Source organism: Pinus tabuliformis, chromosome 8 (assembly GCF_031772625.1).
Source record: "Pinus tabuliformis cultivar Carrire ecotype Pingquan chromosome 8, CPIR1, whole genome shotgun sequence".
Classification (NCBI taxonomy): Eukaryota; Viridiplantae; Streptophyta; class Pinopsida; order Pinales; family Pinaceae; genus Pinus; species Pinus tabuliformis.
Genome location: NC_142294.1, coordinates 2,026,009,316 through 2,026,081,404, shown reverse-complemented (window position 1 = coordinate 2,026,081,404; position 72,089 = coordinate 2,026,009,316). Strand labels below are relative to the sequence as shown.

Sequence of the window (72,089 nt, the reverse complement as noted above, 5' to 3'; positions counted from 1 at the left end):
TTATCCATGAATAAGATGCACTTTTTTGGATTATTATTCTCTTTTCTCTAGGAAACAAATAGGAGGGTAACTTTCTCGAAACTAAATAATTGGCAATATCTGCAAACCAAGGTGATTTAGTAGATACTGCTAAATGATATTCATCAGGAAACTTATCTTCTACAGGTGTATCATTGTTATAAATTTGAATTCTAGATAAAAAGTCAGTAATTGTGTTTTGTTTTCCAGGTCAGTCCAGAATGGTGATATTGAATTCTTGTAACAGTAATAGCCATTGTTACACAGTAATTTGTCACTGTCTCCCTGTCAGTCTCCCTACTGTGTCATGAGTTCAAATTAATCATGCTCATGCCCTCTAATGTTGCCAAATGACCCACTTTGCCAAAGTTTTTCCCATCATTGCGACTGTTATTAAAATAACCGCGCTGACTCGCGCCCCATAATACAACGAATGCACTGCCAGCGCGGAAGCACACGTGTTTCCCGCATTGGTCGAATTTCATGAACCAGCGCATCTTCTATTCATATTGGGTCGCGCTGACATAACCTTCCCTATTATTCAGATGCGATTTCAACGCTCCAGTACAGTTATACACCCGCACTGATCTTGTTTGGGCGAGTTTGTTCTAACAGCCGACCTTCCAGATGACTCCAGACCTGGTTGTTGGCCTTGTAAATGTCGCCCTCCTTTCTCTGGCATGTCTGTTTCATCATTTGAGCCACCTTCCTTGGAGATAAGCTCATCCTCCCACCATTCATGGAGACTCCTTCTCCTATTTAAGCCTCTACCATTCACATGAGCAGCTAGTTTTGGACAGTGTGAAATTGATAGTGCTTAGAGTGCTGCTGCTAGTAGGTAGTTGGTGTGACAAGTGTGGGATTGCTAGAGAGCTTAAGGAAGGTTGTGAAGTGTTGCTTTCTTGTGTAAACTTGTGTGAGAGAGAGTTTTTGTCTTGGGAGATCTACCTCCAAGGGTGAATGCTTAAGGGACTTGCTGACTGGACCCTCTTAAGAAGGATTCGATGTCAGAACTTTGGTTGTACTCCTCTCTGTTTTTGATTAATAATAGATGACTACTATTATGGTTCCACTCTCATTTGTCTTTGTAATGGTTAATGTGAGTTATGTCCTTTCTGACTGACGTATAATTGCATTTATTAGATTTCACGCTTGTGTTCGTGTTTCTCTTTGTGTGTGTAGGTGTCTATTCACGAGGATCGTGGAGGATTGTGACCGGCCAAAGAGAAGGAGTGAGAGCGACGTCTCTTCATCAAACATTAGCGTTGGAATCCAAGTAGGTTCTCATTGCCTACCTTTTATTTGCAATTAGGAACTTGCATGGTAGCATTGACTGATTGTTGCTAGACCCGTTCTAGGCTAGTAGGGATCGCCTCTATCCGTAGAGGGGATTTACCTCTCCAACAATTTGGCGACTCCACTGGGGATCGAACCCAGAAATTTACACGTTCAACTTGTTAAAAATTTAGTTTCACGGCGTCAACGCGACTGTTTTTAAAACAGTTATGCTGATAATGGCGCCCTTTGATATTTTCCTTGGGTCAGCGCGGAAGCACACCTGTTTTCTGCACTGATCCGAGTGTGGTATGTGTAAATATTATTCGATCAGCGCGGACCCGATGAGAAAATCCGCGCTGACCGAGAGCGAATTGGAGTCCAAAAAATTCGCCCAAACTAGCACTTCCCACCGTGAAAATGTGGCTAAAATGCTTCAAAATGGAGCGCAGGAGAAGGAGAACCTACCTGGAATAGATTGCAGGGTGGTTGATGTCCGCACGAGATGGAATTTGTTTCGTCAACCTCGCAGCTCCACAACGTCCTCCACGGCTCAAAATGGTAACAATGGTAAAAACCTCCTTTTACCCCCTATTTATGGTAATTTTTTTATAATTAATTATCATTTTTCATAAATGTGGGATTTTGTGATGTTTTTACTATGTGCTTGGTGCCAATGTCGTTTTACTATGTTTTTTATGCATGTGGTACATATTATCTCGAACAGATTTACGCGTGTGGTGTTTCTTGTGCAGATTCTCATACCGGTGGGGTCACGACGGTCCTACACACACTTGGTCCCACACCGTCGTCTTTAAGCTCTTTTTCGACGTAAAGCAAGAAAAGATGGCCGAGCCCCCCTCTCGGCTCGTTAAAAAGAACGAGAGGCGGTCGCCTTTAAAGCTCTTTTTTCGACCGTTTAAACTAAAAAGATTGCTGGGTGTTTGTCGTTTCGAACTCGTTATTGGCTCCAAAACGACGTACTTCTGACCGCTTTTCTACTTTTTCAAGTCGAAGTCACTACTTACGAAAAGTACTCCTCGATCATATTGGTCGGGCGGTTCTTTCGAGCATTGTTTTATACTTTTTCGGGCTCGAGAGACATAACTTTACAAAAAAGGACCCCCCTGGAGTTTTCTTTTCCGCTGTCTTTTCAGACTCTCTAAACAGGAAAAGACGCCGAGTTCTTCCTTTGTCAGACTCGTTAAAACTTAATGACATCGGACACCGTCGAAATGACACTTTCCAAGCATATGCTATCCCCGTCAAGCTTGTCATCCAAAAATAATCGGGGTACCTGCCAGAAATGGTGGGGAAAATGGAACTATAATAATTGTCGTGTCGATAGTATGTCGCTCTTGAACATGGCACTAGTCTTCATTCGTGTCTGGGTGGGGATTTCTCATCTTGTTTTACACTAGTCTCCGTGGGTTTGGGTTATCCTATTTGGCCTCTCATCTGCTCATTGCCTTGTCACCCTGACCTCTGCTCATTTGATGTTAGATACTGCCAAATCCACTGTCGTGCCGCCGATATGTTCAAGAGAAGTTGACCTCTGTAAAATTACAACCTCCCTCTGATACCTCACACAAAATATCTTATCCTTCTCTGTCTCGTGTCGATGATGTGGGAAGCATTATGGCCCACCTTCGATCAAGGTTACTTCCTGTCGACTTTAGCTCATTATCCAGGAAGGTGACTTAGAGACTCCCTTCAGGTGCCTTAGAGCCTGCATGCCTCAATGGCAGGTTCTTCGTGTTCGACACGAGGTTTTCATCATTGGCCTCCGATCGAATGATTCTGCGGGTGTTCGACACCAGCTCATTGATTCACACGCCGCGGATTGTACCTATAAGTACCTTGAGGACCATTGTCATTATTGGTGGTACCTATCGCGTCTGTTAACAATTTTCATTATTGACTGGTCATCGGACGATGTTCATGCATGTTCAACTTCAGCCCATGTATTCACATGCTTGGACTTGTACTTTGTTCGGGTCGGGATGGAGCGCAAGACCCTGGATTTTGGTCTGTTGCAATCCAGGTTGCGATTTTTGTGGATTCTTATTACATGACTCGTTGATGGATGGCTGCATCCATACCTGAGTCTTTTGGGATGGCTGCGACCATACCTTATTATCATCATGGTCTCTTCAGCTGGGTGGCTGCGTCCATACCACAGACCTTCTTCGTATGTCTTCTGGATGGCTACGCCCATGCCTAGACTACATGTAATAGATTCTCAGAGATATCAGTTGTACATACGTGCAGATTCTTCCTGGTGGTGTTCCAGTTCAGCGAGTTTTGTAAAGCATTTCACCCCTCCCACTCTCTCGGGCTTCATGCTTTAGGGGGCATCTGTTACACAGTAATTTGTCACTATCTCCCTGTCAGTCTCCCTACTGTGTCATGAGTTCAAATTAATCATGCTCATGCCCTCTAATGTTGCCAAATGACCCACTTTGCCAAAGTTTTTCCCATCATCGCGACTGTTATTAAAATAATCGCGCTGACTCGCGCCCCATAATACAACGAATGCGCTGCCAGCGCGGAAGCACATGTGTTTCCCGCGCTGGTCGAATTTCATGAACTAGCGCATCTTCTATTCATATTGGGTCGCGCTGACATAACCTTCCTTGTTATTCAGATGCGATGTCAGCGCTCCAGTACAGTTATACACCCGCACTGATCTTGTTTGGGCGAGTTTGTTCTAATAGCCGGCCTTCCAGATGACTCCAGACCTGGTTGTTGGCCTTGTAAATGTCGCCCTCCTTTCTCTGGCATGTCTGTTTCGTCATTTGAGCCACCTTCCTTGGAGATAAGCTCATCCTCCCACCATTCATGGAGACTCCTTCTCCTATTTAAGCCTCTACCATTCACATGAGCAGCTAGTTTTGGATAGTGTGAAATTGATAGTGCTTAGAGTGCTGCTGCTAGTAGGTAGTTGGTGTGACAAGTGTGGGATTGCTAGAGAGCTTAAGGAAGATTGTGAAGTGTTGCTTTCTTGTGTAAACTTGTGTGAGAGAGAGTTTTTGATTTGGGATATCTACCTCCAAGGGTGAATGCTTAAGGGACTTGCTGACTGGACCCTCTTGAGAAGGATTCGACGTCAGAACTTTGGTTGTACTCCTCTCTGTTTTTGATTAATAAAAGATGACTACTATTATGGTTCCACTCTCATTTGTCTTTGTAATGGTTAATGTGAGTTATGTCCTTTCTGACTGACGTATAATTGCATTTATTAGATTTCACGCTTGTGTTCATGTTTCTCTTTGTGTGTGCAGGTGTCTATTCACGAGGATCGTGTAGGATTGTGACCGGCCAAAGCGAAGGAGCGAGAGCGACGTCTCTTCATCAAACATTAGCGTTGGAATCCAAGTAGGTTCTCATTGCCTACCTTTTATTTGCAATTAGGAACTTGCATGGTAGCATTGACTGATTGTTGCTAGACCCGTTCTGGGCTAGTAGGGATCGCCTCTATCCGTAGAGGGGATTTACCTCTCCAACAGCCATCTTGTTACTCTACCATTAGTAACTGGTTTATTCATTAAGTATCTAATGGCAGAATGGTTTGATGAACGAAAGTTTCATAGCTAGTAATGTAATATCTAAATTTATTAATGGCATGAATGAAATCTAAAAACTCCTTTTCAGTTACAGTATAATTTAGCTTTGCAGGAATTAAATTTTTACTGTATAATAAATGGTATAAGGAGTGAGGTATTTTTGTCCTAACACATCTCCTAGAGTCGTGTCTGAAGCATCAATTGATATATGAAAAGGAAATTTCCAATTAGGTCCTTTTAAGATGGTTGCTTCAGATATCTTATTTTTCAAAGTTTCAAAAGCCTTTTGACAATCATAGTTCCAACTAAATTCACAATCTTTGGTGTGTAATTTGAAGAGTGGAGATGCAATCTTTGTGAATTTTTCTACGAATCTTCTATAATGTATAGTAAAACCAAGAAAACTCCTAACATCTCATTGACAACTTGGGATTGATAATTTGGAAATAATTTCTACCTTAGATGAGTCTACCTTAATTCCATCCCCTGAAATATGGTGAACCAAAACAATTCCTTCATTAAACATCATAAAACATTTTTCATGACTTAATGAAATATTTTCTTCTTTGCATCTTATGATTTTTTGTTCTAAATTCTCAAGTCCTTCTTCAAAAGAATTTCCATAAACTTTGAAATCATCCATATATACTTCCACACAATGATGAATAAGATTAGAGAAAATTCCTAGTACCGCTCTTTGGAATGTTGCCGGAGCATTGCATAATCCAAAAGGAAATACTTGGTAAGCATAAGTCCCCCATGGACAGGTGAATGTGGTTTTGTCTTGATCTTCAGGTGCTACCTGAATATGATTATACCCACTAAAATCATCCAAAAATGAGAAATATTTTTTCCCTGCTAATGTATCAAAAACTTGATCTATGAAAGGAAGTGGAAAGTAATCTTTCAAAGTTGTTTTATTCAATTCCTTGTAATCAATTCATACTCTCCATTTTCCATTTTTCTTAGGAAAGATTACTAGGGGTGAAAACCATTGACTGTCTAATATTGGATAGATGAAATTTACATTTAACAGTTTCTGCAATTCCTATTTAACAATTTACTTTAAGTTTGGATTCATTCTTCTTTGTGGTTGTCGAATTGGTCTAGCATTTTCTTCAATATAAATATGATGCATGCAGGTTTTAGGACCAATTCCTTTCATATCAGTGTATTTCCATGCATATGCAGAAGATTCTTTTTGCAATATTTCTACCAGTTTCTGTTTTTGTAATTCTTCTAGGTTTTCATTGATGTTCAAGATTTTTCTCGGAAAAAATTCTATCGAATAATTTCCATATTTTTCCATAGAATGTAAAGAAATTTGTCTAGATGATAGATATTCAATATTACATTGTTGAAAATTTTGACTATCATCACAATATAAAGAGGGTTCATTATTTTCTATTGAATTTAAAATTTGATCCTCCTCATTTATTTGTGCAATAGCGAAAACTGGTTGTATATCATTATCACCATTTATCCATTCTTCATTTTCTACTTCTATCATTGTTTTTGCAGGTGGGTACAATGTAAATTTCTTTGTCGAGCTTCCATCTGAGATAAACATGTCTCTTGATCTACAACTGATAAAAGCATCGATTGTAGCTAACTATAGTCTTCCTAAAATTAATGGATTCCCTCCTAAATTATTCTTGAATGTTAGAATCATGAAATCAACAGGATATTCCCAAGAATCTAAAGATACATATATGTCTTCTAACACACCATTGGGTTTAATTACATACTTGTCTGCTAATTATAACAATGTTGGTGTGTATTGAAGATTAGGAAGCTTCAATTTATCCATAGTTTCTTTTCTCATTATGTTTATGGCTACCCCTAGATCAATCAGTGTGTTTGGTATTTCAGTGCCATTGATGCATGTTTTCACAATGGGGCTTCCTGGATCTAAATATTTCTGAATTATTGTTTTCCCCATCATGATATCTGCAATTTTCCCGACTAGTTGAATTCTTTTTATTTTATTTGTGTTTCTTCCTGATCCTTTAGTACTCAATTCCTTAATTGTTTTTTCAAAAAATCGGTATTTATTTTATTGCTTGTAATAAAGGATTTTTTATACAAACATTTTTTAATTCATATAACATATCATAATTAGGCAATATGAGTTGTTTTTCTACTCCTTTATCGATTTTCAGCCTTTTAGGAAAAGGTGGTCTTGAGATAGACACTGAAGGTTTTTCTATAATAGGAGTATTATTAGGATGTATGGGATTTTTATTTTATTTTATTTTATTTATTTATTTATTTCAATATTCTCTTTTCGAGGAAGGGAAATTTCTTCTTTAGAGTTATTATTATCATTTTGAGAATTCTTTTTTGTTTCTTGAATAACTATAGATGGTTTCTTCCTTTCTAATACTCTACCAGACCTTAATTGAACATTGTTAAGATCTAATGGAGTTATCATATAAGTTTGAGGATTATGTCCTTCTAAGTTGTAAACAGGTTGTGAAGTTTTATTGTTTGTATTTGGAAGTGGTTGAACAGGTAATTGATTTAGTCTTTGCGAAAATGACAAAGGGAGTTGTGGATTTGCATTTTGAGCTTGAGCTTGAGGTAACTGGTTAGTTTGAGGGAAGTATTGTGGTGGAAAATTTGGATAAGGTTGCAATATTGTTGATATTGAGAATATCTTCCACAAGGATTTTGACATCCTTGATTCCAAGATTGTGGTTGAGCCCAAGGTTTCCATGCATAGGTGGATTCCAATTATTTTGTGAAGATTGTGCAATTGTTGAGGATTAAAACCTTGAGTTTGATTTGCTTGAGGATTTTTGCCATGGTCTTTTGGCAATAAAGTAAAGGGGGTCTACCTAATTTGGCATTCCTTCTTCACTAAACAAGCCTTAAGACCTGTTATAGAGGGACATTATTTTGTATCGTGATTCTCTGAACATATAACACATGTTTTTATGTTTTTAAAATCTAAAGGACATTCTCTCAGAGCATGTTTCTTTGTACACATAGGACAAAAGATGGATAATGCAACATTTTCAGCTTTCTGCTTGTTTTGTATTTTAAGGGTATCAATTTTCTCACTGAGACTCCCTAAAATATCTATTTTAAAGTTATCAAGAAAACTACCTATTTCTGCCCTACTTACTGGGTAGGCTGCAGATTTATTTACTCTTGATAAAAGAGGATCCCTTGAACTTTTTCCTGTTCTTGCTTTACCTCTTGAAATATGTACACATAGATCACAATATCTGCAAATGGTAACCGAGAAATACCTCCTTTTCCCATTAGATTGAGAAGATCAGTCCACTCATCTTTAATGGATTTGAGTAAGAGAGCTTTCAAAGTTTCCTCATCCAGATTATTCATTTTTTCCCTTTTAATATTATAAAAAATCTTTCGACAAAGTCTTCAAGATTCTCATCTTCTTTTTGTACCATTTTGAAGACTACTTCTTTAATACTATGAGGAATACAATAATACTTATATTTATCTAAGAACGCATCTTTCATTTGTGCCCATGTCCTTATAGAATTCATTTCTAAACTCATAAACCATTTTAATGCTGCATCCATTAAGGTGGCAGGGAGCAATTTTAGTTTTTGAACATCATGCCAACAATCATATGATCTACATAATACTTCATATTCAAAGAGAAATGTCTCTGGGTCTTCACTTTTTATTCCATTAAAATTGGGGAGAATAGAAGGTGAGGTGCTTTTCATTGTTAATGTTGTATCTTCATCAAGGATAGGGAACCCAAAAGGTTCTAGATTTCCTCTTCCTCTACCTCTACCACCTCCTCTTCCACCTCCTCTATTTCCTCCTTCTCCTCCTCCAATCCTATGTTGTTCACCATTGACATTGTGTACTTCTCCTTCTCCTTCTTCAAGCATGATGGATTCTTCAAAATAGATATATGGTTATATAACATGATTATCTAGTTTTTCTTATAGTTCTTCTGGTTCCTCTATCAATGGTTTGAAGTAAGTTTCTTCCTCTTCTTCTTCAGAAGGAACTTCCAACTCTTGAGCTAAAAATTGTTCTCCAGTTGAAGATAGAAAAAATATTCTAGTTGTTGGAGATGTAGGATCTACTTCTATCACAACCTCTATTGATGAAGTTGGTGAACCTTTAGATTGGATTTCGGATCTTAAGACTTCATGAAGTCTATATTGGCCTAGTATGGATGAAATTCATGTTTGTGTGGGTGGTGTGGCACTACGAGGTCGTGGTGGAGTGAGTGATAATTTAGGAATTGAAATTCTCCCTCGACCTACAAACCTATCTCTAGAGGCTCTTTCCCTACGCATGTCATGTTTTTATTTGATTTTTTTTGTTTTTTAAGGCTTCTATTTACACTTCCCCGACAACGACGCCAAAATTTTTGGTCAATTTAATGTTCTTAAATTTCAAGCATAAATTATCGACTGGAGTTGGTAAACTTATGAAGTGTAGGTGCACTATATATGCTAGAAGCCTGTCCTTTAGTTTGTAAGATGATGGCTATGTTTGTTTTGAGATTTTTGTTGTTTATTTAGTTAGATTTCTACAAATTAATAAGTGGAAATTAAGCTATTGTTAGAATAATGGAAGGTTAAGCTATTGTTAGATTAATCTACCAGGTCATATCTATTTGTGTATCATCCTAATATATCTTATGTTATTCATCCTAAAATTATGAATCTATCTAAATGAAAACAAAGTATTTAGATTATTCTAATGATCCTTCAAAAAGCTTGTCCACAAAATTGATATACAAATTTCGATTTTAAAGAGCATGAAAGAAATCTCTAATTGAAAACTACAAAGCATAAAAATACTAACTGTAATGAAGCGAAAAATGTTTGAAGAACTAAACTATTGAACAACTGTAAGCATAAATGAAATAACGAAATGGTAAACAAAATAACTGAGTTATAACAAAATAATGAAAACAACGAAGTAAAGAAACTAAACTAGAATGCAGTGATAAAAAAAAGTGATTAAATGAAAATAATCATAAAGCAATGAAATAAAGTAAAATAAAACCTTCACTGTCTGTAGGGGCCCTTTTCATACAGCAAGTGTAAATCACACACACATACGCATCGAATCATAGATAGGTAACTTCAAATTAATACGAGAACAAAGGTCTATTTCACAATTCTTAAGCAATTAACTATTACTTCTTTTCTATCGTTTACAGAGGATACATATTTATATAAAATGCGTGCTAAACAGTTTGAGACTTCTACGCCTATAGGTCTGTTGTTCAATCCTTATTCAAATTTGAAACTAAACAGAAAAGCCTTATTTCCTTGATTTTCTATTTGGAAAGCAAATCGAAGAAACATGATACACTCGAACTTTTGCTGCTATGTGTTTGACCTATGCCTTTAATCGCACCACAGTATGATTCCTTTGGTGAATTGGCTCGAGTGAATAGGAGGAGATCCATGAGGGGATCGATCCTCAACTACCCATGTGCTTAGTTGCTTCATTGGCACACCAGAACCCCGCAAACCATGGAGGTAGCTGCAGATTTATAAAATAGCTGCAGAATCATGTTAATTCTGTAGCTAATGCAATCTTTAACATAACAATAAGGAAAATTAACGAATATGAAAAATAAGACATGTAAGAGTTTTTAACTTATCAAAATCTATGATTTATTGCCTTTATTGAGTTGATAGTGATGATGAAAAAGAGGAAAATGGAGGAAAAAGGGTGTCAAAACAAACCATTATGGAACTCTACAATTTCTACAAATCCTTGGATTATTCCTTCTCTGGATCAGATTGATTCGTTTGGTGATTCTATGCAGTTAAGTCCGTTGGAACAAGCTTATCAAGAAATTGTCTCGGTTTCAACGACTGCTTCAGAAAGTCATGTTGTTTTTAATATGAACCTGGATACTTATGCGCAATATCCTTGGATTGGTTCTTGGGATTCCCAGGATCCTTTGAACGGGACATTCCCCACATATGACAGTATTATTGAGGTTATGTCTCTTAACGAAACTCCTTGGAACGATATTCATCATCGTTCTTCGTTTTTTCCATGCCTAAGTGAGATTCCTTGGTGTCTTGAAGCTTTCATTTATCATAACTCGACACATCCACTTCAAACGCCTGTTTTGGTGTAGAAAGTCTTGTCTGAAGGTAATATGGGGAATATTACTACTACTATGCCTCTTGACATTTCCATTAAACCTGGAATTGTTGAAAACGTCCATATTGGGGTTTGCTGTTCTCCCGATGAGATCAAGGTTTACATAAAAATTTTCAAAGAATTTCGTGATGTCTTTGCTTGGTCATATGAGGAAATTCTTGGTGTTGATCCAGCTATTGTGGTGCATGAAATTCCCACGTATCCTGGTGCAAAGCCTGTTTTTCAACGACTTCATCCCTTGCACCCTAGGTGTTACACAGTAATTTGTCACTGCCTTCACTCCAGTCCTTCTACTGTGTCATGTGTCCAAGTCAAACATGCTCATATTGAATAAATGCTCTCTTATGCTGCCAGTTGACCCACTTTTCCTAAGTTATCTGCCTCATCGCGACTATGGACTTAATATACGCGCTGGAGGGCGCTCATAAATAGTCCAGCCGCACTACCAGCGCGGAAGTACATCTGATTCCCGCGATGGTCCGATTTCATGCTCTAGCGCGAGGTTACTTATTATCTTTAGCGATGATCTGACTGGCTACATTTCTCACTAGCGATGTCAGCGCTAAAGCTCAGTTATACACTCGCGATGACCCAGATTAGGCGAAGTTTTTCCAACAGTCGGCCTTCTGGATGACTCCAGACCTAGTTGTTGGTATAGTTTGTGTCACCCTTCCTTCTCTGGTGTGGCAGTTCTGTCATTTTTGCTACCTTCCTTGGAGATAAGCTCACTCTTCCACCTTTCATGGAGACTCCTTCTCCTATTTAAACTCTCACCATTGCTATGCATTGCTAGTTTTTGGATAGTTGGTAAATTATTGGATTGAGCAGTGCTGTTAGTGCTTTTGGTTTGATAGATAGCTGGTGTGGGTGTGACAAGTGTGAGAGTGTTGATAGCTTGTGGAAGGTTGTGAAGTTCCCTTAACTAAGTGTAAAACTTATGAGTGAGAGAGAGAGACTTTGTATGTTAGGAGATCCATCTTCAAAGAGTGAATGCTTGAAGAACATGCTGGCTGGATCCCTCTGAGAAGGCTTACGACGTCAAGGCTTTGGTTGTAAGCTTGCTCTTATTTCATTATTAATACAATCAATGATGTTTTCCTATGTCTTGTATGTAATTTACTTGATAGCTCATGACTTCTTAACTTTGTGAGTAAACAGATCATTGTTGTTTTCCGGTTACGTGCTTTGTTGTATTTCCTTTGCATTGTTTCAGGTTGATCACTCATTAGGAGAAGGAAGTGGAAGTTGGAGCAGCGCAACGAAACTCCATAGACCACTGGTTGAGGTAGGCCTCCAACTATCACTGTTTAAGAAAAGCTATTGTTGATATTTCCTTGTTTGTGACTAGACCCACTCTAGGGCTAGAGGGGTTGCCTCTGTCCACAAAGGGAACACTTTCCTGCATCACAAAGTGGCGACTCCACTGGGGAGTCTATCCTATGTTCTTCTCTTTGCTCTTGTTTTGATTTTGATTTTGGTCTCTCTTGAATTTTGGGGATTAATTATCAGTCTTTTGGGTCACCTAGATCGATCTGGGAAGCCCCTCTATTGTCTGTTAGATTGGCTGGTTTTTGTTTGGGAGTTTTTGGCTCATTTGCCTTTGTTTTTTACATCATCGCGGGAAAAATCCTAATAGTCACGATGTCATCGCCATTTTATGGCTTTGCACCCACGATGATCTCGGGTTGCTAGTTTAATTCTTGTGACGGCTCTTGAAATCGCACCATTGTGGAAAATAGGTGTACTTCCGCAACCATCTCTAGTTGTTAGTGTAACACTTGCGATGACATCTCTAGTTGTCTGTGCATCACTAGCGATGGTATCTATTTAGTGATGACATCTCTAGTTGTTAGTGTAACACTTGTGATGATTCCTGTAAAGTTGTTTTTACAACTTTACCTCCTGAATTCATCAATCTTGTCTATCCCCTGTTGTTTCTTGTCTCTCATTAGCTTGTTTTAATTGCTTTTTGTTAGGGTACTGTCCCTTTGATTTCATTGAGTGAGTCTTGTGTTTTTAGACCATGTGACCTGGCCATTTAGAAGTTTCGTCGAGAAACCATTTTCTTGGGTTACTTGCCTGTTCAAGGTTCATCCACAACCGTCTTATTGATTTGCTTGAGGCTCTTTCACTGCTTGTTTTCTTACTGGTTGATGTTTAGTGTCGATTATTGAACCAATTTTTTATGTTGATTCGATTTCTTCACTACCAAGCATAGATCACAATTTTTTGGATCAATCAGTTCACACTTTCTTGTTTGTCTCTTTAAATTCAAAACAAAAAAAAAACAATCAAAAGTTTGCATTCATTTAGCATATGAAAGTGAAAGTAAATTTGCATTACGAATTTTCATGTTTGAGAAATTGGAAAGCGAACTCTAAATTTTTCATTAGTAGTATCAATATATCATGAGATCAGTGTATTGATGCATTGTGTTTCTTATTGTTTACATTCGCTTGTCTTGGTTTGGGAATGAACTCTCTACCTTTCTGTAAGTAGGTGTTCATCGAAATGAAAGATGCTTTACTCATTCTAGCTGCATCCTAGGTTTTTGATATACATATGGTAGGGCCTGGAAATTGAAACATAATTCAAGATCAACTCTAAAATGAACTAAATAAACCTAACAACACATTGGAACATAACGCACACTATTTAGAGGTCTAGGCTAGAGACGTGCTCCGACGTCGTTAAACCTAGTCACTATTGTTTTCACTCAAGGTTGGGTGATTCCTCCTTCTGTGACTCAATAGCGGTCTAGTACAGAATTGTGCTCCCATGTACCGTTGAGTATATGTTGGGAGACCCCACTAGGTTATCATCCTTTATCCTTAGGAAGCCGTGTCTGCCACCTTGCAAACCGTAATGCACCGAACATAGCATTTGGGAAGATTGACTGTCACACGGAAAGTCCTTGGTTTTCATATGATCACCAAGGTGTATATGCAGTTTTACGGGTTGTTTGGTAAACCTCTTGCCTAGTTTCTTCGGAGTAGTCACTTTCCTTCCTTTTCAGACTCCTTAAAAGAAAAGGTCCATCTGAGCACTTGTCCTTTCAGGCTCATTAAACCTCGAAAGAGATAGAGCCACCTTTTCATCCTTTTCGCGACTCTTAAAACATGAAAATGTCAAGTTTTGTTCCTGCGTCATAAAATTTACTGCCCACAGAATATTCATGGTAAAAGTTCAAGTTCTTGGTTGTGATAAGAGTGTTTTTTAGGCTCGTTCTCGATGGCAACATTCCCTGAGTCTACCGGCCAACGTTTTCCCCCAGATGGAAATCCTGGTCCGTTTCCTTCATTTGGAAATGCCGGTGCTCCGTATATGGCGGCGCTGTCCTTGCCTGGGTTAACCATTGGTTTACCCATTTGGTTGTTTTCAACCTCGGTGGTCCCGAGTGTCATGACTCCCGTTCCACCGTCTCCTTCGTCTGAACCATGACACGATCATTCCAAGGTTGAGCCTATGCCTTCTTCCCCTATTTCTTCCTCCTCCTCTCCTCATTCGCCTAGTGAAAGTCTCACATCTAGTAACCAGGAGACGAAGAAGAAGAAGAAGAAGTTCGATAAATGCGAGGCCACCTGTGCAGCTACTGCTTCGAGTACATCTCAGGTTGAACCACCTTCTGCTCCTCCGCGACAGGTTAAGTTTCCTTGTAAATTGTGCAAGGGTGACCATCTTCTTCGTGATTGTCCTAGTATTCCTAGGATCTTAGATCTATGGTCTCACAATCTGGCTCATCCCTCATCATCCTCTAAAGCTCATGACGATGCTACCCTATCAACTAGCAGTGGTAAGAAGAAAGGGAAGATTTGATTCCCCTGTAGGCTATGTGAAGGCCACCATCCCCTTCACCTTTGTCCGCTCATGGATAAAGGTTCAGCCGTTTTGGAAGGTCTTACAACTTCTTCCCCCCAACTTCCCGTTGGTTATCAGAGGCTCTCTTCAGACCCTCTCCCGATTGACAAAGAGATTAACTCAGATTCTTCTCTTGTCCGTCCTCCTCTTTCTGAGCCTGGTTGTGCTAAGCCTATTCCAGACCAACCATTAGTCGGGGAGAGTGTCAACTTGGGTTCACCACCTATTGATCACTCTGTTTCGGAAGAGCATCATGCTCATGTTCTTATCATCTCGTCAGATTCTCCTGAGTCCACGAATGACCCTCCTACCCCTGTTGATCACGAGAGTCCTTCTTCGATTCCTATAGAGCATGGGGGAAATCATACGATTCCCCCACCAAGTAGTTCGTTCGTTTCCTTCCACTGGAGTCACTTGACTACTTTCCACCTTCCATCCTATGTGCCTTTCCAAATTACAGTCCATGCCTATGATAAGGCCGTACCTGGCACTGTCTTGGATGAGGGTGCGTCTGTCAGTCTTATGCCTTCCACTACTTGGCAAGCTTTGGGCTCCCCACAGCTTGTGCCAGTCACACAGAATTTGTTGGCATTTGATAGAGGAACTAGTCAACCTTTAGGGATCCTCTCGAAGCTTCCTGTTACTTTTGGAGCCAAAAGCGTCTATATAGACGTAATGGTTGTCCAAGGTGCTTTAGATTTTAGTCTTCTCCTTGGCCGTGACTATGTTTATGCCATGGGGGCCCTCGTCTCTTCACTTTTCCATGTGGTTTTTTCCACATGATGGAAGAATGGTGACCATAGATCAATTATCATTCTTTAGTCCCCCGGTGCCTCTTGCGCAGTTGTCATCCCCTCTCAGTTCTTGCTCGCAAGTAATACCTTCTTTGCCACAGGTCAATTATGTGGCTACCTGTTCCATTCCCACCTCTGTTGTTGATCATGCAGATGGTCTCGTACATCATGTGCTGGCAGCATTGGAACCTGATCTGTCATTGGTGCATCATGACATGTATTCCTCCTAGAGTGCGTTTCTTCCATCCCGCGAAGACCTCTTGGGAGCCATGTTCTCGTATGGCCCATGAGTAGGTGTCCCGAGGATAGTTTTGATCTTGTGTCAACCTCATTAAAAAATGAAACAAGGATCATGGAGCACAGTTCCTTGTCTTGTGTCAGCTCATTAAAAAACAAAACAAGGTGTCCCGAGGATAGTTCTTTTCTTGTGTCGACCTCGTTAAAAAATGAAACAAGGTTTATGAGGATAGTTCTTTTACTGTGTCAACCTCATTAAAAAATGAAACAACTCCCTTTCCAAATCGAGTCTTTCATTAAGATCTCGTAAAATCCAAGTCGAGTCTTTCCAAGATCTCGAAAGTGAACCTTCATTCCATCCACCTCGTTGAATGCAATGAAGCTTGGGGGGCATGTACCTCGATTTGCGTCATTATGTTGGGGGCATGCGAACTTAGAACAAGCATAGTTTTTTGTTTCAAGCTTGTGTAAACATGAAACCAGATCCAAGCAGAGTTCTCCATGGTTCAAGCTTGTGTAAAAATGAACCCATACCTAATTTACATCTCGTGATTGCCATTTTTATCTGCTAAATTTTGCTAGATGAGCCTTGGTTGTTTCATTCCATTGCCACCATCTCTTTGGCCGATCATATGCTTTCACTTGATTGTTTATCCTTTCCTGAGGAAACGCAGTGATGAGTGGTTTTATTAGCCAGCCTCTTGACCATTACATGTTTTGAGCAGTTCCACCATTGCTGGAACCAGTTGCTACCCTTTATACCACTCGTTCCTCCAGGACGACCCGCCTTTAAGCTCTTTCCTGACTAGTAAAAGATGAAAAGGTTGTTGAGTATTTTTTTCCCTTTTTGACTCGTTAAAGAGAATAAAAATGGAGGTCTGCTTTCAGCTTTTTTCCGACCGTTTAAAGACGAAAAGATTGCCAAGTTTTCCCTTTTGACTCGTTAAAAGAAATAAGAGGCGGTTAGCTTTAAGCTCTTTTCCGACCGTGTAAACACGAAAATATTGCCGGGCCTTTGTCGTTTCGGGTTCGTTATTGGTTACGAAATGACGTGACGTCGATCACTTTTCTACTTTTTTCAGGTCGAGGTCACTAATCACGAAAAGTACTCCTCGATTTTAATCGTCGAGCGGTTCTTTCGAGTATCGTTTTATACTTTTTCAGGCTCGAGAGACACAATCTACGAAAAAGGACCCCCCTGGAGTTTTCTTTTCCGTGTCTTTTTCAAACTCTCTAAACATGAAAAAGATTCCGAGTTTTACCTATGTCGGACTCGTTAAACCCTGACGACATTGGACTCGTCACCATGACGAGACTCGAGCTTCTCCTCCCTAGGGCTCGTTAAACCATTACAAGGTTGGATTCAACCGATAGTCCAACTTATATTACAAGCATATGTTATCCCCTTCAAGCTTGTTTTCAAAAATAATAGGGGTACTCGCCAACAATGGTGGGGGAAAATTTGGAAATCATCATTGGCAGCTAGTCACTCTTGAACATCGACACTTTTGCTTATTGTCGGGTTGGGACATCCATACATCGTCATTTGGCCTTTCGCGGGTTTGGGCTGCTATTTAGCATCATTCTATCTGATTCAAACCGTCTCCATCGTGCCTCTAATCCCTTGGTACCTGAATGCTACCACCCTCCGGAGTCGTGTCGCTGACATGTTCAAGAGTATAATCCTTCTGCAGTCTACATCCCTTTCCTTCTCCTCTGATACTCTGTTTCGCCATCTACCGCTTGTTCCTTATCTCATGTCATTGATGGGGGAAACATTATGGCCCTCCTACGACGGGTCCTCTCCTGTCGACGTCAGCTCATTATCCAGGAGATTGATCTAGTGATCCCCTTTGGTACCTTAGACCTTGCATGCCTCAATGGCAAGTTCTTCACACCTGGTGGTCGACTTTCATCATTGGTCATCGATTGGGTGATTCCACGAGTGTTCGACTTCAGCTCCTTCTTCACACTTCGTGGATTGTGCTAGACAGTACCTTGAGAACCATTGGTATTATTGGCGGTTTCTCTCGCGCTTGTTAACAATTTTTATCATTCACCGGTAATCAAGCAATTTTCTATCATGCTCGACCTCAGCACATCTATTTGCATGTTAGAATCTGTACTATGATCGGTTGGGTTCAAGACCCCGAACTCAGATTACACATGTTCGGGCTGCTGGATTGGTTTATGATTACATGACCCATTGATGGATGGCTGCGACCATACCTGAGTCTTCATGGATGGTTGCAACCATAACTTTATCACTATCATGGTCTTATTAGTTGGATGGTTGCGTCCATACCACAGACCTAGTTCGTATGTCTTTTGGATGGCTGCACCCATGCCCAGGCTACATGTACTTCATTATCAGAGATATCAGTTGTACTTGCGTGTAGGTTCCTCCAGATGGTGTTCTAGATCAGTCAGTTTCGTAAAGCATTTCACCCCTCCCACTCTCTCGGGCTTCATACTTTAGTGGGGCATCTGTTACACAGTAATTTGTCACTGCCTTCACTCCAGTCCTTCTACTGTGTCATGTGTCCAAGTCAAACATGCTCATATTGAACAACTGCTCTCTTGTGCTGCCAGTTTACCCACTTTTCTTAAGTTATCTAACTCATCGCGACTATGGACTTAATATACATGCTGAAGGGTGCTCATAAACAGTCCAGCTATGCTACCAGCGCGGAAGTACATCTGATTCTTGCGATGGTCGATTTCATGCTCCAGCGCGAGGTTACTTATTATCTTTAGCGATGACCTGATAGGCTACATTGCTCACTAGTGATGTCAGCGCTAAAGCTCAGTTATACACTCGCATTGACCTAGATTGGGCGAATTTGTTCCAACAGTCAGCCTTCTGGATGACTCTAGACCTGGCTGTTGGCATAGTTTGTGTCGCCCTTCCTTCTCTGGTGTGGCAGTTTCGTCATTTGTGCTACCTTCCTTAGAGATAAGCTCACTCTTCCACCTTTCATGGAGACTCCTTCTCCTATTTAAACTCTCACCATTTCTAAGCACTGCTAGTTTTTGGATAGTTGGCTAGTTGGTAAATTCTTGGATTGAGCAGTGCTGTTAGTGCTTTTGGTTTGATAGATAGCTGGTGTGGGTGTGACAAGTGTGAGAGTGTTGATAGCTTGTGGAAGGTTGTGAAGTGTCCTTAACTAAGTGTAAAACTTATGAGTGAGAGAGAGAGACTTTGTATGTTGGGAGATCCATCTTCAAAGAGTGAATGCTTGAAGAAGATGCTGGCTGGATCCCTCTGAGAAGGCTTGTGATGTCAAGACTTTGGTTGTAAGCTTGCTATTATTTCATTATTAATACAATCAATGATGTTTTCCTATGTCTTGTATGTAATTTACTTGATAGCTCATGACTTCTTAACTTTGTGAGTAAACAGATCATTGTTGTTTTCCGGTTACGTGCTTTGTTGTATTTCCTTTGCATTGTTTCAGGTTGATCACTCATTAGGAGAAGGAAGCAGAAGCTGGAGCAGCACAACGGAACTCCATCGACCACCGGTTGAGGTAGGCCTCCAACTATGACTATTTAAGGAAAGCTATTGTTGATCTGTCCTTGTTTGTGACTAGACCCACTCTAGGGCTAGAGGGGTTGCCTCTGTCCGCAGAGGGAACACTTTCCTGCATCACACTAGGAAGGCTGCTTCTATTAAGGCATAAGTTGAAAAGCTTTTAAAAGATGGTTTCATCTATCCAATCCCATTGACAGATTTGGTTTCTAACATTGTCCTCAATGTTACTAAAAAGAAGGGCACAATCCGAGTTTGTGTTGATTACCGCAACATCAATCGCGCATGCCTAGAAGATAACTATCCCACTTTGTTTATTGATCAAATCATCGATGAGAATTGTGATGGGAGTGAGGTTTTCTCTTTTATGGATTGATTTTATGGTTATAACCAAATCAACATCTCACCTGCTAATCAACACAAGATTGTCTTTATCTATCCATGGGGAACTTTTGCCTATAAGAAGCTTCCTTTTGGCTTGAAAAACACTAACGCTACCTTTCAGAGAGAAATGTCCTATGCATTTCATGATATTCAACAGATTTTTCAACCTTATCTCGATGACTTACCAGTGCATTCTGCTAAGCGTCATGACCATCAGGACCACCTTTGATCCATGTTTTTACGATGTCGACAATACAACATCCGTCTTAATTTGCATCAGTGCATTTTTTGTGTAGAAGCTGGTTAGCTCTTGGATTTTTTGTGTCTCGAGAAGGCATTCGAATAGATCCTCTAAAAGTTGAGGCTATTGTAAACTTTACCCCTACTACCTCACTGCTTCAATTGTAAAGTTTGCAAGGAAAGGCTAATTTTCTTCGTCGTTTTACTCCTAACTACCTTGAACCTGCCAAGGGTTTTACTTGCTTCCTTAAAAAGGGGATTCCATTAATTTCGGATGAGATTGCCCAACAATCCTTTGATAACTTAAAGAACATGCCCATCAGTGCTCCTTTATTGCATCCCCCTGATTATCAACGTGATAGTTTCCTCTACTTAGCTGCAAATAACAGTACAATTGCTATGGCATTAGTTTAGGATGATGACGATGGTAATGAATATGTGGTTTATTATTTAAGCCGAAATCTCATTGAAACTAAAACTCGATATGCTCATGTCGAGAAACTTGCCTTGGCAGCAGTCCATGTTGTTCAAATATTTCGTCATTATATTCTTCTACGAAAGACCATAGTGATTTCTGATTGCAACCCCATGACTTATATTTTGACTCGTCAATTACTTGGGGGAAAATAATCTAAATGGATTGTTATTTTGCAAGATTTTGATTTGGAGTTTACTGCTGCCAAATGAAAGAAATCACTTGTTTTTGCTGAATTGATTTGCGCCCTTCCATCCGCAAACACTTCTAATGATTTTACTGAGTAGATTCCTGATGAAACTTTGTTTCTCATCAACACTCTTGACCCATGGTATGGATATATTATTGTTTATCTTCAAACCCAAACCTTCCAATCCGATTTGTCTCGATCTGATCGACGCCGCATTTGGCTTCACTCTCAACCCTATCAGATTCTTGGTGATACATTATACCGAGTCAATGTTGACTATGTTCTTCACAGATGTCTAATGCTTGAAGAGGCTGAACGAGTCTTGAATGACTGCCACTCTGGGGCATGTGGTGGTCACATGTCAGGCTACGCCACTGCTCAGAAAATCCTCTGCGCCGGTTATTTCTGGCCTTCCATTTTTAAGGATTGTATTTTGGTTGTTCAGAAGTGCCATGAATGTCAGATTTATAACTGCAAGCAGCACGCGCCTCTAGCACCCTTACACCCAGTCGTTACCGTTGGCCCATTTGTTAAATGGGGCATAAAATTCATGCCATGTATGTAGGAATTTACAGGGTAAGTTCCTCAGAAAGAACACCAAAAGGACACCGCTCACAACCAGATCACAGATCAATACACCAGTATTTTTGACATGGTTAAAACCCTCAAAGAGGGAAACAGTCCACGGCCTGCGCCAACGTGGCTACTACAGGAAATTTATTAATCAAAGAATGAAAATTTACATAAGCTTCTCTCATGCACGGATTACCCGAACAATGACCCTCCATGCGCTTTAAATAAAACTCATGGACCAATCGGGTGTCAAGCCACGGATCAAGTGTCGGTAATACCGAGGAGAGAGTGAACCGTCGGATCACTACATATCGTGACCGTCAGATTGTAAGTTACAAAATGTACAATGGTAAAGAAACACACTTTACCTAACTCTATACCTAACTCTACACTAGACCAAGTTGAACTTAACTATATCCTATGTGTCGGAATATCCTAACATCCCCCCTTAAGAACAACTTGGGATAGGATTGAAGGATTTACAAATATGACACAATAGGAGAAGGAAGGAGGCACTAGAGCCTATCCCCCCTTAGTGACAACTTCCTGAACTCCAAGCATATATCGAAGTTTAGTGAACTTCGCCTCTGTGAGAGCCTTTGTGAAGATGTCTGCAACCTGATCATCTGTTGGACAATATTGCACTTCAAGAACATGGTCATGAATGAGCTTTCTGATGAAGTGCATGTGTAGTTCAATGTGTTTGTTGCGCTGATGCTGGACTGGATCTTTGCGTAGCTGAATGGCACTTTGATTATCACACCAAAGTGTGGTTGGATGCTGCTGCTCAAAGCCAAACTCTGATAGGATCTAACGAAGCCACAAGGCTTCCTTACTAGCTTCCACGGCACCATGATACTCTGCTTCTGCTAACGAAAGAGAAATGGCAGCCTGTTTCTTACAAGCCCATGTAATAGGTCCTGAACCAAGAGTGAAGACATAACCGACAGTAGACTTCCGATCATCAGGGTCACCAGCCCAATTAGAATCAGTGAAACCAACTAATAGAGGAGCTGCTTTGGCACTGTAATGAATCCCAAACTGTACTGTACCTCGAACATAACGAAGTATTCTTTTGGCTGCTTTCCAATGACTTTCACGGGGGTTTTGCATAAAAGGAGCAACAAGGCCAACAACAAAGGAAAGGTCAGGACAAGTATGGGTTAAATACAAGAGCTTTCCTACAAGTTGACGGTATAAGGTAGCATCAACTTCAGGAGAAGTACAAGAGACTGAAAGTTTGACTCCAGACTGAAAGGGAGAAGGGGCTGGCTTACAGTCTTCCATGTGAAAATGATGAAGAATATCACAAGCATACTTGGACTGGGAAAGGGAAATACCCTCCTTGGATTGCAAGACTTGAAGACCGAGAAAATAGTGTAAGTGTCCTAAGTCTGTCATTTCAAATTTCTTTTTAAGGCTGGACTTCACATGGTTTATAAGGTTGGGATCACTACCAGTAAGAATAAGATCATCAACATAAAGAACAAGGATGATAAGAGAGTTTCCCACTTTCTTGGTGTAGACAGTATTGTCAGAATAACACCTAGAAAAGCCAGATTCTAAAAGAAAGCTATCCATTTTGGCATACCAAGCCCGAGGAGCTTCCTTGAGACCATAAAGAGATTTCTTAAGTCGAAAAACAAGGCTGGAGTATGTTTGGATGAAGCCAATGGGTTTTTCCATATAGATTTCTTCATGCAAGTCCCCATGCAAGAAGGTAGATTTAACATCCATCTGATGGACTTCCCATTTGAAACAGGCAGCAAGGGAAAGAACAAGGCGGATAGAGTTCATTTTGGCAACAGGGGAGAAGGTTTCAGTGTAGTCAATGCATTCAACCTGTGAAAATCCATTAGCAACAAGACGAGCTTTATGTTTATCAACTTTCCCATCTGGTCCATACTTGGTTCTGTAAACCCATTTACATCTAACAAGTTTGTGTCCCTTTGGTAGAGGAACAAGATCCCATGTATCATTTGTCAACAATGAATGATATTCTTCATTCATAGCTGCTTCCTAATGTGGATGGCCTGAAGCTTCTGCAAAAGTGTCAGGATCATGATTTACTGGAGCTTGAGCCAGTAAAGAAGAGGCTCTTTCAAACTGAGAACGTGTACGTCGCTGATCTGTAGGATCACCGGCAAGATCACCTGCTGCATCCCGAGTAGCACGGACCCATCTTGGAAGTTGAGGATCCTAGAAGGTGGGGGAGGATTGTCATCCTCACTTTCATCATCTGAAGAAGAAATGTTTTCAAAAGTAGAAGAGATAGGAAGAGGTGGCATATCCGCCGGACTAGGCTCGCAGGCCGATTTATTTTCATCAAATTTTACATCTCTTCTAATGATAACATTTTTGGACTTAAATGGAATAATTCTATAACCTTTTACATCTTCAGAATATCCAACAAAAGTACATTTCTCACTCTTAGGTTCTAAAGCTTTATGCTTTTCATCTGGAATATGGGCCCATGCTTCACTTCCAAAAACACGAAAGTGACTTACATCTGGTTTAATGGAACTCCAAGCTTCTTCTGGAGTGATATTCTTTAGAACCTTAGTAGGAGTGCGATTGATTATATAATTTGCACAATTAATTGCTTCGCCCAAAAACTAAGACTGAGTCCTTTAGATTGCAGCATACAATTAGCCATTTCCTTTAAGGTGCGATTTTTCCTTTCAGCTACACCATTTTGTTGTGGAGTGTATGGAACAGTATGTTGCATTTGAATTCCATTTTCGGTGCAAAAGTTGATGAATGTGTTTTTAACATATTCTCCACCATTATCAGTTCTTAGCTTAAGAATTTGATGTCCAGATTGTTTTTCAACAAAGGCTTTGAAGGCCAAAAATGTGTTAAATACTTCGCTCTTGAGTTTTAAGAAGTATACCCAAGTGCATCTGGAGAAATCATCAATGAAAGTTAAGAAATACTTGCAGCCAGAAAATGAATCAACAAGAAGTGGACCACATAAATCACTGTGCACAAGCTGTAAAGGGGCTGAGGCATGCCAAGAGGCACGTTTTTCAAAACTGTCCCGATGATGTTTTCCGAGTACACATCCAGAACAAACACCATCTCTGCAAGATACCATAGGAAGACCTGTCACCATATTTTCTTTACATAGATGCTGAAGGGAGCGATAGTTTAAGTGACCAAATCGCTCATGCCAAAGTTTGCTCACTTCATCATTATGAGCAACAAATACTGAGGGAAGATTTGATGACCCAAAGTTGTGAAACTTATACAACCTTGTGGAATCATCAGCAATACCAGTAGCTAGAATCTGTTTAGGATCTCTTAGATCCTTGATTACAACATCATGAGGTGAAAATTCAACAATTTTACCTTCACCTGAATGAGTTATCTGATATACAGATAGAAGGTTGCAGGATAAGGTTGGAACACACAATACATCATTAAACTGACCATTGTCTAGATGAACAGTTCCAGTCCCTACAACATTAAGAGATCTATCATCACCAACATATATATTTTTGGTGTTACAATCATTTAAAGAAGAAAACATGGCTTGGTTTTTGGCCATGTGATAAGAGGCTCCAGAATCAATGAGCCACTCATGAGAATGAGAAGAAGAAGATACATTTAATGCATAACCAGACTGAGATGATTGACAGCGACATGCAGAAAGTGCCATTCCTGAAGATGAAGTTGAAGTTGAAGTGGAAGAATGCTCCACATGGATGTTATGTTTCTTCATTGCGGCTTCCAAGGCTTCCATCTTCTTAAAGCATTTAGATTCTAAGTGGCCATCTCGATTACAAAAGTTACAATGTCTATCAGTCTTCTTCCATTTGTTTTTATTGGTCTTATCATTTTGCTGAAATGATCTTTCATTTTGAGGTTGAGTTTGCTTAGGACCCTTGTTTGGTTTAGGACCATTCTTTTTAGGATATGACTTCTTAGGATTCTTTGAATTTGGTTGCTGCTGGGCGGCTAACGCTTTCTTGGAAGAGTTTCCAAGATTAAGAAGACCAAGGTGTAAGAGTTTTTCTTGTTCTCTTATTAAAGAATCACAAAAAGAGTCAAAGGAAGGGGCCTTGTAGTCTTTTCCTTGACAAATGAAAGCTTCCCTTGTAGAATGGAAGGTGGAAACAAATACAGAGTAGGCTGGTCCCAACTTAGTAAGGATGGAATAAATAAGGTTACTATCTTCTTTCTTAACCTTAACACCTTCCAAGAGATATCTAAGGGTCTTGAATTTGGACAAGAAATCTTCAATGCAAGAAAAATTATTAGGATCCAATGTAAGCAACTCATTTTCAAGTTGATGGGCTCTAATTTCATTTTTAATCCCAAAAACTTTAGTGAGTTGTTCCAATGCTTCATGAGGAGTCTCAAGTTCTGCAATATGGAATCTAAGATCAGGAGAAATAGACATCCCTATCAAACCACGTGCTTGATCTTGTCTATTTTCCCATTTTGCAGCCTTGTCTTCATCTTTTGGTTTCTTCTCTTGGTCTGTGGCTATTCTGTAGAGACCTTTACTTCTAAGTAAATCTTCCATGTAGGCTATCCATTGGAAGTAGTTAGTGCTGTCAAGAATGACTTGGCATGGACTTTCCATTTAAAAAAAAAAAAACTGAAGCTGAATATGCTGAAAGTAAGTGTTCCAATGGATAGATCTCGAAAAATTAGGCTGTTTTAAAAAAAACAGCTCTGAAAAAGGCTTCCGGATGAAGAAGTTATGGCTTTTTGAAAAAAATTTGTTGAAGTTGCCGGCAAAGTGTGCGAATGTGCGGAAATGAAAAAATCCGCCCCCACAAAATGGAGACTTGAACCCAAGACCTCTACTCTCTTAAAATAGCTTTGAACCAATTGATCTATACAAAAAATTTGAGAGAGAGAGAGAGAGAGAGAGAGAGAGAGGGGGGGGGGGGGGGCCTTGGTTTGCATGCTTGCCTTGAGAAAGCTCTTTTTCCCTACAAAACACAAAACACAAAACCCAACACGGACATGCAAAGAAAACGAACCTTATGGCTCAAAGTTAGCTTTAGCCAAAAAACTAGATATTTAAAAAAATGAACCTTGCGGCTCAAAGTTAGCTTTAGCCGAAAAACTAAATATTTTTCTCAATGTTTCTGATTTTCCGAGATCACACTAAGGTGCAGGGAAAAGAGCATACGCATGAGAAAAATCCTTCATTTCTGTCTCTGATTTGCCCAGATCGCACAGAGTCGCAGGTCAAAGAGCATACGTAGAAATGAAAGGTATAGATCTGGTTAAAAAAAAAACTAAATAAACCGAAACCGAAATAAGCAGAGAGAAAATAACAGTAAACTGCAAATAAAGACTGTATACCTCCAGATCTTAAAAATGACGCAGCTAGGGCTACCGGAAACCTTTTCGCGTGAAACGAAAGGGGTTCCTCACTGGAACAGATGCTCCGAACACAACAGAGCAGTCCTCTCGGCCCGAAAGCAGTCAGAAATAGCAGATCTAGGAAACGGCAGTCGGATGCAGTTCTACCGGCTTCAGATTTGGATCACCAACGGACGCGGCCCTCAAATAGCTCTGATACCATGTAGGAATTTACAGGGTAAGTTCCTCAGAAAGAACACCAAAAGGACACCGCTCACAACCAGATCACAGATCAATACACCAGTATTTTTGACGTGGTTAAAACCCTCAAAGAGGGAAACAGTCCACGGCCTGCGCCAACGTGGCTACTACAGGCAATTTATTAATCAAAGAATGAAAATTTACATAAGCTTCTCTCATGCACGGATTACCCGAACAATGACCCTCCATGCACTTTAAATAGAACTCATGGACCAATCGGGTGTCAAGCCACGGATCAAGTGTCGGTAATACCGAGGAGAGAGTGAACCGTCAGATCACTACATATCGTGACTGTCAGATTGTAAGTTACAAAATGTACAACGGTAAAGAAACACACTTTACCTAACTCTATACCTAACTCTACACTAGACCAAGTTGAACTTAACTATATCCTATGTGTCAGAATATCCTAACAATGTAACCATCGCTCGACCGGGGGAATGGCTATATCATTGTCACCATCGACTACTTCACTAAATGGGTCGAGGCGATGCACACATATAATGCTGACGATATCACTGCTGCTCAGTTCCTCTTCAATAATGTCATAGCTTGTTTTGGTGTCCCTCAAGCCACTGTAACTGACCATGGATCACATTTTCATCAGTACATTATGGCAGAGCTAACTGCTCAATTGGGTCTTCGCCATGATAGCTCAACTCCTTACTATCCATAGGCCAATGGCCAAGTTGAAGCAATTAATAAAATTCTAATTACTATGCTTTAACGAACCATTGGGAATTACAAAAAGAATTGTCACCTTATGCTATTATCGGCTTTGTGGGCTTACCATACTTCGGCTAAGACAACCACTGGATTTACTCCATTCTAGCTAGTTTATGGTTTAGAGGCAACACTCCTGATTAAGTGTGAAATCCCTTCGTTGACATTAGCTATCGAACTTCTTCCTAATACCTAGCTTGAAGAGGAGCAGTTACTCTACCTTGAGAGGCTTGATGAGACCCGTCGCATTGCTACGATGGTGATCGAAGCCCAAAAGAAACCTGTCAAAGATCATTTTGATCAAACCGTTTCTCCACGCACTTTTACTAAAGGTGACCTGATCCTCCTTTATGATCGGGATAACGATACGTTGGTGTTGGGTGTGGAGCTTGATTATCTTCTGTATTCAAAGGTATTGCTGCATTGGACCCTAGTTCGAAATGGGGCGGCAATGCCGCCCGTAAAATATTCTCTGTAGGGGGGGTCCAGGGGGGGCGGTTGCGACCTTTTGGGAGCCCCCCCATGGTGGGGGGATTGGGGACAGCGCCCCCAAAGCTAAGAATAGATGTAAAATTGCCTTGTAAAATTTTTGTAATTTCGTAGTCAATCTAGGCCATTCATTAGGCAGAGGTCTGACGTAGAAGCTATGTTTAATTTAAGGTTATTTTTTTTGCCCTAGAAGGCAACCCCTCACTATATATAAGGGAATTGTATTGCGTCTATGTAGATTAGTATTTTGAGTGAGGAATAGAGAGGAGATTGAGAGCGAAGATAGAATTATAATGGATTTGTTGTAGGTTGTATCTCTTTAGTTTGCAAGATAATATAAAAAGAAGGAATGACTGTTTCTCCGTAGAAGTAGCCCAAACTGGGTAAACCACGTATATCTGTGTCTCTCTTGTTTTATGCGTTTTCTGTGTGTTTTTTTTTTTTTTTTTTTTTTTTTTTTTTTTTTTTTTCTGCAATATTTTATGTGTTCCTTTGCTCTGTAATATATAATTTTCTAACAACTGGTATCAGAGCCGAAGGTCTATTTGGCTGATAAACTCGCAGGAGAGAAAGGTTCCTGGTTCGAGTGGGAGCAATGGCGGAAGATGGTAGGTTTAGGGTCGAAAAATTCAACAACCAAAATTACCAGCTGTGGAAGATGCAGATGGAAGATTATTTGTATAAGAGAGAAATGTACCAACCATTGAGCGGAAAGACAAAGAAGCGAACGAGTATGACAGACACAGAATGGGATATTCTCGATAGAAAGGCACTTGGAACAATACAGCTGTGCCTAGCGACGTCGGTAGCGTTTAATATTTCATAGGAAATGACATTGGCCAAACTATATGAAAAACCCTTAGCCTCAAATAAGGTATTTCTTATCAAGCATTTATTTAATATGAAGATGTCAGAAGGTGGATTTGTTGCTGATCATTTAAATGAATTTAATACAGTTACCAGTCAGTTAAGTTCTGTAGGGGTAACTTTGATGATGAAGTTAGGGCTCTGTTATTTCTGTGCTCATTGCCAAAAAGTTGGAATGGTTTAGTTATGGCCATTAGTAACTCTGTCTCTGGATCTAGTACTTTAAAGTTTAACGATGTTGTTAGTGCAATCCTTAGCAAGGAAATGCGACGAAAAAGCTCTGATGAGACATCAGGTAATGCTTTGACTACAGAGACTAGGGGAAGAAAAATGGAAAGAGGAAAGAGCCTTGGATATCGCAGTAATTTAAGAAAAGGCAGATCCAAGTCCAGATCGGGGATAGTGTGCTGGAAATGCGGGAAGAAAGGACACCTGAAGAAAGACTGCAAGTCTCGAAAGGGAAAAGAAGGAGATGCACAGCAAGAAACTAATCACGAAGCAAATGTAACAGGTGATGTGTTGAAAGATGCTTTGATTCTTTCATTAGAAAATACTATTGATGCCTGGGTGGTAGATTCAGGGGCCTCACTCCATGCCACACCTGATAAGAAACATTTTTATGATTATGTTCAAGGAGATTTTGGACATGTTTGATTGGGTGATGGTAAACCCTGTAAAATCATTGGAATGGGTACAATTTTCATAAAACAAAAAAATGGAAATTAGTGGCTATTGAAGGAGGTAAGGCATGTTTCAGATCTTAAGAAAAATCTGATTTCAACAGGGCAGTTGGGAGGTGAAGGTTGCATAACTACTTGCACAGATAAAACCTGGAAGGTCATGAAAGGATCACTGCTAATAGCAAAAGGAGGAAAGGTTGGTACATTTTATTTATGCAATGGTATTTCTAATTCTGTTAATGCTTTAACCTCTACAGGAGAAGATACGACATTGCAGCATCATAGGCTCGGGCACATGAGTGAGAAGGGGATGCAGATTCTTCACTCAAGAAATTTTTTGTCAGGTTTGAAGCATGTTGATTTAAAATTATGTGAGAATTATGTTTATGGAAAACAAAAGAGAGTCAAATTCCTCAGAGTTGGGAAAGAAAATAAGAGCTAAAATTAGGGCTTGTGCATACAGATGTATGGGGACCTGCTCATGTATCATCTCTTGGTGGCTCTCGTTATTATGTTACTTTTATTGATGACACAACCATAAAACCCTGGATTTATTGTATTCGAAATAAATCTGATGTATTTGATACTTTCAAGAAATGGAAAACTTTGGTTGAAAATGAGACTGGAAAAATGTTGAAGTGTCTCAGATCAGACAATGGAGGTGAATATTGTAGCAAAGAGTTTGATAGGTATTGTTTAGAGAATGGAATTCATAGAGAGAAGATAGTTCCAGGAACACCACAAGAAAATGGTGTGTCAGAAAGGATGAACAAGACAATCATGGAGCGTGCAAGGTGCATGAGATTACATGCAGGATTGCCTTTACAATTTTGGGCAGATGCTGTAGATATTGATGTTTATCTAATAAATAGAGGGCCTTCAAGTTCATTGGATGGTGGTATTCCAGAGGAGGCATGGACAGGTAAAAATGTAAACTACTCCTTTTTAAAGACTTTTGGTTGTGAAGCCTTTGTCCACATTAATAAAGAAAATATAACAAAGCTTGAGGTAAAATCAAAGAAATGTACCTTTATTGGATATGGTGTAAATGATTTTGGTTATCTCTTTTATGATTATGTAAAACACAAAATCTTTAGGAGCAGAGATGTCATATTCAATGAAAATGTTTTGTATAACGATCAGCTGTAGGAAAAGAATCAGGAAAAAGAAAATAGAGAATACACAGTGCATGACGCGATCATAGAAAAAGTGATGATGCCTAAAAATCATAATGATCAACAGCGAGAACAACAACCACAACAACAAAAAGCACCTCAAACACCTGAAAGTGGTGTTAGAAGATCTACCAGGATAAGTAGACCCCCTCAATGATACTCTCCTTCATTATATTATGTATTGTTGACTGTGGTGAACCAGAATGTTATGAAGAAGCGGTGCAGGTAGAAACCAGGAAGAAGTGGGAGCAAGCCACGAAATAAGAGATGGACTCCTTAGCACATAACCAGACTTGGGACTTAGTCAGGTTGCCTGCAGGTAAAAAAAGAATAAAGGAGTTTACAAGTTGAAGGAAGAAGATGGAGGTAGAAAAAGGTATAAAGCTAGACTTGTGGTGAAAGGGTTTGCACAGAAAAAGGGTATAGACTTTGATGAAATATTTTCTCCTGTTATTAAAATGACTTCAATCAGAACTATTTTAAGTCTAGTAGCAGTTGAATATTTGCATCTTGAGCAGTTAGATGTAAAGACAACCTTTCTCCATGGGGATTTGGAGGAAGAGATATATATGTAGCAACCACAAGGATATGAGGTAAAAGGGAAGGAGAAACTAGTGTGCAGGTTGAAGAAGAGCTTGTACGGCTTAAAACAGGCTCCAAGGTAGTGGTATCTAAAATTTCACAGGTTTATGTCTAAACAAGGTTATACTAGATGTCACTTTGATCATTGTGTTTATCTCAAAAGGAAAAATGATGGCAGCTATATTATATTGTTATTGTATGTAGATGACATGCTTGTTGCAGGTTCTAACATGTAGGAAATAAAAGTTCTCAAAAGAAAATTGACAAACTCATTTGCAGTGAAGGATTTGGGTGCTACAAAGCAAATCCTTGGTATGAGAATAACTAAAGATGGGAAGAATCACAAATTAACATTTTCTCAAAGTGAGTACATAGAAAAGGTGTTGAAAAGGTTTAATATGCAGAATGCAAAACCAATTAGTATACCTTTGGCTAGCCATTTCAAATTAAGTAAGAAGGAGTGTCCCAAGACTCAAGAAGAAATGGCTCATATGTCTAAAGTTCCATATGCATCAACAGTTGGAAGCTTTATGTATGCAATGGTCTGCACAAGACCTAATATTGCACATGCAGTGGAAGTTGTAAGCAGGTACATGAACAATCCAGGAAAAGAACATTGGATGGCAGTGAAGTGGATTCTCAGGTATTTGAGAGGTACCACAAATCAAGCATTATGCTTTGGTGGTTCAAACATTGCTCTACAGGGATATGTTGATGCAGATATGGCGGTTGATAGAGATAACAGGAGGAGCACAACAGGGTATGTGTTTACTATAGGTGGAACAGCTGTTAGTTGGGTCTCAAAACTGCAAAGTGTTGTTGCACTCTCAACAACAGAAGCAGAGTATGTTGTTGTTACAGAGGCTAGTAAAGAAATGATTTGGTTACAAAGGTTTTTGGATGAATTGGGTAAGAAGCAAGAGTTGGGCAAGTTATACAGTGACAGCCAGAGTGCCATACATCTTGCAAAGAACTCTGCATTTCATTCCAAGACTAAGCATATACATCTCGAGTACCATTTCATACGGCCAGGGTTGGAAGATGGACAGTTGAAGTTGGAAAAGATACACACTAGCCAGAATCCTGCAGATATGTTAACAAAAGTTGTAACCAGGGAGAAACTGAGAATCTGCTCAGTTTCAATTGGTCTTCAAGTATGATGAAGAAGATGAGAAACAGCCAGGTCCAAAGTGGAGTCATTTCCTAGCAAATGAAGCAGTGATGGAGTTGCTATAATCAGTCTCCAAGTGGGAGATTGTTGGGTGTGGAGCCTGATTATCTTTTGTATTCAAAGGTATCGCCGCATTGGACCCCAGTTCAAAATGGGTCGGCAATCCTGCCCGTAAAATATTCGCTGTAGGGGGGGTCCAGGGGGCAGCTGCGACCCTTTGGGAGCCCCCCCCTTGGCGGGGGGATTGGGGGCAGCGCCCCCGAAGCTAAGATTAGATGTAAAATTGCCTTGTAAAATGTTGTAATTTTGTAGTCAATCTGGGCCATTCATTAGGCGGATATCTGACGGTAGAAGTTATGTTTAATTTAGGGTTTTTTTTTGCCCTAGAAGGCAACCCCTTGCTATATATGAGGGAATTGTATTGCGTCTATGTAGATCGGTATTCTGAGTGAGGAAGAGAGAGGAGATTGAGCGCAAACAGGGCATTACAGCGGATCTGCTATAGGTTGTATCTCTTCAGTTTGCTGGATAATATAAAAAGAAGGACTGGTTGTTTCTCCATGGACGTAGCCCAAACTGGGTGAACCACGTATATCTGCGTCTCTCTTGTTTTATGCGTTTTCTGTGTTTATATTTCTGCAATATTTTATGTGTTCCATTGCTCTGTAATATATAATTTTATAACAATTGGGAGTTGGAAAATTCGAAGCTATGTGGCATGGGCCATATATCGTAAAACGTGTCTTGCAAAAGGGTCCTATGAGCTAGTTGATTACGAAGGAAATGCATTGTCACAAGCCTGCAACGGGTTGTATTTGAAAAAGTATTATGCATGAAATCCATGTAATTACTTTTTGTACATTAGTGTGTGAATTCATTGGTGTGCACTTTTTTTATTTTTGGTGTGTTCATTTGCTTTCAGAAATGTGTTTTTCTGCTTACCTTGTGTTCCACTCGATTTGCAAATGCCGTCAAATCATTATTTTGGTTTTCTGATGGTGCTTGTCGTAGCACACAAAACTTGTCTTTCGCAGCTTGGGCACTCTTTTCCCCCGATGGCGAGTTGGTTGATTTACAAGGTATTTTCCTGGGACTTATAACTAACAATATTGCTGAATACAGTGCAGTTATTGAACTATTGTTAGAAGCAGTTTCTCTTGACATTAGAGATTTATTTGTTAAGTTAGATTCATAAATCGTTGTGTTACAATTAAAAAATCATTACTCAGTAAGAAATCCATAAATTTTGCGTATATATCTACGTGTCCGATTATTGGAAATAAATTTTGATTTTATCACATATCAACATATTCCACACAATTTGAATACATTAACAAATGCATTAGCAAATTATGTTCTTGATAGACATTTGCGTCATTTATAAAACTAATCATATCATCATGATACACGGACACATAAGTAGAAAATAAAACATGCATATATATATATATATATATATATATATATATATATATCAGAGTGCTTAACATCAAAATATCAAAAAAATAAAGTGTTCGAAGGCACATGGCTTTCAAAAGCCTACAACAATGCAAAAAATAGCTAGAAAAGCTATGCACTTTCATGATGCTCATGATAACACGAGACTACCCTAATCACTCGGCTTAATAGTCGATGTAGTCTTGTAGATACCCCTACTATGTGCCTCTGTTATCGCAATGGAACATCGTCTATAGTTGCTTATTCTGGAATCCCTCGAGTGATCACATCCATATTACATTCCATATCTACTATGGGGTCTGCTCCTTCCTCATAGGGAGCATTTTCTACATGTTGGGCTACCCGCCGTGCTATTGGCGACATGCCAGGTGACCTTTCTGGTCCAACATCTGCACATTTATCACAAGTTAAATCTCAGATACACTTTAAAAAAAAATCATAAAAACTTGAAAAATTCAAAAACAATTTTTACTTGCATTAGTCCACTGTTCACTCGGTGGCAGAGGTAGATCTGGGTCCAATCTGAAATCTGTGCCTGAATAGGTGTAGTTGTCCACAACGATTAGTTTGTGACGCAACCAAACAAAAAATTGCGGAGGAAAATGCATTTGCTGACCCCCCCCCCTCGAGGCATGACTTCACTCCATCTGACTAGCCTCAGATCTTGTGGAGAAGGATCCAATACCTTCGTCCACTGATACCCAAATAGGGGTGCACACTTCAGAAAGAAATTAACTAGAATCGAGCCAAATCCAAACTGTTTCAAGTTTCCTCACTTACCTTTGGTCAGTTTCCTCTTCATCTTGGCCAGTAACCTCGAACACTAGTTGAATACTGTTGGAGTGAGGCATTCTACTGCATACTAGAATTGGGATATCAAAGTCTCGTGTAAAGCTTGCATCCTAGCTATGCAAGCTATGGTGAATAGGATCTTTCTCAAGGGAATATTTTTTACTGTTGCTATCTTCACCTTCCCGCCCATTATCATTTCAGCACCTGGGCAATGTATCACGACTAGAGTACTAGTGCTCTCACCTCCAGGATGAGATTTGAAGAGTTGAACTTTGTCTCCTCTTCGAGAAAATCTAGTGATGAAGTAAATATCTATCTCCTCCAGTTCTAATTCCTGGTCCCCAATAATGAATATTTCCCAATCAATATCCCATAGACCGAAGTGCAACAATTCATTTTGGGCTCTAAGTAATGTAGTCGTGAAGAACTTCAGCAACCCACAGTCCCTCAAAGCATTTACACATTCTGGATCTTGGGCTGCCTAATGGTCTTTTGCCTCATAGCCTCTTTCCTTCCATTCAAGGACCATGTTGGGAACAAATCTCTTGCAAAACATCATTAAACATCAATTAAATTCTTTTCCACAGATTAAAAATCAAAGATTTTTTTCAAAAAATTCCGCCCCATGATCATCGCGTGTATTTTTATTAAACGCAAGATCCCATCATGAGGGCCTTTCGGCTCAGGGGCAACCATCGCGGGTCCGATGAGTAAACCTGCAGACCTGCGATGATTGCCCATGCGGTTAAAAATTAAAATCCCTCCTCCTTGCAAGCAAAAATAAGATGAAAATGCATAAAATGCAAGAGAAAAGGTAAAGGTCTTACCTATTGCCGATGGTTCGAGAAATGATGCACTGGATCTCCCACACTGTTCACCTGAAAATCGAGGAAAATGGGGTAAAAATGCACTCTCAAATTTACTCCGATGAAATGGTAAAAATATTTTGACTTGTAGTCTATTTATAACTTTTAATTTCATTTTTGCCATTATTTTATTAATATTTTATTATTTTTTCTCGATATTAGTGATCAGTGGTTATCTTTGTGTAGTTACAGTACTTTTTTCATGGATACAGTGATTATTCTTGACTGATTCAACGGTTTTTTGTTTTATCTCTTTTTCTGACTCGTTAAAAACAAACGAAAAAGGAACCCCTTGGAGTCATCTTTAAGCTCTTTTCTAACCCTCAAAAAATGAAAAGATTGCTGAGTACTTGCCTTTTCAAACTCGTTAAATTAAATGAATTGACATTGTCTTAGTGTACATATACTCCTTTTTCGAGATGAGATTAACTATTTACGAAAAAAGGTACAACTTGATCGACATGGTCAAGAGGTTCTTTCGAATATTGTTTTCTACCTTTTCGGGTTCGAGAGACAAATTACGAAAAGGGACATGATGGGGTTTTCTTTTTATCTCTTTTTCAAACTCTCTAAATATGAAAAAGATACTGAGTTATTCTTCTGTCGGACTCGTTAAAATTTTTATGATGAAAGACTCGTCACCATGATGAGACTGAGTTTCTCCTTCCTAGGTCTCGTAAAAATTACTAAGATGGATTCATTCTAAGAATGAAATTATATGACAAGCATATGTTATCCCCTTCAAGCTTGTGATAAAAATAATTGGGGTACTCACTAGAAATAGTGGGGAAAAATGAAAATGAAACATCCTTTGTATAGGCAACATGTTGCTCTTGAACATGACACTCTTCTGCTTCTAGTGTCGGGTTTGGGATATCCTCACTCAGTCACTTGTCTTCCTGGGTTTGGGTGATCCATTTTTGCCTCTCATATGACTATTCCACTTCATCATAATGACCTTTAGTCCCATGTTGAGTCAAATGCTTCCACACTCTGGAGTCATGCCGCCAATGTTCAAGAGAAGTCCTATCTGCAATCTATTACCTGTACATTGTTTGACCATTTGCTACAGTCTTGGATCTTATTCATTCTAATTTATTCCTCATTTCATGTCGATGATGGGGGACTCATCATGACCCTCCTTCGATGGGTCACTTCCTATCAACTTCAACTCATTATCCAAGAAGATGACTTAGAGACTCCCTTTTGGTACCTTCGAGCTTACATGCCTTAATGGAAAGTTCTTCGCATCCGGTGACAGGTTTTCATTATTGGCCTTTGATCAGTTGACTCCATGAGTGTTGGACTTTAGTTTAATTTTCACATTCATAGATTGTACTGTTGTACCTTGAGAGTCATTGCCATTATTGGTGGTTTCTCTCGTGCTTGTTAACTGTCCACATCATTGATCAATACTCAGGTGGTTTTCTAGCATGTTCGAATTTGATACATTCATTTTCATGTTAGAATTCGTACTTTGATCGGGTTATGATGGAGCGCAAGACCCTGAGTCTTGTTTGATATGACTTAGGTTGCATAGAGTTATGTATTATTCATGATTGTACACATCTTTCTACTATACTGATGGCTGTGACCATACCATGGGACTTTACATTTATGATGATCCTTCTATATCTGGTGGCTATGTCCATACCTTGAATCTTAGATTTACAGATGATCCTTCTCATTTGGATAGTTGTGCCCATACCACAGATATTTTTTATAGTCCTTTATCCAGATGGTTGTGTCCATACCGTGGATTCATGTTTGATATCAGATATGTATATGTATATGCATCCTTTATTTGCAGGTCCCCTGACAGTGTTTATTATTGTCCTTGCAAAATCTTGTAAAGCATCTCAGCCATCACTCCCTGTTCTGCCTTCATGCTTTAGGGGGCATATGCTACACAATATTTTGTCACAACTTCCGCACTTCCCTGTGACATACCCCGAAGTGCCCGAAACATGACCACCATGCAATGTACTCATTCAGATATGCAGCTCAGATCCTCCCTAAAACACTAATTGGAAAATTCCTTGATCTTCCCCTGAAGGAAATGGCTCTAAAACCCTAATTTTAGAATCATCATTGTTATGATACTGAAGATTGCGATGGTTTCTAGTTGCACTATACTAGCTCCGCGATGTCGTTGCTATGTTTTCTTGTATACCCGTGATGATCCCTAAAAGGCAATTTTCCTAAAGAGTATGAGAAGCTTCGTGATCTAGAAACTTCCAGAGCGACGAGCTAAAGGTTTCTCGATGTGGATGAGGTCGAGTTCTCTCAACTTGGCCTTTTGGTCTTGTTAGGGCCTAGATTTACCTCAGGCTGAAAAGGTAGGATCCAGGGCCAACATCAAACCATGAGGGCTCTCTCCGGGTCAATCTTAGCAAAAAGATAGTCGATGGGGCTTGAGATGACTGAAATAAAAATTGATTTTAGGCTAGGTATGAAGTACAAGGCTTTGATTTGATTTTTTGGGGGTTTTGTTGGAATCAAGGGGAAAGCAAATTTTGGGCTGCAGGGATTGAGGCTCAGTTCTGCAGAGATCTCGATGGGGAAAGGTAGGCAATCGTTTTGGCACTTAAATTTTAGTGAGATGGAGGGGAAAGACATGTGAGGTGTTGAAGAGGGCAAGGGAAATCAAGAATCCTCCCCAAACAACTGAAAACATCAAACAACTAAAGCAAACTTCAAGTAGAGCATTGCACTTTCAATGAATTCTACTTACACTCTTGTTTGTTTAGTTCAGAAGAAATAAGATAGATGATGGCATACATAAACAAAATTCACAATTACAAAGAGAAGCACTGTACCAATACAAATTGCCACATGAATCCCAAAGAGTGCTGCAAATCCTGGTCTCAATTCCTTAGCCAAAATGAAAATATGAGTGTACAATGAAGCTCAATGCTTTCTCAAGAGTCCAACCATGCTAATGACTGAAAAACAACATAATATAGAAAAACATAGCTCATCCTTGCCTCTAGGGGTCGAGCTCATGAGTTTAGGAGTTGATCCAACTGATTCTAAACTGAGAACTAGAAACTAGGCAACATAACAACATGCCTCTAAAAACAAGGAAACTGATCCATTCAGTTTGAAACAACCTCTAAACTGATGAATCTAACTCTACAAGTGAAAATCCAACATATTTACATCATAATCCATCAAATTTCATCAAATTACATCATAAATTTTCCATTAGGAAAGTGAAAAAGTCAAACTAGGCGAAACTCGTCGAAAAACAGAGCAAAACTTGGTCAAACAGGCAATTTTTCCTCTATGCGTAGCGCCTGATTCTCTATGCGTAGTGCCTGTTTGGATCCACTTTTGGAGGCCTTCTTGGTGTCCAAATGAGCTCTAGGTGTGCTTGTTGGAAAGGCTACTTGTCTACTTTCCAACCCAAGTGGAATTTTTCAATTTGGCCTCCATTTTCCCCTCCAAAAGTCCACTCTCCCAACACTTCTTCCTGTGTGTCAAAATAGGGGTAGTGAGGTCATTTTTTGAGTGTTTTTTGACCTTTTTAGGGCTCAAAACCTGCCCAAATTTCTTGGCCATAGGTAGGCAAGCATAAATTTCCATGACAAATCCAGAAATGCAAAGTTTTTGTGATTTGGAGCCCTCTAGCAAAAGCGAGTGCCACGTGGCGCGGCACATAGGGAGGAAAACTCTGTTTTTTGTGCCCAAAATTTAAAAAAATGTAAAAATTGCTCCAAATTTCTTGAAATTTGGACTGAGTCTTCTCTATTAAGTGCTTTGATGGGCCAAGGAAGCCTCAACCAATATTTGAAGTCCTTCATCCTCTTTTTGCATTTTTGATGCTCTCTTTAGCTTTGCTTTCAAATTCCTGATTCTTGCTTTGCACACCAAGTTCTGGGACAAATAATGATATGACAAGTTTCTGAGCATATTCTTCTCATTGATGGCCTTCTCTAGTTTCCTCTCCAAGTGGATGTTGGCTCTTTCAAGCCATGAATCCCTATCTGCATTGATCTCTTGCTCCAATGAAGTGAACTCAATCCTCCTCCTTCAGGCACTTTGGCGGTTTTGCCGAATGTTCTGTAACTCCATCACCACCTGTTGATCTTCAAGTTGATTGTTCATCTGCTCCAAATACTGTATAGTCCACTAGGCTCTATCCAAGTTGGTGGACAAGGCATCAATGTCTTCATGCTGCTCCTTGATGATCTGTCTAAGATTTGCACTTTGTGGGCGGGCCCATGTTAGTATCATCACCCTCAATGAGGATGAAATCAGTGTCTCGCTCACCTGATGGTCCTTCCTCCTGTAGAGGCCTCTTGCCTCGGTCCTGAACCTACTGTGCTAATGGAGGAAGCAAGGCCCTTTCCACCCCGGGTGGAGATAACACTCGCTTTGCTGCTGCGAACAAATGTCTAGTGCCCCTCTGATATGTGATGAATATTGGCACACTAGCGGTCTCATGGCCCTCATACTGATGAGAAGGTCCACCTGTCTCATGCTTAACCTCTGATGGTCCCTGTGCAGCTCTGAAAAACTCACGCGAGATGAAGTCATCCCAAGTGATGCCCTATAATCCAAGCTGATGAACAACCACAATCTTGATGAGAGCAAAATGATAAACACTGTTAAGCTGCTGCTGAGGGGTCTTGTGTTGCACAAGGGTGGTCATCCTTTCTATGTTTCAGCATATGAAATAAGGGATGTTCATCATCCGTACCTGAGTGAAATGCATCAGCAGCCTGATGTGATAAGCATACAAGTGGGAGAACTGGCCCTCACAGGTGAAATACTTCATGATGAGTTTCATTAAAGGAGCATACTCATCCTTGAGAAACCGAAAAGGAAACACTCTCTTAAGCTGCCTCAGAAAACCAGGTTTGATGTATGGTTCATAGTGTTGCTGGTCAATCTTCTGTCTCTTGTTCCATGGTTCTCCAATGTTTGGTATGCCAGTTGCCAATGAAATGGTTTCTGGTGTTAATGTGAAAGTAACACCAGCAAGAGTGGCTTGATCACCATGCAAATGCAACACAAATAAGCAGGCCAACTCACGATGAAACTGAATATGAGAAACCTTCTCACAAAATTCATAACATGACTGATGCTGGAAAAAAAAGAGGGCAAGAGGGCAGGCCTGCAACTCGGTAAGAGTGGTAGGTTCTTCTCTGATATGTCTGCCACCTCTATGAGGCCTCCTGGGTGCATGTCCCTCTGTGGGTGAATCACTTTGGGTCTCCTCTTCATAATCATATGAAGGATCTGATGCCATAACTGCTGGTGGACAAACTGCCTTGAAGAAATAGGTGCTGATATGTCAAACTATCTTGGACTGCCTTTGAAGATTGTTTGACCTCTGCTACCAAGGGAAACAATGAAACAAGGGACTGTTAGGAGAGGGAAAATAAGTGGGAATTTTTGGGAATGTTGGGATAAATTTAGATAGGGAAAATATAGGATGTTTGGGAGGTTTTGTATAAGGTTAGGGTTTGGGATTTTATAATAGGAAATTTGGGAAAGGAAACTTGGGATAGGGGATTAATTATTTTAGTGGGTAGGGGAACTTAGGGAAGCATGAAAACAGGGAAAAATGGGATAAGGGAATGATGGATGGAAGATGAACTTGGTAACAAAAAAGTTGATCAAACCCTAGACATTAATTTTTGTTTGAGGAATTTGTAATGGTAGGGTTTGATCATTTGTTAAAACATTCACCACATAAACCATTATAACATCAGCACCAAACTTGGATAAACAACAGAGGTTAAGCTCAACCTATTTGGAACAAGGTGAACTCGTGCGATTTTGGTGATTGGAGGTCGTTTTGGTGATTTTTGGGCTTCCTGGCTGTATGCACCGCGCAGCATGCCCAATACGCTGCACCTCACCAATGCGTCGTGCTCGTGCTTTTTAACAAAGGGCTCTGAGGCCTAGTGCGCTGCGCCTGACCAATCCGCCGCGCCTCCTGCCTAGTGCGTCGCGCCGGTCGATTTGGAGCAAATTTCACCAAAAACTCCCACAATCACTTTGCTTTGTTTTCTCTTGGCCCTTAGAGTGCAAATGAGTTTCAAACACTTGGAGGAATGGTTTATATATGGAGCTTTTCAAATTTAATTTTCCAAAACCCACTTTCATAATGTTTTGCCAATCACTTTATTTACAAACTCTGTTTTTTGGACTTTTCACTTCTTTTGAACTTCATGATGAATTTAATGCCTTGAGCTTTGCTTGATTTACGGGTGTTGGAGATTTTTAGGCTAAGGAAAGAAACCAGGGTGCAGATGAATGGATTTACAATGAGAAAAACAAAATTTTCATGATTTTGTACAATAAATACTAAATACTCTGTTTTTTCCTCAAAACCGAGTTTTGAGGAAAAACACATTTTCAAATGCTTGGTGATAAAATTTATTGATGTTGCAACCTCCTCATGGCCTGCTGGCAATTATTGGACATTTTAACACATTTCTTTACGAAACCCTAATGAAACCCTAGACCTAATTGACCATGAAACCCTAAAGACAACTTTTTCAATTTTCAAGATAAAAAGGCTATATATGTTTTTTAAATGAACAAACATGAGCCAGCAGGTAGATAACATGAGGGAAACTGGAGGAACACCACTGCCGTCAGATGATCTATGTGCCTAATGGAATGCAAATGACTGGGCGGGACACCTAACATGAAATGCAACAAGAGGAGTTGATATCTAACGGAGGGATGACAATACCGACTCTAACAGGTCTTATCCCTATAAGCTACCTCCTTGAGATGAGGGCCTTCTCCTATCTTTGGAAAGATCCTAACTCCCTTTCCATGCCTATGTATTTGTCCTCTTCCATTCCCAAATGGTTGGTCTTTGGCTATTTGCACCCTTATGCTGAGATAATTTTGGATCTTCTAGTTCTGAAATCATGATCTGCAGTAGCCCTCTGTGTCCTCTTTCCAATGCCACCAGTTTGATCAAAATTGGATTTTCCAAGAAAGAGTTATGCACACTCCCAAGATGACCTGATTATATACCTTTTCAGAAGATTGACCTTGTATGAAGTACCACCTGTCACTTTTTTGACCTTTGGATTTGAAAAATATGCACAGAAGACTGCAGTCCGTCCTCTTTCTATAACTTCTTACAAAATTTCAATCTGATGCTCCTAGAGAAAGTTATGATGATTTTCCAAGGTCAGTTGTTTAAGATGTAATTCGGGAGTCTACAAAAACCCTAACTTCCTCAAATCATATATCCTAAAATATAGCGAGACAATATCTGAAATTTGGCCCTCCAGTTTAGATCGCTTTCTTTTCAAATGGGTTTTTTATAGCTTTTGGAACTTCGTAGCAAACATGTTATAGCGAAACTTCCACGATGACCTGTTTTAGATGAAATTCTGGAGCTTGCAAAAACCTTAACTTTCTCAAATCATATCTCCGAGAATAAAGTGAGACAATAGTTGAAAGTCGGACCCGAGGTTCAGCGACATTTCTTCTCAAATGGGTTTTTTTGTTAGCTTCTGAAACGTCGCAGACAAAACATTATAGCGATAATGCCACGATGACTTGTTTGGAGCAGCGAAACCCTAGAATCCAAAGCTCTGATACCAAATGTTATGAAACCAACTCACAAAAAGATAGAAAAAATAGATCAACGCCTTAGAATTCAGCCTCTTCGAGGCGGCAACCTCCTTTACATTACACAAATGAACAATTCTTGGATGATACAAATGACAAGACCTCCTTTCTATATATAGGAGTCTAAGGGGTCATAATATAAACAAAGCCGACATAACAATAATAATTTAAGGGCACAATAATAACAATAGTGGGCTTCTATGGGGCACATTAATAACAATATGGAGACTACATGGGCACACCAATATAATAAGGGGGTTGTACTAATAACAATAAGGGGTTACACTAGTAGTATAGGGACCTAACATCCAAACTAAATCGCTGCAAATACTTTCCATAATAATTTCTTTCCAAATACCCTATTCATTAAAGAATCTCCTTAAATTCTTAGATAACAAGGCAAGATTAAAACATCTGGTGTCCCTCAAACTCCAACCACCCATCTCGGTCAGCCTGGAAAGTGAGTTGAGCCGAATTAGAGGGAACTTCTTGGATTTCTAGTGCCAAACCAAAAGAATTTCGATATAATAGCATTGGTTCTGCTTATCACTGCCATGGGAAGATGGAACAAATGCATCCAAAATACCAAAATTCCCTGCAAGACCGCCTTTACCAAAATTACTCTACCACTCAGAGTAAGCCATTTGTGGTACCAAAGTGTGAGGTTTTAATTTTTTTGTCAAATTTGTTAACAAGCCATGTCCAATCTATATTTTCATATTTACTTCGCTTTAAGAAGAAACCCAAATACTTAAAACCACCTGACAAGTATCTAGTTTTAATCCCAAAGAGAGAAACAATCTGTTGAATAACATCCGAATCCTCCCCATCCAAGGCGATTTCCAATTTTCCTTTGTTAATTATAAGACCATATACCTTGCCAAATTTAGAGATTAATGTAGGAAAGCCTCCCATTCCGATATTTTTGCTTCACCAAAACAGAGAACGCCATCCACAAACATAAGGTGTGTGGTTGAAGTGTTTTTTGTTACTCTGCATCCAGAGATTTTGCCAGCCACCTTCACTTCCCTAAGTCCTCTCCTGAGCGCATCTACGATCAGAATGAAAAGAAGATGGGAATGGCTCGACCCCCTAGAGATCCTAAAAGAATCAGTCGGCACACCAATGATTAAAAAACCATATTTGTTGATGTAATACATGCCATAATCCATTTGATATGTCTATGCGGAAAGCCAATTCTATGAAGGATCAATCTAAGAAATTCTCAATCTTCCCTGTCGTAAGCTTTAATGAGATCATTTTCATCAAACATGCTTTGAGGGTACAAGATTTAATTGAATGTATACACTCCTGAGTGATTGCCACAACATCTTGAATTCTTCTGTCAGATAGAAATCCAATGTATACACTCCTGAGTGATTGCCACAACATCTTGAATTCTTCTGTCAGATAGAAATCCAAATTGCTCCAGAGTGACATGCGGAGAGAGAATATTTTTAACTTTTCTAGCTATAAGTTTGGAAATCATTTTATAAATAGAGTTACATAAAGAGATAGGCCTATAATCAGAAATCAGAAATATATAAAGAGTTAGATTTCTTGGGAATGAGAGTTAGGAAGGTTGCGTTGATTGCACCTGGAATTTTGCCAGAAACACGGACTCAACTGACCACCATCTGCGCCCGGGCTCTTATCCTTCGCCATTTCCTTCAAAGTGCTCAATAGTTCTTCATCATATATTGGACAAATCCTTCGCCATCTCCTTCAAAGTGCTCAATAGTTCTTCATCATATATTGGACAATCCATCAGCCTAATGTCTTCATCCTTGACCATTTGGCGAACAGATTTGCCAACTCCATTTTTTTTCAGAGATGTTGTCCTCCTCCGCCTCCTTGCATTGATTACTGAAAAATTGAAAAGCTTCATTCTTAATATCCTTGAACAATGCATATAACCTACCAGCTTCATCTCGAATATGCCAGATCAAATTAGCAACCTTCCTTTTCGTTGCAGCTCTATGATTTTTTATTTTTTATTTTTGTCACCGTCTTTGATCCAAGCCAATCTACTCTTAAACCCCCCTTCCTGTTCCTGATATTTAAGTATTTTGTTCTTCTTGTCCACCAGATCCAATACGGCCTTCTTGGTTTGATCTGAGAAATATTCAGTATTCGAAATGTCCAAGAGGGAAGTGATTTCCTGTTCAATAGCAAGTAGATCCCTTCTCAACCCTTCTTCCCTTCTAAACCCTTCTTTACGCATGGTGCTCTAGGCGCTAACCTCCAACTTAAGCCTCTTTAATTTAAGACAGATCCTTTCCATCGAACTCCCATTATCAGACAAAGATGGAAGGCTCCAAGAGTTACAGAACAATTCGACAAAATTTGGATCATTTAGCCACATTTGATTAAATTTGAAGGGTAGGGCATTTAGATCCTTTTCTTCACTCCACTCCAGGAAGATGAAGTCTCAAGATTCTTCATTCTCGCGTGCAAAAATGAGTGGACAAAGAAACGGTCGAGCCTTTTTGCTATGCCGTCAACTCCAGATCGCCCATTTCTCCAAGTTGGACAAATAGGAGTAGGTGCTACGTCCTTAAGCATCTTGTGGTTGAAGAGGTCCTTAAAAAAAACCTGCTAGTAGGTCCAACATAGCCTTACGTCCCCAACATTCCCCTGCTTCCATAATAAAATTCAAATCCCCTGCGAATATGAGCGAATGAATATCCAGAATGTCACTAGCATCGACCTTTTCCCAGAATTCTTTTCTGTTATTATTAGGGGCGTATATATTCAAAATGTGAATACGGAAACATGTTCCCCTACAGTATCCAGATGAAGGCTTTGAAGGAAAAAAATTTAGGGTTCCACATAGCTGCGAGTCCACCAGATATACCATGGGCACTAGTAGCACAGACTTCCCATGTGGGGCCTATTTTCAAAAGAAAGTCCTTAGCCTTTTCCTTCTCAGCCATTGTTTCCTGCAAAAGGACTAAGTCCAGATTCTCTGATTGGTTGCAATTAGATAGAGATCTTAAGGTTTGGGAGGATCTCAGCCCTCTTCTGTTTAAAGACATGATCTTTGTTAGGAAGTAGATGAACCGGGAAGCTCTGCTCTAAGGTCCCGTAATTCAGAAACTTCCTGAGAAATATTGACTTCATAGGATGGGCCAGGATAGAATGGAGGAAATAAGGATTCCTATAAAGTCTCAGAGAAACATGAGTTTAACTCCGAACCAATGCTTCCGCATAATGAAACTTTTTTGTATTTAATTTCCTTTTTTTTTCTCCTATGAGAACCTCTCTTACTCTGTTCCTGGACAGAATTGAAATTTCTTTCTTGGAAAAGTTCCTCTTGATTGACAATGGTTCTAGGCCTATCGACGAGTTGCCATCTATGTTGTCCAGGTCAGCATCCTCCGATAAAGGAGAATATTCTTCATTCTGAGTCGGCCTAGAGCAAATAGGAGAGAGTAAGGAAGCTCTTGGGGATATTCCTTCAGCATTTGCCTTATCTTTGGAATGGGGAAAAGATGAGAGCATGTTCCCCGGGAGAAAAGAAGACCTCCGGTCCTTATTTCCATTTCTCCTGTCATTTTGACCTGTGATCTGTTCAGGAGTAAAAATGAAAGTACTTGTAAATAAAGAGGAAATTAGATGGTAACACCCGATGCAATTGCTTATAGATAAAAAGAAACGGGAAAAGAGTGGTATGAAACTGGGGTAGCTTGATTTTAAAAATACGCAAAACAAAACTATTACGGAACCTTCTGAGTAGAACTGAGTTTAGCTTTCACTTGAGATAGCATTATCACCTGTCAACTGAAAATACATGAGATAACATTATCACCTGTCAACTGAAAATACCATCCCTTACAGTACCAAAACGGTAGGTAGTATTATGAAAATGCAATTATGATTTCATTGCAAACTTGTGAAACCTTTGTGTCCTTATCGACCATTATAATGCAACCCTTTTTCACATCCTCGGGGTGCAAGTTGCAGGATACACTGATGTTGTTATAACATTTGAAATCTCTAAACAAATCAGACTGTTCAGTCCACATAAATACATGAAGGTATAATCCACTACTACCAAATGACCCAACGAGGATCTTGTATTCATCAAATGACCCACCCTCATGGTTCGCTTCAAATCTTACACGAAACAGATCCTGTCTGTGACCGCGAGGAGAAGGAAAAGTGAGAAAGCACATCAATATAGTGTTGGAATTTTCTGATAAATCCCATAACAAACAGACAAAAATCGCACTCTGTTTTTACACAGAAAAACAGAAAAAATTCGCTTGCTGGAAACGGTGTTTCAGCAACACAGTTTTTTTTCAGTTGCTGAAACAGGTGTTTCAGCAACGGTGTTTCAGCGATAGGAAATTTTGTCAGTTGCTGAAACAGGTGTTTCAGCAACGGTGTTTCAGCAACGTAATTTTGACGTCAGGTAATTTTTGAGTTACGACGTGTTTCAACAACGCTGATCGTCGTGTTTCAGCAACGGTGACGGTGTAACAGCAACAGGAAAAATAACTTGCGTTTATTAAAAGTAAACTAACTGTTACAGGAATTTCATAAGAGATTGTGCTTAAAAAAAAATGCTGCTGTTTTACACAAATAAGATCTGTATTCTCTCTTAGTAAACAAACATAAAACAAATTACATACAAATCTGCACTGCTGTGCATTTTTGCCTTTCCGCTCTCTGCTACACTGTTGCGTTTACACTGCTGTGCACTGCCGTGCCTTTCTGGAAGAATTTATCTTCACGCTGCTGCGTGCTCTTCTCTGCTGTGTATCACTCTACTGCTGTAGCTGCTGCTTCTTCTCTCTAACCTTAAAAACAGAACTGCTGTGCGGTATTTATATGCTGAAAAATATCTGATTAAAACAATAAACTATTACAAAATATCTTCTAATGTTTATCTCAGAATTTATTGCAGCAAGGCGGTGATGCCTTTATCAAAATCAAGTCGGCTGTCTGCAGGGGAAATCAGCTGAAGCTTTAATGCATATTTATGTGCAAAAATATCAAAGGCGACTTTGCTGCACCGAACAGGCTGAAACATTTACTGCAAATCAGATTCATGTACAGCTGTTCATTGTTGCAGTTGGAATTAAATTCCAACACTCCCCCTTAATTTCAACTGCTGCATACCCAGACATTTTCTGAAATGATCAAAACTTTTCTTTGCTAATGGTTTTGTCAAGATGTCTGCAAGCTGATCCTCTGTTCTGCAGTGCTGCAAAACAATCTCACCATTGTTAACCAATTCACGTATGAAGTGATATTTGGTGTCTATGTGCTTTGTTCTTTTATGAAAAACAGAGTTTTTAGACAATGCTATTGCTGAGCTATTGTCACAGTAAATGGTTGTGCCATTTTCTTGTTCATGACACAAATCTTTGAGAACTCTTCTCAGCCATACTGCTTGGCATGCTGCTGCTGTTGCTGCCACATACTCTGCCTCTGCTGTTGACAAAGCCACAACTGGTTGCTTCTTGGAAGCCCATGAGATGGCTCCCGATCCCATATGAAACACATATCCCGATGTGCTTTTCCTATCATCAACACTTCCAGCCCAATCACTGTCAGTGTAACCTGTCAACATGAAACTTTCAGAAGAGGAGTATAAAATACCAAACCCCTTCGTTCCATTCACATACCTTAGAATTCTCTTGGCTGCCTGCCAATGAGTCTCTTTCGGTCTTTCCATAAATCTGGAGATTAAACTCACAGCGTGCATAATGTCCGGCCTAGTTGCAGTCAAGTACATAAGGCTGCCAACTATGCTCTTGTACAATTTTGGATCAAAATATTTGCTGCTGTCTTCTTTGGTTAATTTCAGCCCCACTACTGTTGGAGTCACAGCAGCCTTGCTGTTCTGCATGTTAAATCTCTTCAAAACAGCTTCTACATATTTATTTTGAGAAATGAAAACACCATTTTCACTTTGGTCTACTTCAATTCCAAGAAAATATCTTAAGAAGCCTAAGTCAGTCATTTCAAATTCACTCTTCATGACTGCTTTAAAATCAGCAATGAGAGAAGCATCATTGCTAGTAAAAATCAGATCATCTACATATAAAACAACAATAATAATCTTACCGTCATTCTGCTTTATGTAGAGTGTGGGTTCACCATCACACTTAGCAAACCCATTCTCAATCAGATAAGCATCAATTCTGCTGTACCATGCTCTTGGAGCTTGCTTCAGCCCATAAAGAGCCTTCTTCAGTTTACAAACTTTATGCTCTTGTCCTTCAACTTCATAGCCCGGAGGTTGATCAACATAAACCTCTTCTTTTAACACTCCATTCAGGAATGCAGATTTAACATCCATCTGATAAATCTTCCATTTGTGTTGTGCTGCAATAGACAACACTGTTCTGACTGTTTCCATCCTTGCTACTGGTGCAAAGGTTTCATCATAGTCTCTGCCTTGTTGCTGCTTGTAGCCTTTCACAACAAGCCTTGCTTTGTGCCTGTCAATCTTACCTTCGGCATTACTCTTGGTCTTATAAACCCACTTAACTCCAATGGCATCTTTGCCTTTAGGGAGATCCACTAACTCCCATGTTTTACTCTTCTCTATTGCACCAATTTCTTCATTCATTGCTTCAATCCATTTATCTTCATTTACAGCATCTTCAAAATGGATTGGGTCATCAATATGACAATACAAAGCGAATAATGAATTCAGACCGGTATTGTTACTTACCTCTCCTTGTTCATAAATCTCACTCAGATTTCTGAATCTTGGTCTTCTTGGTGTGCTTGGAGTTCCATCCGAACTTGAGGGTGTATTTGATCCCTGTGCTGTTTCAGCAGTTGCTGTTTCAGCAGTTGCTGTTTGTGGTGTAACAGCAACTGTTCTTCCTTGACTTCTCAAGCCTGTTCGGATTCCAGCTTGTGGTGTGGTTTGTTGTACTTGCTGTGGTGTAGGAGGAGCCACCAAGGAAGGATTATTTGCTGCTGTCCCTTCCTCTTCTTCTTCATGAGACACTATTGTCTTCACATTCACTGTTTTATCCAAGCTTCCATCCCAAGCTTCATCTTCAATGAACTGCACATCTCTGCTTACTATTAACTTCTTGGTGGATGGATTATAGAGTTTGTATGCTTTTGACTCATCACAATAGCCAATAAAGACACACTTCTCCCCCTTACTATCAAGCTTTTTCCTTAGCTGATCCGGTACATGTGCATATGCCACACAACCGAATACTCTCATGTGAGTGACAGTTTGCTTTTGACCACTCCATGCCTCTTCTGGTATTCTGTTCATAACAGCTTTAGTTGGGCATCTATTCAAGATGTAAACTGCGCAAGTAACAGCTTCTGCCCAATACTCATACGGCAAGTGTTTTGCCTTCAGCATACTTCTGACCATGTCAAGAATGGTCCTATTCTTTCTTTCAGCAACACCGTTTTGCTGAGGTGTATACCTTGCTGTGAACTGCTTTTGTATGCCATTTTCTCTGCAAAAACGCAGAAATTCTTGGGAGATGTACTCTCCTCCTCTATCTGTTCTGAGCATTTTGATATAATGCCCACTCTGCTTTTCAACAAGAGTTTTGAAGTGGCGGAATTTCTCAAACACTTCACTCTTCTGTTTCAGCATATACACCCATGTTTTTCTGGTGTAATCATCAATAAAAGTTAAAACATATCTATTTCCAGCAAATGATGGTATTTGCATCGGTCCACACACATCAGAGTGAACTATTTCCAAGGGTGCTTTTGCCCTTATACTCTTTCCTGCTGGAAAGCTTTCCTTATGTTGCTTGCCCAAGATACAGCCTTCACAAAGGCTGTTCGGTTTCTCAATCAACGGCAATCCCTTTACCATGCCCTTTCTGTGCAACAGATTCAGGCCTCCGAAATTGAGATGTCCAAATCTCAAATGCCACAACCAATTCACATCTTTCACCTGTTCTTGAAAGACTTCTTGTGTTACAGCCGCAATAGTTCTGCCTTCCTTCAAATCTGCACTGAGTTTGAGAGGAAACATTCTATTGCTAGTCATCTGCACCTGTGCAATGATCTTCTTACTTGGAGGTATGTCTCTGATAGTACACAAATCATCTTTGAAGAACACGTTGTAACCTTTGTTCATGAGCTGTCCAATGCTCAAAAGATTACATTTCAGACCAGGTACATAGTATACAGCTTGCACAGTCATCTGTTCTCCATTTTTTGCTCGGATATTGACACTGCCTTTACCCTTGACAGTTATCTTATCATCAGTCCCTGTTGTTACCTCAGATTTCACATTTTCATCCAGATTGGCAAACATTGCAATATTTCCAGTCATGTGATTACTACAACCTGAGTCTAAGAACCAAAAATCATCTTGTTTGTCTTGTGCTATGTTACATGTTAACAGCACATTCTTTGGGTTCTTATCTTCTTCATTTGCAAAATTAACATTCTGCCTATTGTTCATGTCATTTTGTTTTTTCTTGCATTCATTGGCATAGTGCCCAAATTTTTTACAATAATGACATTGGACTTGGGATTTGTCATACCTTTGTCCATGAGCTTGCTGTTTGCTTGAACCTTCAGCTTGGTTCTGATTGCAGCTCCTTCCGCTTGTGCTAGCAGGGTAATTTCTGCCTCTGTTTTGGCTTCTTCCACGACCTCTGTAATTTGCTCTGCCTCTACCTCTTCTTTGGCCAAAAGACATCTGAGTCTTGAATGCTTGCTCAAAAGAGGAATCTGTTCCTCTACTCAGTCTGTGTTCATGAGACAACAGAGAAGCACTCAGCTCATCTACCGTGAACTGTGAGAGATCTTTTGTTTCTTCTATTGCCACCACAATAGATTCAAACCTTGAGGGTAAACATCTCAAGATTTTCTCTACAATCCTTCTATCTTCAAGAATCTCACCATGAGATCTTATCTGGGTTATCAATCCAATAACCTGAGTGAAGAATGAATCTATTGTATCAGATTCCTTCATGCTGAGATTTTCAAAGTCTCTCCTCAACATCTGCAACTTTACAGTCTTCACCTTCTCCATGCCTTGATAGACAGTTTGGAGAATATCCCATGCCTCTTTGGACTTTTTTGCTGCTGCAATCCGCGGAAAAACACTTTCATGTACTGATTGGAAGAGGAAAAAGAGGGCTTTGGCATCCTTCTTTCTGTCACTCTTCAACTGGTCTCTTTCTGCTGCTGTCAAAGCAGCCAGTGCTGTTGCATCTGCAGGTTCAGCATAACCTGTTTCAACCAGCTCCCATATTCCTTGAGAAGCAAACAATGCTTTCATTGTTATGGACCAATAACTGTAATTTTTCCCATTAAACTGAGGCAGTTGGGGATTTGTCAAACCTGTTCCAGCATCTGCCATCTTAACCTGTACTGGTAAAGAAAAGATACTGACTGTATTTTTTTTTAAAAACAAGCAAAAACTTTCTCTGCTGAAAAATCTGCTCAACAAACTTCTTACAGCTCCTACAGTGAAAAACAATCTCTGTTTTTGACTCACTGAGTGCCTAGACTAGCTCTGATACCATGTTGGAATTTTCTGATAAATCCCATAACAAACAGACAAAAATCGCACTCTGTTTTTACACAGAAAAACAGAAAAAATTCGCTTGCTGGAAACGGTGTTTCAGCAACACAGTTTTTTTTCAGTTGCTGAAACAGGTGTTTCAGCAACGGTGTTTCAGCAATAGGAAATTTTGTCAGTTGCTGAAACAGGTGTTTCAGCAACGGTGTTTCAGCAACGTAATTTTGACGTCAGGTAATTTTTGAGTTACGACGTGTTTCAGCAACGCTGATCGTCGTGTTTCAGCAACGGTGACGGTGTAACAGCAACAGGAAAAATAACTTGCGTTTATTAAAAGTAAACTAACTGTTACAGGAATTTCATAAGAGATTGTGCTTAAAAAAAAACGCTGCTGTTTTACACAAATAAGATCTGTATTCTCTCTTAGTAAACAAACATAAAACAAATTACATACAAATCTGCACTGCTGTGCATTTTTGCCTTTCCGCTCTCTGCTACACTGTTGCGTTTACACTGCTGTGCACTGCCGTGCCTTTCTGGAAGAATTTATCTTCACGCTGCTGCGTGCTCTTCTCTGCTGTGTATCACTCTACTGCTGTAGCTGCTGCTTCTTCTCTCTAACCTTAAAAACAGAACTGCTGTGCGGTATTTATATGCTGAAAAATATCTGATTAAAACAATAAACTATTACAAAATATCTTCTAATGTTTATCTCAGAATTTATTGCAGCAAGGCGGTGATGCCTTTATCAAAATCAAGTCGGCTGTCTGCAGGGGAAATCAGCTGAAGCTTTAATGCATATTTATGTGCAAAAATATCAAAGGCGACTTTGCTGCACCGAACAGGCTGAAACATTTACTGCAAATCAGATTCATGTACAGCTGTTCATTGTTGCAGTTGGAATTAAATTCCAACATATAGCACCATACGATTGGAATTCTTCCATCTTCGCATGAAATTCAGATGGAGATGCAGCAAAGACAAAATCCACCACTCTGACGTTAAACTTCCCCGCGATGGAATGTATTTCTGGGGTGACCTGCACAAATTTCATAAGTCCATTTCAATTGATAAATATTTTAATAATTCAAAGTATCGATTTTTATTACAGATCTAATCTCTGGAAAAATTAAACACCCACAATCTCATAAAACGCCGTGTCCCCAATTCGAGGGATAGTTGATGACTTCCCCAGTTTTCCAGAAAAGAAAGCAGTTGATAGCTTTTCATGAGAGGCCGATGTCTGCACAGATTTCCCAAATCCATTAGTCTTGTTAAACTTACGACAGTTACAGTAATAAGATTACACACCCACCGATGCGCTTCAGAGATCAATCACGACGACTATTGGTCCTAGGTCAGAAAATATACCAATAGTTTTATAGTTTTATAAGGAGTGAGGAGTTGTTTTTAGTGTGATTCTTTTGGAGTTTAGGGCAGCCGAATTTGGTAGAAAAATTTGAAGTGAAATTTTGATTTGTGTTATTTAAACTAGTTTTTTTTATATTATATATGGATTCAGCATCCTGAAAACCCAATATATTTTTATTGTACAAGGGTTACCTATTAAATTTATAATTTCAATGAATTCCCGCAAGATTTTAGAAAAATAAAACCCAAAAAAAATTAAAATTCTAAAAATTCACACTAAAAACAACTCAGTTTTATACGAATAAATATGCTGTGTAATGAAATATACTAACCAAAAAATTGCAAATGTCATTCCAAATAACATGAGTGTTTGTTGAAATGCGGAGACACTTTAACCGTTCCCGCTGACTCAGACCTTGTATGCTCTTGAGCTCCCAGCACGCCTCCGCTTGAATCTCTTCCAACGATGTGAGACCTTCAATGTTCAAGGTTTCCAGCTTAAAGCATCGATTTACGGTGAGGAATTTGAGATCTACCAGATTTGAAAGGTTTATTAATGTATTCAATAACCAGCACCCTTGCAGATTTAGTCGTACTAATGTTGATGGAACTTTAACCCGCCTCAGGTCCTTATTTTCTGAAAGATCGAGTGTTTCTAGGCTGGGTAAAACACCGGATGTATATCTCGGTTATTAATGTGCCACTCAAAGTGAAATCTCTTAAAACACCCATGCCACAATGCATGGTCTCCTGCCTTTTAAAACTAAAATTTTTAATTGGACAACGCCTTATAACCAAAACTTCGATACTGGTCCCCTGCCCTGCAATTTGGTCGGGTAAGATGCGCCATAGAGAGAGGCATTCAATGAGAACCAACACTTTCAGCACTTTTAACGGCCTCAAATCTCCCAGAGACTCTGGTAAATCTGGTAAATCTGTCCGGTGCGAGCTCCCTAATCTTAGTTGGCGCAAGCTCCCTATTCTTAGTTGTTCCAAACTGTCGGGTAGTTCCAGATTTAAGGGCAATTTTAAATGAGTACCTAGCAAGTTCAGGTACCTTAAAGACCTTTGATTTGGGATTCCTGAAGGCAGGTACAGCAATTTAGAACAGCCTTTGAAATCGACATACTCAAGTGTCGATATTTCTCCCAAAAAAGATACTGGAATGGAGAGATTAATGCAGTCTCGCAATGCTAGATATTGGAGATGCCTTAATTCAGAGAAAGAATTGGGCAGTCGCGTCAGATTAGTGCAGCCCCCTAAATCCAAATGTCTTAAGCTTTTGAGTTCCCGAAAAGCAATAGGGAGTACTTGTAAAGATGTGATGTTTTTCAACACTATCTTACTCAGAACTTTTATGCTCCTTCCGATCCATTCAAGAAAACGGAAAAAATTAGAAGCTATCAAGCCTTTAATATCAAATGACCCGCTGCTGCTGGAGGTACTTGGGTGTGTGCTCCTTAAGTTAATATTCAACACACTCAAGTTCGAAGGAGGCTGCAAATTGCAATGCAAATAATCTGTTTAATAAAAAGTGGGACGGATTTCACCACAAAATACTGAGCAACTGTAGATGTACTTACCATATTAAATCTTTGGAATAACTGCTCCATGTCACCATGACCATTAAGTTCCAAAACTCGTAAGTTTCTCAGTGAAATTGTATGGGGCAAGTGGACGGAGCTGAAATTGCTGAAGCGAAGCCACACCAAATCTCCCGACAGCAAATCTATGGGAACTTCAACTTCAACCACAAGAAGACGCACGCCCACACCCTTTAAGTACTTCGTGCAAACAGCTTGATTCTGACCTTTTTGAGTCCGAATCCCTCGTATCCCACACGACTCTGCTCCGCCCTGACAAAAGAGAATAACAAAGTTAAGTCAAATGCCTGTGTTTTATGGATTATTTAAAAGCAATAAAAAACTGGGGACGGAATACACATACTCGCAACAGCAACATCTTCTGTATATCATCTGAGCAGCTGAGTCGAAGAGGGTTAGGGGTACGAAACTCTTCCATAGCGTAACGTCTGGCTAAACTCCTAATTTGATCATGCATTGCAATTTTATATCTTCCCCTTGGGTGTGGAAGGTAGAAATTATAGTCGTCACCAATCTGAGAAAAACAAACAATTAGGGGCAATAAGAATCCACCGGGACCTCTCCTTTTCGCAGGACAAAGATTAAATACAGAAATAATTCTTACGGGTTTTTCCGGCGTGCATTCAGATTCATCATCCGACTCGACGTCGAGATGATATTCTAGAAGGCATTTTTGACGGAGACTTTCCAGGCAATCCAGAATATCGTCGTAACCTAATCCCTCCAATACTTGAGCTGCTAGTTCTGTGTCCTCTCCCACCATGAAACAACCGATGTCCAAAAATATTTCCTTCTCCTCACGCTTGAGAGCCTCGTAACTCACTTTTAACGTGTCCATTATATCGTCTGGTAGTCTTCTCCAGAGCTTTTCCAACTGCCGCTGCCAATAGTCTTCCTCTCGCTTGCCAAGAAACTGTGCGCCCAATACTTTTAAGGATAAAGGCAGCCCACCACAAAATTTCAGTACTTCCTCAACCAAATATTCGAATCCTTTGTATGGTTTGGATTGATAGAACGCATGCCAGCAGAAAAGCTCCCGGGCATGTTCTCTCTGCAACGGCTTTACGTTGTACAATATAGTTTTTGCAGAAGAGCGTCTGAGTAAATCCCGATCACGAGACGTGATCAAAATCAAACTACGCGATCCCACAACATCGGCCACGAGCAGACTATTTATCTGCTCCATATGATCGGCGTCATCCAGAACAATCAGAACCTGAAGCCCTTGGAGACGATCACGAAAAATACCCTTTCCTTGCCTGGTATCCTCAATATGAAAATCGCAACCCAACAGATCCTGAAGGAGCTTCCGCTGCAAAGATGGTAAATTCCCTTTTCTGATACCAGACAGAAAACAAGACCTGCGGAATTCCGAACGTTTCAAGTTGTAGAGATATGTAGCGAGAGTTGACTTTCCTAGTCCAGCCATTCCTGCAATACCCACAATCGATGTACCAACATTTAACTCGTTTTGTTTCTTAATTTCATTATCTATTTCCTCCACCGCTTCATCGAGTCCAAGTGGGTACTTAGCTACCTCGAATGGTTCTGACTCTACTTCTTTTAATACGACCTTCACAATCCTCTCCAAAACCTCTCCGAAATCACTGCCAAAACAGCAAACAAATACTTGCAGTCATCAGAGTTATAAGAACACATAGGTAGAACTGGTTGAGAAAAATCCAAGATTTTTAATAGAAAATGTATTCACCTTTCATTAGTTTTGCACAGTACGCCAGAAATCTCCGAGGCCTTGTTGAGGGCTTTCTTCCATTTCTCGATGTGTTTCGTGGCGACTCTGCGTTTGTATTGATGTTGTTTGAAAGCATCTTTATAACGTCCGCTCTCAACGTGACGAAGGTCGTTAGGCTCAACGTCACAAAACACAGGAATGATCTTCCTGTTGCGCTTCTCCAAAATCCAACAGAGCTCATCCAAACACCAACGTGATTCAGCATAATGCCCGCTGAAAATGGCAATATGAACCGACGCACTTTGAATGGCTCCCAGGATTGCGGGGGAGAGCGCATCTCCGGTGTGGAGTTCCTTTTGATCGAGAAAAACGCGGAGGCCATGACAAGTGGTGAGACGATGGTAGATGAGGCTGGCCAGAGTCTTTTTGACATCAGGACCCCTGTGATTTATAAAAACGTGGTATGTTGCTGACACTGGTTCTGTCGCAACCGACTCCATGGCTACTGTGTCTTACAAATTGAATGGAATCCGATCAGATACGATCGAAGATAAAGGAAACGCTTGGCTTGAGTGAGAGAAACCAACGAAGGCACTATACTATATGCGAGAAGAGATGAATGAATAGCGATGCCAAGGAGAAACCAATGAAGGTACGTTATCAAATGACGGTTTAACGAAGTTTAACACGGGACGCATATCTCATAGACCGCTGAGAAGCAGACGTGTGTGCACTCTGTTTAAGTTTACAAGTATTCCTATTCAACGTGGCAGTTGGTGGAGCTGATTTAAGTATTGAAGTCTTGTGAGTATTGATAGATTCAGGAGTGAATGGTATAGGGATATGATGTCTTGTGAGCATTGATTGATTCCGGAGTGAATGTTATATGGAATCACCACAAGTCAATTGTGTTTGGCCAAGTTGTTGTATGATGTCAATTTGTGTTTGGCCAGGTTGTTGTATGATAGAATGTTATCCTCTTGAAGTCTTGTGAGCATTTATAGAATGGAGAGTGAATGGTATATAGAATCACCACAAGTCAATTGTGTCTTGTCCAAGTAGTTGGTGTATGATATTGTGTCTTGTGTAAGTAGTTGGTGTATGATAGTGTATGATAGAATGTTATCCTCATAGTGTATGATAGAATGTTATCTTCCTCACTCTAGAAAGCAAATAGTTTTTTAATTATAGTTTTAATTTATGTTTTTACAAGGTTATTCAAATTTTAAATGTGAGGTACATTTCACATAATTTTGATAGATTTAAAGTGAAACAAGGTTGTATAGTTGTCCTTCTTTGCCACTTAGTTTAATTATTGATTTTGAAAGGTATAAACACTAAAATTTAAGGGAGACAAAATATGGAGGAAATGAGCATCTCTTAAGCGAGCCAATTTCAACTTGACAAGTGCCTGCACAAGACACTATTATCAATCAATTAGAATGTTCAAACATATATAGAATTACAGATATGTTAAGAAGTTACAAGAACTTCCTCATAATTAGGATCCAAGAACTAAATATGACCCATAATCTTAGCCAACAACTAATCTAGAACACTTATATTTCTCCATTATTCCAATTTCCCCTCTTAATGGAGAAATTCATCCAAAGTCATGTTTTTCCTTCCTTGGCTTAACATAGGCCACTTGATGTGGTTTGTCTTGATCATTGGTGATAGATAATGCTCTAGGGAGTGCAAGCTTACTTGAAGCAATACTTCCAGTATCAATCATCTGAGCATGAGAATCTTTCCACCCACACAAGGTTTTATCTAATTCCATGTGCTCCTTGTGAGTCACCCCATTAAAGTCCATTCTCCTTATTATTAAGGATGTATAATATGATCTATTTTGTCCCCGGTAGATTACTTGGGAGCTTTGAGATGGAAAAGCTTCAGATGATGATTGGCTTCCATAAGAATTGTTAGTTCCATTGAAGGCACCTCTATTTCCTCTTTGTCTTTGTTGTGCTCTTAGTTATGTGTTTCCCTCGTTATCATCTAGATCTCCAACAATAGGTTCATGATTCAAGTGTTTACGCCCTTCCTCATGAACAACTGATAACTATTCTATTGCAAGATCTTGTTGAACATATTGCGGCTCCTGATACTTCTGGTCATCAATAAAAACACATTGTTTGTCACGGAATTCTTCTGACTAAAAAATACTACCCAAGCCAAAAATACTTCCAAATGGCCTCATGAAAAAGTGATCATAACAAAATTCACAGTCGAATAAATCTAAAAATAAAGCCATTGCACTGACCGCCCCTTGATATCCCCTTCAAATTTTGATCCCAAGAACTTTCTCAATGGGAAATGGTATTATATGAACAAATAAACTAGTATAATACCCTTTTAACTTTGCTGGACCCACGCAGACAACACCTCTCCTCATGCTTTTTGAAGAGCAATGCAGACATTGTGTTCCAACATGGCCAGTCATAGCACAAGTTTTGCTAGGCAATTTTTTTTACTAGTTAGCTGACTGGCTCCATGCTATTCGCAATAGATGAACATGCCCTTATCACTGCATACAATGTGAATAGGGGTTTGTGCCTCCTCCACACAGGTGCATTGTCCAAAGTTAACACTGACTTTGTGCCTCTTCCACACAAGCGCACAACAAATTTAAATACTTCGTGGCATATCACACCTCCTCAATTCCAGATGGCTTGATCCACGACTCTAACAATCACATCTCCTCCTCAGCCTACGATCATAGATGGAGTAACTCTCCTTCCTCGGCTAATCCACAGCTCAACAGGCAGAGCGACTCTTAAAGAAATTACAGGGGGGAAGAGGAGAGGAGTCTCCCTTAACAAATCAGTTGCAGAGATCAAATCTTTAGTTGCGACGAACAAATTACAACTAGACAAAAGCTTAAAAAACACAGAAATTTGACGCACAACAAAACAGAGTAAAATGAAGCAACACAATAAAAAACTTTGGCTTATAATTCTTAATGCATGAAAAATATTCACACGGAGGTTGCGCTCCTTCACCAAGTAAATAAAAGTTCTTACGGCGATTTACACTTCACCAGGGTTGTGGAGTAACAAACAGTAAAACCCAGTAACTGTTGTTTTCACACACCCACCCTTCATCTACTTACACCCTCGACTTTGTTAAAGACTTTTTCATACATATTTATCAAAACATATATCGTTGACTCATTAATACATGACTGAACAAAAACTTAAGACACAATATGGGCGATTGTACAAAATAAATTATTTTATGAACTTGTAGGTGTTGCGAAGTGTAGGTAACAGTCGTGGAGTAAATGTTTGCCCATACATATTTACCAACCCTTCATTTAAGTCTCATTTGCTCTTAAATGCATGATGTGTGTTGCAGAATGGGGAACTTGTACTCCTGCTCAGAACTTTTGTCCTTCAGCCCACAAACAAAATCCGCAACCTACAAAAATCTATTTGAAAAGTATGGTTGCTATCAGTGTGTTTAACACGGTGGTTGGGATTATTTTTCCAACACTCCCCCATAATCACAACTGCCATCATTGACAATTCCCAAATAGTCTCTGAGATAAACAAATTTTTCACGTGAAAATGGCTTTGTGAAAATGTCAGCATATTGTTCCCATGACCTGCATTGCTGCAACACAATTTCACCGTTGTTAATCAATTCTCTAATAAAATGATATTTAGCATCAATATGCTTGGTCCTATTGTGAAAAACACAATTCTTTGATAATGCAATTGTAGAAGTGTTGTCGCAGAAAATAGTTTTTGTTCCCTTTTGGTCATGGCATAGATCCCTCAACATCCTTCTCATCCAAACTGCTTGACATGCCGTTGTTGTTGCAGTGACATATTCAACTTCTGTTGTTGACAATGACACTATTGGCTGCTTCTTGGAGGCCCATGAAATGTCTCCAGAATCCAAATGAAAAACATATCCTGATGTGTTCTTTCTGTCATCAATACTTCTTTCCCAGTCATCGTCATTGTAACCAACCAGCCTAAAATCATTTGTTGTGGTGTACAAAATACCATACTATTTTGTCCCATTGACATACCTTAGAATCCTTTTGGTTGCTTTCCAATGTGTCTCCTTGGGTGTCTGCATGAACCTCGACACTAGGCTTATTGCATACATTGTATCCGACCTAGTTACATTCAAATACAGCAAGCTGCCCACCATACTTTTGTATAATGTCGGATTGACATTGCTGCTACAATCTTCTTTGCTCAACTTTAACCCCATGACAGTTGGAGTTGGTGCGGGATTGTTGTTCTGCATATTAAACCTCTCCAAATTGTCTGCTACATACTTTGTTTGAGAGATAAAAATACCATTTTTTGTTTGCTTCACTTCTTTGCCCAAAAAATACCTTAACAACCCCAAGTCAGTCATTTCAAATTCACTCTTCATGACTCCATTGAAATCAAAGATGAGGAAATCATCACTGCCTGTAAAAATGAAATCATATACATATAAGACAACAATAAGAAGCTTACCGTCACATTTGTTGAAGCCATTGTCCAACAAGTAAGCATCTATCCTACTATACCATGCATGCGGTGCTTGCTTCAGTCGATAAAGAGATTTCCTCAACCTATACACCTTGTCTTCTTGGCCTTCTACCTCATAACTAGGTGGTAGCGCAACATATACTTCCTCTTTCAGCACTCCATTCAAGAACACTAATTTACGTCCATTTGATACACTTTCCATTTATGTTGCGCGAAAATATACACCATTGTACGCATTGTCTCCATCTTCACGACTGGCACAAACGTCTCCGCATAATCTCTTCCATGATGCTGCTTGCATCCTTTGACAACTAGCCTTGCTTTATGCCTTTCAATCTTTCCTTCAATTTTTCTCTTGGTCTTATAGACCCACTTCACTCCAATGACTTCTTTTCCTTGCGGAAGATCTGCTAACTCCCATGTGCCATTCTTTTCTATTGCTTCTATTTCTTCATCCATTGCTACAAACCATTTTTCTTCTTTGACTGCATCCTCAAAATGGATTTGGTCATCTACATGAAAAAACAATGCAAATAAGGAATTTAGACCATTGTTACTATCAACTTCATCTTGCTCATAAATTTCATTTAAATTTTTGAATTTTGGTCTTCTTATGCTTGCAGAAGATGGGCTTGACATGTCACTTGGTGCTGCACTTTGCGGCGTGCTTGGAGAAGCACTTGCTTGATTGCATGATTGATCCGGATTTAAACAGGAACGCAAAAAATTACAGAGATAACCATATACACAAAGATGCAGTGGAAATAATACTTCATTTCATTAATGGAAAATACTGAAATATGCTTACAACCAGAAATGGAAATAAACCAGCTAGGGCGATGGTAGCTTATCTCTGAGAAGAGATGTGGTGGCTACATGCCTCTGAACTATTCTGAACTGTGTTACAATGAGGCTCGAAGGCCTATTTATTGTTGAGAAACAATGGAAAACCCTTCACATTCCAAAACCTAACCCTAGAAGATGAAACGCCAAATTGTGGGCCCCATTTTTGGGTAAGTTGGTACATCAACTTCCCGGGGTCGCGAATTGGTCGTATTATCTCCGTTTGACGCGCATGATAGCCCGTTGGAAAGATCTCTCCGAGGACTACGACGGAAAAGACAATTTTTAGACAGAAAAATCACTGGATTTCCCAAAAAAACGTCGTTTAGGGCCTCAAAACGGCTCCGGAAGTTTAGGACCCGAAAAACTGCTAAAAATAGTAAACTGCGCTATAATTAAGGAAACTGAAAAACTGAAAGGGATAGTTGTGGGGGTCTAGATGGGATAGGTGGGTGGCCACCAACATCCACCTGGATCATTCCTCCCCCCTTAGGAAGCAATGGTCCCCATTGCGTTGAGTTCCTCCCTGAGATGAGGAAGCTTCTGTTGAGCTGGGTCTCTGGTGAGCTGTTCTGCAATCTCTGATGTGTCCAGAAATGGTGGGAAGCATGGTCGACGACAGTCCACATTGAACACTCGGTGCAAGCGAAGGAATGGAGGAATGTTGTGCTTCCAAGCATTGTTTCCCGTAGCCTTGGTACTAGTGTAAGAACCATGTCGGAGTGGTCTGAGTTTCTGATGGGTTCTGGTAAGGCGTTCTTTCTGCAGATGTAACCAAACTTTGTTGCCCACCTGAAACTTGTGTGGTACCCCTGTGGGTGAGGAGAAGTTATTCCTGTGTTCTGTCATGACCGTATCCCTTTGCTGCTGCTGCTGTGTGGAGGAACCCTTTGCGGGGGTCATGGATGTAGCAATGATCTTCCCCTTACTTTGGGAGCGAACCAGACAGAAAATGAATTTCCTAGTCTGGGAGATGAGCTTGCTTCCTTTCTTGGCAGTGATCAAAGAGGTGGCGGTAGGTGGGGCTACCTCCAGTATCCTGTATAATGAATTATCCAAAGAAATAATGACAGCGCGAGGCCTTGACTCATACACAGCATGTCGCCTCCACAAGTATGGCTGGCCTAATAGTACATCGCAAACATCCAGAGGTGTAACATCACACAATACCTCGTCTGTGAAGGGCTTGATGCTGTAGGGAAGGCGGCACTGCTGGCGAACTTTGAGATCTCGTCCTTCATGAAGCCACCCGATACTGTACGACTGTGGGTGTGGTGTAGTCGGTAGGCCCAACCGCTTCACAACCTCTGCTGAAATAAGGTTCTTTTGGCTGCCACTGTCGACAATGAATTGCAGTGGCGAACCCTTCACCCACATCTGTGAGTGGAAAAGACGCTCCCCCTCCTCTGGGTCTTCGGGCTCATTCTTCTGGATCTTGGCAGTGGCAACAGTGGCACTGGGATCCGCATCAATGATTTGCTTCCCTTTGCCATTCCCCTTGTCAGGTTTTGGTTCAAGGTCGCAACATGCATCTGATTCGGAAGCCTTCAACTCGGCCACCAGCGACTGCTTGGTCTGACACTCACTTGTGTTATGAGTGGGACTCTTGTGGAACTCACACCACTTTCCTGTGTCCTTCTTCGGCTTCGTGGTGGTGTTCTTTTCTTGCAGCTTCAAGGGGTTGTCTTGGGTCACCTCGCCTTGGCTTTGTCCTTTAGGCTTCGGATTTGTAGATCCAAAGTGTCGCTTCTTCTGTTTGAACTTTTGCTCGATTTTGACAGCGTATCGGTATGTTTTGCCGAGTGAGGAGATGTTCAAGAACTCCATCTCTTCCTGGATGTATCTGTGTAGGCAGCCGCGGTATTTGAGTACCAGATGCAGCTCAGAATCTTTGATACCCAATTGTGTGCGAAGGGTATGAAAAATGTTTGTGAACTCTGGCACATCTTGGTCTCGTCCCTGCCGCAGTGTGGTCCATTTGATGTATTTGTCCTCATAGCTTTTGACAGGGTAGTACTGCTCCTTGATGGCATCCCGGAAGTCATTCCAAGTGGGTGCGGCTGAAAATAGTAAGCCTGTACTTTCATCCTTCTGCTCGTAGTAGGTTTACCACCAGTCCTTGACGTGGGGGGCTGCTTTGAGAAGAGCGAAAACAATCTTTTCCCGACTTGAAAATTCATGAACAGAAAAATACCCATCTAGCAGATTTAACCATTTATCTACGACATCTGCGTCTATTTGACCCTCGAAGATGGGGATTTCAAAATTAACTTGTACCTTAAAGGGCATGGCGTTTCCAGAGTAGCTGCTGGAAGCCGATGCGTCGCCTCTGGGTAGCCGCTGAAGGATCTGCGCAAAGCTGTCCATCATCGCATTCCTTTGTTGCTCGAGGGCTTCTTCGAGCAAGATTTTGATAGGATCTCCTGCCCTCTCGTCTTTCTTCTCATCCGCCATGGGAGGCCGTCGGGATTTGCGAGGCTGGTCTTGCAAAGGTTCAACCAGTTCAAGCCCTAACTCCTTATATCCCGACCTCGTTGGGGACATGCAAAGAAAAATAGAGAAAAAGCAGACCGCTCTGATACCACTGATCCATATTTAAACAGGAACGCAACAAATTACAGAGATAACCATATACACAAAGATGCAGCGGAAATAATACTTCATTTCATTAATGGAAAATACTGAAATATGCTTACAACCAGAAATGGAAATAAACCAGCTAGGGCGATGGTAGCTTATCTCTGAGAAGAGATGTGGTGGCTACATGCCTCTGAACTGTTCTGAATTGTGTTACAATGAGGCTCGAAGGCCTATTTATTGTTGAGAAACAATGGAAAACCCTTCACATTCCAAAACCTAACCCTAGAAGATGAAACGCCAAATTGTGGGCCCCGTTTTTGGGTAAGTTGGTACATCAACTTCCCGAGGTCGCGAATTGGTCGTATTATCTCCGTTTGACGCGCATGCTAGCCCATTGGAAAGATCTCTCCGAGGACTACGACGGAAAAGACGACTTTTAGACATAAAAATCGCTGGCGGTAGATTTCCCAAAAAAATGTCGTTTAGGGCCTCAAAACGGCTCCGGAAGTTTAGGACCCGAAAAACTGCTAAAAATAGTAAACTGCGCTATAATTAAGGAAACTGAAAAAATGAAAGGGACAGTTGTGGGGGTCCAGATGGGATAGGTGGGTGGCCACCAACATCCACCTGGATCAATGATGCTGTCCTATTATTTGTTGATGGTGTTACTTGCTGCCTGCTTTGTTGCGCTTGAATAAGAGTAAAGGGAGTCACTGTTGAGGAATTGCTTACTGTTGTCAATTCCTATTTTTCCTCATGTGGTATACATGATTTCACATTGATTTTCTTCTCTAAACTTCCATCCCACGCTTCCTCTTCTATGAACTGCACATCTCTATTGATTATGACCTTCTTGGTTGATAGATTGTAGAGTTTGTATGCCTTGGATTCATCACTATATCCAACAAATATGCATTTCTCCCCCTTGTTGTCCAACTTCTTCCTCAACTCATCCAGGACATGTCCATAAGCTATACATCCAAACACTCTCATGTGAGTGACACTATGCTTTCTTCCATTCCATGACTCTTCAGGAACCACATTCTTGACACTTTTGGTTGGAAACCTATTAATGATATACGCTGCACAAGTGACATATTCAACCCAATAATCATTTGGCAAATGATTTGCCTTCAACATACTCCTTGCTATTTCCATAATGGTCTTATTCTTCCTTTCCATGACACCATTTTGCTGAGGTGTATACCTTGTTGTAAATTGCTTGTGAATTCCATACTCCCTACAAAAACGAAGGAAGTCATTTGAGATGTATTCGCCACCTCTATCAGTCCTCAAGACTTTGATGTAGTGTCCAATTTTCTTCTCAACAAGAGCTTTGTATTGACAAAAGCACTCAAACACTTAACTTTTTTGTTTTAGGAAGTAGACTCATGTCTTCCTTGTATAATCATCTATGAAAGTTAAGAAATAATAACTACCCCCAATTGGTGGTGTTTGCATTGGTCCACATAAATCTGAATGGACAATCTCCAAAGGTGCCTTTTCCCTTATTGACTTTCCTGCTGGAAATGTGTCTCTATGTTGTTTTCCCAAGATTCATCCTTCACATAAGTTGTCTGATATTTCTATGAGTGGAAACCCCATCACCATTCCTTTCTTATGCAACAAATTCAAACATCCAAAGTTGAGATGACCAAATTTCAAATGCCATAACAAATTTTCATCTTTGACTTCTGCTTGAAAGTTTACTTGTGTGACAACTGCAACTTTGCTTTCATCCTATTGTGAGCTCATTGATAGTTGTGCTTGTGCACCTTCTTCCTTCTAATCTGATTTTAGCTTGAGGGGAAACATTCTATTGCTTGTCATCTGAACTTTTGCAATCAACTGTCTGCTTGGAGACTTATCCAAAATTGTGCACTCATCATTTTTGAAAAAGACATTGTAGCCCTTTTGCATGAGCTGTCCAATGATTATGAGGTTGTGCTTCAAACCAGGGAAAAAATAAACATATGAAATATACTTCTTCTCCCCCTTCTTTGTTAGAATATTGACTCTTCCTTTGCCCATGAAAACGACTTTCCTGTCAGTACCTAATATCACTTCAGATTTCACACTTTCATCTAGATTGGAAAACATTTCTATGTTCCCTGTCATGTGGTTGCTACACCCTGAATCTAGAAACCATACATCACTTTGTTTTTCTTGTGCTACATTACAAGCTAAAAACATGCTATCATGGTTCTGATTTTACTTTGTGAAATTTACACTCAGTTTGTTACTTATGTCATATTGCTTCTTTTTACATTCATTTGCATAATGACCATACTTCTTATGGTAATGACATTGGACGTGAGATTTATCATACCTCTGACCTTGTGCTTTATTTTGGCTTGGGCCTTGACTTGGATTTTGATTTCTACCCCTTCCACTTGAGTTTGAAGGGATACTTATTTCACCTCTGTGGAGGCTTCTTCCTCTTCCTCTAGCATTTGATCTTCCTCTGCCTCTACCTTGACCAAATGAAACTTGTGTCTTGAAGGCATGATCCCATGAGGAGTTTGTTTCTCTATTCAATCTATGTTCATGAGAAACTAGTGATGCATGAAACTCATCCATTGAATACTGTGAGAGATCCTTTGTCCCTTCTATGGCCACAACAATGGCATCAAACCTTGCTGGAAGACTTCTAAAAAATTTCTTAACTATTCTCCTTTCCTCAAGTGTCTCACCATGAGACTTGATTTGAGTAACCAGTCTAATTACATGTGTAAAAAATGAGTCTACATTCTCATAATATTTTATACAAATTGTCTCAAAATATCTCCTTATCATTTGTAGTTTTGTTGTCTTGACTTTTTCCATGCCTTGGTAGGTTGTCTGGAGGGTGTCCCACGCTTGCTTTGACTTTGTTGCTGCTGCAATCTTTGGGAAGACACTTTCATGAACTGCTTGAAAGATGTAGAAGAGGGATTTTTCATACTTCTCCCTGTTGTCCCTCAACAAATCCTTTTCTGCTTGAGACTAGGCCTTGTATGTTGTTGCATCTACTAGTTCTTGGAACACATTCTCCACCGAATCCCAAATATATTGGGAAGAAAACAAAGCCTTCATTGTAATAGCCCAGTAGTCATAATTTTTTCCATTAAACTGAGGTATATGAGGATTAGTCAAGCTTGTGCTTGATCCTTCCATTTCTGACTGAAACAAAAAAACTTTCTCCCGACTGGAAAATATGCTCCAAAAATCTGCCTTCAAAATATTTTTTAACTTCCTAGTAAAAACACTTATTTTTACACTAATAGAATTTCACCCACTTTGATACCATGTGAAATAAATTACAGGGGGGCAAAGGAGAGGAGTATCCCTCAACAAATCAGTTGTGGAGATCAAATATTTAGTTGCGGCGAACAAATCGTAATTGGACAGAAGCTTAAAAAACACAGAAATTTGACGCATAACAAAATAGAGTAAAATAGAGTAAAATGGAGCAACACAATAAAAAACTTTGGCTTCTAATTCTTAATGCGTGAAAAATATTCACATGGAGGTTGTGACTCCTTCACCAAATAAATAAAAATTCTTACGACGATTTACAATTCACCAGGGGTTGTAGAGTAATAGACAGTAAAACCCAGTAACTGTTGTTTTCACTTGCCCACCAAAATTTGCTCCAAGATTTTCTCTTCTTCACCTCTAAGACTTACACCCACAACTTTGTTAAAGACTCCTTGTGGTGAAGTAAAATTATAAGTGTGGACACAAAGAAATTCCTCTAACCCGATAATGGGTTTAGCCACAACAGGTACATTCTATGGAAGATTTCCTTAGGTTAGAACCAATCAAGAGGGCCTACCTCTTGGTACACTTATCCCATTTGATGATGTCCTTTCTTGCTCGCTCCAGCTATCTCTCGCTTCCTTCTTCAAGCACCTGAAACAAGTCAAATTGTAATTCTACCTACTTAACAAGTTAAGAAACATTAAGCCATGAATGTATGAGATGACAAAACATGTAGGAAATCAATCGATAGTTGCATATATATTGATATCAAAGAGAGATTACAACCATTGTCTTGACGTTGCAGTTCTCCTCTGACAAGACCAGGTTCCCACACACTTCTGCTAGCATTCCATGATGGCCTCAATCAACAATAGTTTTAAGGCTCTCCCCTTTAGGCTTCACTCCAAACCAAAATACACTTCTCCCTCACACAACTAGATAGCTACAAATATGAATAGCTTGCTGTTTACTCTAAACCAAAATAGAACTAGCACACCAACATCAACACTTCAACCCTAACGCTAGCTTGTGCTTGGGAAAAAGGGAGGTTTATATAGTATGAATGGATAGGATATGGATCCTCTTCTCATGGGAGAAGGTCTTATCCATTGAGGTAGTTCCATCATTATAGGGGAAAGGAGCCCAAACTGACATCCTCGACCCCATCCGGCCAAACCATTTACCAGACTTCCATTACGAAGCTTCTAGAGCTGGAAGCTTCAGCTCTTAATTTAAAAAACTTTCCATAATAGGACTGGCATGACTGGAACACAGCTTAGTCACTCTAGTCGGCACTAGGGATAGTGCTAATCTCTGCACATCGGTGCAGGGGAGACAAAGGTCATTAGGGCCGGTCTTATAAATTGGGAAAAATAGAAATTTCAGGGGAAATGGTGCAAAAAGGAGTTGATCTGCTCATGAAGAAGGACATGATGGGAGTTTCTTCATGAAGGAAAAGCATGTGGGGTTCACTGTAGAGTTCCTCCAGGATCAAGGAACGGAGAGTACAGGGACAATGACAAAATGTTGTGTAACAGATGCCCCCTAAAGCGTGAAGGCCGAGCTAGAGTGAGGGTTGAAATGCTTTATAAATCAGTGCAGGGAACCATAGTCTGCCGTCGGAAAACTTGCAAGCAAGTAAAGATACATATACATAACTGAGAACTCTGTCCAATGATACATGAATCGTGGCATGGACGTAGCCATCCAGAGAATGATCATGTAAATGGATCTAGGTATGGGTGCAACGATCCATCAAAGAGGATCATAATGAAACCAAGGTATGGTTGTAGCCATCCAATAATGAGAAGGATCACATATGATAACTCATGGTATGGTTGTAGCCATCCATCTGAAAGAGACATGTATATCATCATATCCATGTCACATCACTTTGCAACCTAGACTTTTGTGATCTGAATCCAAGGTCTTGCGCTCCAACATGACCCGATTAAAGTACAAATTCTAACATGTGAATAGATGTGTTGATGTCGAACATGCTAGAAAATCGCTTGATTACCAGTCAATGATGTAAACTGTTAACAAGCGTGAGAGAAACCACCAATAATGACAATGGCCCTCAAGGTAATATCAGCGCAATCTACGGAATGTGAATAGAGGAATTGAATTTGAACACCCATGAAATCACTCGATCAAAAGCCAATGATGTGAACTTGTCGTCGAGTGCGAAGAACTTGCCCTTAGGGCATGCAAGCTCTAAGGTACCGGAAAGGAGTCTCTCAGCCAACTTATCGAATAATGAGCTGAAGTCAATGGGAAACAACTGTGTCGAAGGAGGGCCATAATTTTCCACATCATCGACATGAGACGAAAGGATGCAAAATGATTTTGGATGATACAGAGAAAAGAGGTAAGTGTAATTGTAGAAGGACAACTCTTGAACATATCAACGACACAATTGGAAGTTTGGCAGCTTTTGGATCCATGGGATCAGTGGTCATGATGATGTGGCAGAGATCAAATGGAAGGAAAAAATGAACAGCCCAACCTAGGAAGGTCAACGATACAAAGGAGGATATCCCAACCCGACATGAAACAAAAAGTGTCATTGAGGCTTCTGTGATCCATATCAAATTTATGAGAGATTTTTCGGCGTAAATCACATGAAATTTCATTTATCGAAGCGTTTCGAACCAACCAGTGTGGTTCATCGTCAGGACAAGTTGAAGAATCAGATCTAGATTTGCATATTAAATAGACAGAGCAGAACATCCAACGGCTATATTTTTTGGATGTTCTACTCTGTTTATTTAATATGCAAAGCTAGATATGATTCTTCAACTTGTCCTGACGATGAACCACACTGGTTGGTTCGAAACACGTCGACAAATGAAATTTCATGTGATACAAAGAGAACATCCTAAGGGTTATGTGGTAGAGGGATATATGATATATCAAACCGTGACTTATATTTATCAATATAGTGATGAAATAGCAAAAATCTATATTAATGTGTTGGATTTCATTTGGGATGTCAACTCGATGGACAATTTTGAAGGGGAGCATCTATTGGGGAAAGGTAGAATGAGCAAAATGTTTGGTCAATTTAGAGTGTCCTAAATTTCTATATTAATTGTTAATCCGGGAGTCGTAAACTATTGAAGTGTGGCGCACTATATGTGAAAGATAACCTATTTCTTACTTTTTTGTCGTTTTTGATTTTTATTTTGTTTTTGGGGGTTTTTATCTTAGTTTATCTTCTACTGTGAAATGGAAATTCTAAATGGATATAAACATTCAAGGAAATTATGTCCTTTGAAATGATTTCCAAAACTTCAAACTTCAGAAGATCTCAGAGCATGCAGTGATGAAATTAATTCCTAAAAGAAAATGAAAATGTGCCACTATTCTAATTAAACAAACAATGAACTATTGATCATGAAACCATTATCCCTGCTGCTGTCTAAATACAAAAGAAATGAATTAAGCTACTGTACTCAAAGAAATCCAAAAATTACAAGTAAAGTA

General features: G+C 39.8%; 1 protein-coding gene across 1 annotated transcript; it reads right to left on the bottom strand.

Annotated features, from left to right (window-relative positions):
• Window positions 1–34,248: 34,248 nt before the first annotated feature.
• On the bottom strand, window positions 34,249–57,990 carry LOC149244562 (uncharacterized). Its single transcript, XM_089371586.1, is given in 8 exon segments — window positions 34,249–34,397; window positions 53,647–53,806; window positions 53,909–54,010; window positions 54,471–54,776; window positions 54,778–55,635; window positions 55,722–55,994; window positions 56,086–57,349; window positions 57,454–57,990. Coding segments are annotated over 8 exon segments (3,594 nt in total). The 5' UTR covers window positions 57,936–57,990.
• Between the last annotated feature and the right edge of the window lie 14,099 nt (window positions 57,991–72,089).